Source organism: Candoia aspera, chromosome 3 (genome assembly GCF_035149785.1).
Source record: "Candoia aspera isolate rCanAsp1 chromosome 3, rCanAsp1.hap2, whole genome shotgun sequence".
NCBI classification, from domain to species: Eukaryota; Metazoa; Chordata; class Lepidosauria; order Squamata; family Boidae; genus Candoia; species Candoia aspera.
In genome coordinates, this window is record NC_086155.1 from 14867645 (window position 1) to 14928592 (window position 60948).

The 60948-nt window shown below is 43.3% G+C and overlaps 1 protein-coding gene across 1 annotated transcript; it reads right to left on the reverse strand.

Annotated features, from left to right (window-relative positions):
• Window positions 1-34081: 34081 nt before the first annotated feature.
• Window positions 34082-55147, reverse strand: TFAP2C (transcription factor AP-2 gamma). The gene is made up of 9 exons (XM_063298895.1): window positions 55100-55147; window positions 54948-54999; window positions 54091-54210; window positions 49026-49528; window positions 46772-46823; window positions 44526-44748; window positions 41984-42102; window positions 38060-38201; window positions 34082-34954 (listed from the first exon to the last, which is right to left on the reverse strand). The coding sequence occupies exons 1-9, from the start codon at window positions 55145-55147 to the stop codon at window positions 34669-34671; spliced, it is 1545 nt and encodes a 514-aa protein (XP_063154965.1). The 3' UTR covers window positions 34082-34668.
• Window positions 55148-60948: the final 5801 nt, after the last annotated feature.

Sequence of the window (60948 nt, forward strand, 5' to 3'; positions counted from 1 at the left end):
GAATTTACTATTACTTTGAAAGGTACAGTAGATGGAAGCATAGAGGTGTGGTGCCGGAGTGCATGAACATTGCACAGCCCTAATAGACAATTCCTTGCCTTTGCAACTGGCTTCAGAGATCCAGGTAGACTGAAGCCTTTTTCTGTTCTCTCTTTGTTATAGGCAAGAGTTTCATCATCAGTTTGAGGTTAGATGAGTTCTCAGCTCTTTTTTTGGCTGCTTTCTTTTTTAAAGACATACACCATTCCTTCACGCATTCTAGAGATCTTAATCTCTTCACCAGGCCATTCCTCGCTTATTTCTCTTCTCCTTATTGCATAGTCAGAACTTGTACAAGGAAAGTTAGTGAGCAGAGGTGGAACAGAGCCAGCCACATACTCTGACCTATTGCTGGTTTTTTGTTTTTTTTTAAACTTCTTGCTAATGCTTAGAAACCAAGTTGGAACCTGCCGAAGTTGGACAGGCTCACCCCATTCTAAGTCTATCCCTTTGGCCCACTTTAAGTGGCAAAAACAAAATGATAAAATATTTCCCTAGCAACTGCAAGAAGAAGAGCTTGTATTCTAGGCATCATATTTATCTTTGCACAATACAGCTTGATGCCAGTTTGCTCACTTAACCCAATTTTCTTGGTTTGCACAATACACTGAACCACAAAAAAACCCACCTAGGCTAAATACACATCATGCCTTACTAAACTGAAATGTTCTTGGCTTATCTGTAGCTCATTATGTTCTTTGTATGTAATCTCTGCCTATGTGGGCCCCATGGAGCTAAACTGATTGCAAACCTTCTTCAGTTAGAACAATAGAGACATCCACAGGGAGGGTCAAGAGATGAAAGCAGCACTCTGTCAATATGATACCAGCTCTGCCCCTTTGTATATGGATTGTGGTGCCACACATGCATATAAGGAGTCATTGTTAAACCATTTGTGGAAATAGGAAGTAGAAATGATGGTAGCATGGAAGTTTCCAGAGTTATAAGTGGTCTAACTGAACCCAAGGAATGCAAATTAAATATTCATTTTCTAAGAAGATGTAGGTGTAGTGGTTAAGCCATCAGGCTAGAATCCAGGGGGCTGTGAGTTCTCGTTCCGCCTTAGGCCTGAAAGCTGGCTAGGTGACCTTGGGCCAGTCCCTCTCTCTCAGCCCAAGAGCCAATCAGGTGTGGTATGAGAGTTCTAGCCCCGCCTTAGGCCTGAATGCCGGCTGGGTGACCTTGGGCCAGTCCCTCTCTCTCAGCCCAAGAGCCAATCAGGTGTGGTATGAGAGTTCTAGTCCTGCCTTAGGCCTGAATGCCGGCTGGGTGACCTTGGGCCAGTCCCTCTCTCTCAGCCCAAGAGCCAATCAGGTGTGGTATGAGAGTTCTAGTCCTGCCTTAGGCCTGAATGCCGGCTGGGTGACCTTGGGCCAGTCCCTCTCTCTCAGCCCAAGAGCCAATCAGGTGTGGTATGAGAGTTCTAGTCCTGCCTTAGGCCTGAATGCCGGCTGGGTGACCTTGGGCCAGTCCCTCTCTCTCAGCCCAAGAGCCAATCAGGCGTGGTATGAGAGTTCTAGTCCTGCCTTAGGCCTGAATGCCGGCTGGGTGACCTTGGGCCAGTCCCTCTCTCTCAGCCCAAGAGCCAATCAGGTGTGGTATGAGAGTTCTAGTCCTGCCTTAGGCCTGAATGCCGGCTGGGTGACCTTGGGCCAGTCCCTCTCTCTCAGCCCAAGAGCCAATCAGGTGTGGTATGAGAGTTCTAGTCCTGCCTTAGGCCTGAATGCCGGCTGGGTGACCTTGGGCCAGTCCCTCTCTCTCAGCCCAAGAGCCAATCAGGTGTGGTATGAGAGTTCTAGTCCTGCCTTAGGCCTGAATGCCGGCTGGGTGACCTTGGGCCAGTCCCTCTCTCTCAGCCCAAGAGCCAATCAGGTGTGGTATGAGAGTTCTAGTCCTGCCTTAGGCCTGAATGCCGGCTGGGTGACCTTGGGCCAGTCCCTCTCTCTCAGCCCAAGAGCCAATCAGGTGTGGTATGAGAGTTCTAGTCCTGCCTTAGGCCTGAATGCTGGCTGGGTGACCTTGGGCCAGTCCCTCTCTCTCAGCCCAAGAGCCAATCAGGTGTGGTATGAGAGTTCTAGTCCTGCCTTAGGCCTGAATGCCGGCTGGGTGACCTTGGGCCAGTCCCTCTCTCTCAGCCCAAGAGCCAATCAGGTGTGGTATGAGAGTTCTAGTCCCGCCTTAGGCCTGAAAACTGGCTGGGTGACCTTGGGCCAGTTCCTCTCTCTCAGCCCAACTCACCTCACAGGGTTGTTGTGGGGAAAATAGAAGAAGGAAGGAGTATTAGGTATGTTTGCCACCTTGATAAAAATAATAAAGGTGGGATTTTTAAACAATCTTAAAATCTAAAAAAAAAAGATCTTGCTTCAGCATTATTGTCAGCCAGACCAGATACTCCTTTGGTTCCTCAAGATGTAAACAACTCAGTTCCAGGTCAGAGACTGGCAACTGACTAGGACAATAATACCCCAACCCCTTACAACATAGCCATACACATTTATGTGTTACTTTATTCAAGAGCTGACAAATATTACAGATGTCTAATCATCGGCATACCAGCAGAAATACATATTTTTGTTTTTCTTATTTTTATTAAACACAATATTTAAAGAGGAGGAGGAGGAGTTGGTTTATGCCTTGAAATATACCCTTTTTTGCCACCTTCATGGGTGGCATGGGGGTTATACAGGCTCACCCAGTTTGTTTTACAAATTTGAAAAGTATGAATTAGTGAAGTTCACATTAAATGCAGCCGAACAACTTTTACTCTCACACTTAACTACAGTTTCCCATGTCCTAGATGCATAGTGTTGGTCCCACAGGTACATGAGCAGGTTATTTTGATTTTTATATATAACTTTAGCCTACATTTCCAACATTTGGCTGAGTCATATGTATATGTAGAAAAAGTGCTCGCATATTACAAAAATTCTAGCCAGAGTTGGAGAAGAACATGCTATGCAAAAAGATGGATTTCATTCTTCCCATGGGATGCCCAACAAGGTCTAGTCACCCACTACCCAAATTAGGTATTGTTATTTCCTGTACACATTTAACAGTGCAAAAGCTAAAGTTTTCTTCATATTTTTAATGGTCATTGTGTTGTCTCCAAGGCTCTTCCACAAAGATTTGAACTGCTATGCAATCAGCACAAGCCCCAGTTGTTCTCAGGATATTGCTGGGGAACTGGGTTGGTTTATTTCTCACCTTGGTTTCATCTGTTGGAAACTGCAACCAGTTTGATTCCGAATTCACTTTTCCTTTGAACTGCACAATCTCCGGCTTTGGCGTGTAAATCCAACTGACGTTTTACGCTGTTGTGTATCCTCCTATTGGAGGATATTCTTGCTTCACTACATTATGTCTCCCAGCTCCTAGGCTCAGGTCAGCATTACATAGCAACCACTGTGAACCTTCTCTCTCCGCATCCTCACAGACATACAGGGTCCTGTTTTTAGAACCAGTCTCTTTGTTTATAATTTTCTTCCCAATTCTAACTGTTGCATTAAAATGCAACCATGGCCACAGCTTTGGGGAAAGTGCCTGGTTGCAAACAGTGTTGTTTTAATCCAAGAGTGGCTGGCATTATTTTTGTTACTTCATGATCTATGGTATTTAAGGAGTCAAGGCACAGATTAGGTTATGTTCTTAGCATTCTCCTTTTGGTAACCTGGAAGGAGAAGAAGATGAGCCCTGACTTGCAAATGGGGGTAAAATGCTCAAATCATTTTAATGTCAAAGGAGACCTGAAACCAAGCACAGTGTGCTATAATATAACTCCGTTTTTCTTTTCCACCCCTTCCTTCTAATTTGGGAGATACCTGCTGCAGTTTTATATTAAGAGCCCTCCCAGAGAGATGCTTAAAAGTCTGTTACTAAGTTAAGTTACCAATACTTATGTGGATTTCTTTAGAAAATATTGAAATCTGCAGGGGACAAGGAGAGACAGGTAATCTATTGTACACCATGATGTCATCATGCAACTGCGTTGCAACTAATACACATTACATAACTTGTATCATTTTCATGAAGATGTCATGACATGCAACTTCACTGTGGCTTCTTGTAAACATATATGAACAGAAAATCAAAGTTTACATGGGGGAAAGTAAAGCAATTCAAAGTGAAATAATGTGGTGATGCTAAATTCTATCCTCTAGAACAGTGTTTCTCAACCTTGGCAACTTTAAGATATGTGGACTTCAGCCCCCAGAATTCCCAGAATTGGGTGGCTGGGGAATTCTGAGAGCTGAAGTCCACATATCTTAAAGTTGCCAAGGTTGAGAAACACTGCTCTAGGGATTTATGCCACTAAGAATCAAGCAGGCTTCTTTCTGCAGAAACTTTCTGCCTTGGTTTAAAGCCCTTGGTCATAGAAACAATAAAAAGGGTTTTGTTTTGTTTTGTTTTGTTTAATCATCAAGTGATCTTTCCTCGTTTCCAAGCTGGCTCCATCACAGACCCAGGGAAATGGGAGCTGCCTTCCATCTGGTGTCCTTGGAACATAGCAGCGTTCCAAGCAGCCATTCCAATCTCTCACAGTGCCCAGCAAAGCCTCAGGGTCTTGTAGAAAGTTGAAATAGATGCAAGAGGCAGCTCCCTTGGCCAAGAAAAAGAAGGGAGGAACAATAAGGAACAACCATCAGCTAGGCCACCAAGTGACAGCCCAAAGAGGCCGCAGACTGATAAAATCTCTTCATGCGTTTATTTCATGGTTATGTAACCTGTTTTGAGTCATAGGTTTGGGCGGTATAGAAACGTTGCAATAAAGAAAGAATTGGTTTGATTGGTTTGGCTTAGTGTACTGGGTGACTATAGCTATTTACATGAACTCAGTAAACTATTGTTCATCACTAAACATGTTGTTCAAATCCAGTCAACTGTGATTTTCCCCCAGAAAAACCATGCTTAAAGAAACCATGGTTTTCCACATGGTACAAATCCAGCTACTAAATGAAGATCTGAGCTCTTTCCTTGTAGTTTTTGATGCTGTGACATTTTATACTCACACAAGCAGCCATTATTTAAAGGGAAGGAAGACAATTTTTCAATGATTAGGGCTATGCCTAACATTTGGGAAGTATCTGAGGGTTGCAGTAGACAAGGTCACATCACACATGCGAGTAGAACTCTACCTTTTCTTTTCCTCCTATTTTTTTCTTAGGTTTCATGGTCTGGTTTTCATCTGGTTTTGATTCTATCTTCTTTGCATTGTTGTGCTGTTGTGTTTTTATTTATTGGACATGTTTTATATTGTATTTTTTTCCTAAGTGAGCTGCCAAGAGTTTTGAATTTGGAGGCCTAGAAATATGCTTAATAAATAAATAACTTTGCATTAATCCTATTTTAGTATATACACTAGAGCTTGTCCACGTTCCATGCTTCAAAATGGCAGAAAAGCTCACAGCTGTCTTCAATTGTGCTCCCAAATGCAGCAGCACAGCTGGAATGCACTCTCTGGGGCATAAAAAGAGGGTATGGTCCCTGTCCTGCTCTGGAGTTGTCAACTACCTACCCCTATTTTAAACAGATTATCCCTAATCTAAAGAATTGGATATGGTTGTGTTGGATAAGGTTGTGTTCATGTAACAGAGAGCACCTGGAATTTCTTTTTTTCTCTGCTACACAAGTATTTAGTTCAACTTCATTTCACTAGTCCTGTCTCTCCCAGCACAAAAGACATTTTTATAAGTTGTTTTACTATCCAGTGTTCAATGAACAGTGTAAAAGAACAAAATCAGTGTCTGGAAAATATGAGCTTAGAGTGGAAGCTGGATTTTATGCAAGAGTTTTATAAGTGCATATTCTATGACAGCATTGTTAACATTCAAGGCTCTTTGAACTCCACATTGGTAGTGGGATCCAAGCTTCTTTTCAAGGCATGAGGTAGCAAGCCTTCAGCAACAACAAAGAAATGGAATGACCTCTTTTTGACATAGGCAAATGTTTGAGAGTCTGCTTAAAAGTCAGACAAGCTACAATGCAGATTTGAAACCTTTCCTCATTAGCTGATGACCACAGTAAAGATCATTCATTATGCACAGGACTGAAGCTGACATTCTCTAAAAAATTTCCTTGGAAAATGTCAGAAATTCCACAGAGATTTAGGAAAAGCCTATAATTTTTCCCTGATAACTCAAAAAGGTAAGATAGTGGTCACAACCACATGAATGAAGCACATATAAAATGGTTGTTGTTGTTTATTCATTCAGTTGCTTCTGACTCTTCGTGACTTCATGGACCAGCCCACACCAGAGCTTCCTGTCAGTGGTCGCCACCCCCAGCTCCCCCAAGGCTGAGTCCATCACCTCTAGAATGTCATCCATCCATCTTGTCCTTGGTTGGCCCCCAATTGTGAAGTCATGACTGTCATCTTGACTTCTTTTTTTTATAACATGGGCTGACAATGGAATTCTAGGCCATCAGCTTTTTAGGGACTTCTTGGAGAAGATGTCCTTATGAAGATCTCCCACTATTTCTGGTTTTCTGTCTTCTCCTTTGAACCACTCTATACATCTGCTGAGAAAGAAAACATGTCCAAGGCATAGATTTATTTATTTATTTATTCATTCATTCATTCATTCATTCATTCATTCACCACCCATCTCCACCCCATGGGGGACTCTGGGCGGTTTACAATATGATGCACAAATCACAAACCATAGGACACATACAGCCTCCTTACACTCATTTTCTGGCACTCAGATTACCCTCAGAGTCTTTGATGGTGTGGGGCTAGTTTAAGGGACGAAATGGTTATCTTACGTCTGCAGATGAGTGAGATAAGCAATGTAACATCTTTTCTGCCCTGCACTGCAGTTACTTGTCTACCAAACATAAACTGGCTGGAAATAAGGCTGGCTTAAGAAATCCCTTTTTGGATTTCAACTCTTTCTTCCATGGCAATGGTCTGATGTTCTGTATAAACCATGGCTCCTGACTGGTGGTTTCCCCTTCTTACCTATATGCATGCCTGCTACTATGAGATAAGAAGAACCAATATTGTATAATGGATAAATGAAATCTTAAATATTTCTCTCTCTCTCTCTTTCTCTCTGTAGTTCTCTACTACTTCTGTCAAGAGGTTTTTTGGCATGCTGAGCTTGTTTGAAGGGTTTTACTTTGGGGATAAGGCAATTTTACCTACTGCTGTATCATTTTGGCTACCCCACAGACTACTTCCGCATGCTGTCAGGCAGAGCCACTTGCTGCCAGGACTGATACTCTCTTGCAGCACTAGTCAAAGTCATAGCTTGCTTATTTTCAGTCAGTCCCTCCTGCTGTGCCCTGCATTCCTCTTCATGCCTGACAGCCTGAATGACAGGTCACAGCAAGGAGAAGGGGTATGGCATGAAATGAGAGGGAGACCTCCCAATGCATTGAGAAGGAAAGCTGTCTTCCACTTCATTCGTCACTCCTCCTCTGCCTCATGACCTTACAGCTGGGCTCTTTTTTTGGACATGGGTTTAGCACTCTTTCAAAAGAGCATTAGAACCATGGTCAGAAGTAGCCTGAGAAGTCACAGATACAGAATATTTCCATGCCTGCAAACTGTTCATTGGACAACTGGACAGCTAGCTAAACCAATCATTTAACACCCAGCCCCACCCTACCACACAGCAAGGAGAGAGATGGTGATTAGCAGGGGGCACTTGGTGGGAGGGGAAACCCTCTTACCCTTTGGTGGCTTAACATTTGGGCAAAAAATATTTTTTAAAAAATTGAAAACATTTGATGGCCCTAGAATGGGTGGGCCTTAAACTTTCAGCACGTTTCCTCCCCAAGTTTTGGAGGATTACAGCTTGTTTTTAGATAAAAATGAGTGTATTGGGCCTACCAGAGAGTTAACCCATTTATTTTCAGGATTAAATAGTGTTTTAAAAGTGCCTCTGAAAATCACCTATGTGAGCAGAGCTTTTTGTACAGTTGTTTGTTTTCTTAACTGTGCTATGTCCCTTTTCGCTTCTTGGGTGCCTTGTTCAGGAAACCCTTTAGAGCAATCATGGTCTGAGAAGGCTCCAGGGATAACAGAAAGGAGACTCCAAAGCCATGTGTGGCCTATCCTGCTGTCCCCTCTTCCAACTTGTTTCTGTGGACTTGCCCGACCTCTTCCTAGAGCTGCAGCCAGCCTGGTGGAAGAAAGGCATTTCTGCCTTGTGTGACATCAGGGAAGTTCAGCCAATGAATATCAAAAGAAAAACCACAAAGCATAATCCTCCTACTCTTCAGCTTACAGAGGTAAGAGGAGCAGGAACCCTGATAGGAACTGGGCCAGTTTGGCTGGGAAGGGACAAACAGCCTGTTGGCCAGGGCAGATAGAGCAAAGCTCTTCCACGCATTGTAAGTGGTGCAGTGAAGCCCTGCAGTCAGGACGCAACCAAGTAGCAGTGAACTATCTTCCAAGTCTGGCTTTTCTTTCACCAATATTGGTTTGCCTGCTAATTGGCAGGCAGGCCCATAATGGCAGGCTTTCTTTTCATTTTCGTATGCATTAGATTCCGACAGCCACAATTAGTGCAAACATTATCCCGCTCCCCTTGCTGGTAATTCCTTTAATCAGTAGGTACGATGTTTTGCAACTGTCTCAGCGGCAATCACTAAGCAAATAAGAACTTAAGCTCCATCGTTATTATGGAGCTTCCAGGCTGCAGGTTTGCTGGGCTGCATTTAGTGGGAAAAGATCCTTCCCACGGCTGGTTCATCCAGGCTGCCCTGCTTGCAGAAGGAGAAAGGGAGTTGGGCAAGCTGTACATTTACATTTACAATATTTACTCGTAAGGCATAGTGCCAGGCTGAGCATTTAAACACAGCCCCTCTTTGTACACTGATTCCATACAGATGAGTAAAGGGGTAGGGGTGACGTTTAATTGGTGGAATCTCAGAGGTTAAGTGGGATTAGAAAATAAATCCTAGTAAATCTTCATCCTTTTCATGGGACTGGCTTGTTTCGGAAATGGGGATGAGAAAGTAGGAATCTTCCTCAGGGATATGTTTGCTTCTGGTGTGGCTGAAGAAATATTTAGATTTTTTTTTCTGCTCACATCCATAAAAGTCCAGTTTTGGTGGCATTCGAGCAAGGATAGGCAAAGTCTCCTTCAGGTTGAGCAAAATCCCTTACAACTTGGGCATGCATTTTTCTGGGCAGCAGTACAGAATGTTGTCTTGCCTTCTCCTGGGATGTTTTTTGACTTCTTAATCTCCCATCAAATGCTAACCAGGCCTGACCCTGCTTAGCTTCTGAGCCCTAAGTCAACCAGGCAAGGTCCTCAGCTGAGGCCAGGGAAGGAAAGACCTTCTCTAAAACCTGACTATTAGCAGCCCAGACATATTACAGATAACCATTTCAGTCTTTTATAATATTGCATCGAATTCTGCCTTCAAAAATGTTCTCTGCATCTAATAGGCTTCTGCTGTTCTACTTTATTCTCAGTGCTGAAACATTTCTTTTGATTGCTCTTGGTGATATTTGAGTGTACATTGTAAGGCTTTAGGTGCATGGAGAGCTGTGTAGTTTATTGGACCTGATAAGGATAGGCAACTTGATGCCTTCAAGATGTGTCACCTTACAGTTTGGCTCCTTCTTTACCATTGACTATTTTTGCCAGAGTAATTGGGGAATATCTGGAGGAAACCAAGTTACACAGCCTGATCCCTGCCATCAACATTTGTAAACTGAAGTTGCTGTTCTTTGTACATGAAAATTAAAAAAATCTAGGGAGGAAACAAAAAGACTGAAACACATCCCCTCCAGCAGCCAACATTCAGATAAGCAGGGATTCACACAGACAATCAAACAATCCTCTAATCAAGGAACCACCAAGGAGGAAACCTCACCCCCACCAAAACTAGCAGGGCAAGCTATTATCTATAAACAGGGAGCACACCCCACACTCCCTCGCACTGATGATGTTACCTAGTCGGGTAATGAAACATCTGCAAGCAAACAGCCAAGCTCAGAGAGTCCCAAGGACTCCACAGTTCAACCCTGAGCTACAGACATGATCTTCTATTGGAATTCCATAGGAATTTGCAAACCATGAACAGGCTACCTTTAAAGAAAACATCCCCACCCTGATTGCCTTCTCATTGCAAAATTCCAATAAGTTAAAAAATCCTAGAACTCTAGGATTTTTCAAAATACAGTTGAAATATAATGATTCCTATGTCAGGAGTCTTCATCTCCAAGTTTTTCCAGTACTTTAACAATTATATTAGGACATATTACCATCAACCCCCATTTCTCAGCTCTCAGTGCCCTGAACAGCCTAGTGATCTGAGTTGTTCTGAATGTTCTTTTTCTCTGCCTTTGGCCATGTTACTTAGGGCCAATTTTGTGTGTGTTCTTCTACTGGAAGACATTTCAGTTAATATTAATATCAAGATCTTTCGGCATCATCAAATAAACCCCTTAAGAGAGAGCTGAGAGAAGCAGGGGGTGGGATGGAAGGAGTAGGAGAACAGGAGAAGAACAATACCTTTAAATCATAGTTATTTTGATTCAGAAAAAAATATCTTCTCAGAATTTCAACAGAAGTATCACTGGGCACACAACTCTCTCTCTGCCTCCCTCCCTCCCTCCCTCTCTCTCTCTCACACACACACACACAGCCATGCTCAAGTTACCCTTCTTGCCATCTTTCAGTTTCATTGCAGGCATCTCTGCAAACATGGTTCAAACCAACAAAAAGAGAGAAAGTTACAACCCAACCGTCTTGTGTGATTTTGATGTACAGGATGTCAGAACCATTATAAATCCCTTTATTTCAAAGATGTATCTTTTGTGCTGGAAGGCATGCTTGCTATTCATACATCTATGGCTCAGCTGTTCCAGTTTTCAGTTCTGCATAAATGGCCAGTCATTATGTCCAGAGGGTTTTGCCTGTAGCTTTGTATTTGTAGCCTGGAGGCAAATGTCTTGATTGCTTAGAGAACTTAGAGCAAATGGCCAAATAACATGAGATTTTCCACAGCAACGAAGCTATTATGGGACAGAGTTTCTCTATAACACAGCATCCTTCAGAATCTAATCATTATAACTGAGGGTCTAAAGCAGCTTGGGGGGAATAACAAAATCTCTCTGAGGCTGAAAGAAGCCAAATAAATAAAGTAACTATCAAACTGAGATGGTTTTTCAGATGTATGAATCAGACCCCTTGTGCTTTCCAGCATTCCATTGGGAGGAAATCAAATAGAAATACATAAGACATGCTTTCCTGGATGACACCAAAACTGTCTTCTTCAATGAGTAAATAGCTTTCTCCAATAGCATATCCTTCTGAATAAGGAAATTATATATTTTAACTATGGAGGAAATTTTAGGTATTTAGTATGCTGTAATTATTGCAACTTAAGACTGTTAGTTATTGGCAGACTATATATAACAGTTTAAGTCTGCCTGTCTTATCTCTACCAAGTAAAACACAAACCACCAAAAATACCTCTTTTTACATCCAATACACCCACCCATACTCATTCACTTGCAAAATTAATCCACCAGTCAATCAAATGGAAACCCATACTATTTGGCTAACTGGCTGAGTTCATGAAATTCTAATAATTCTAAATTCTTTGACTGAGCAAGTCAAAACAACCAGGGATTTCTAGATTGTGGATGGGAGAGGGCATGGACTTGTGACTTTCAAGAACGTTGTTTGCCCCTCAGACCCAGCCAACCAGACCAATTGTTCAAGAATGATGGAAATGTATCCATCCATATACATGTCACAAGTTCCCTATTCTTTCGCCAAACGATTGCCACTACCATGGGGCGAGCAACTGTTTATTATAGGAAAAAGGGATCCCACCCCATTCTTCTGTTGCTGTTTGCAATGGAAAAAGAGAGAGAGTGCTAAGGGCTGTGTCTTTCTGAGGGGGGAAAAAACCTGAAATACATACAGTGGGTAGAAGGTCTTAAAATAGGATAGCGATATCTTGGGAAAGAAATGAAAAATCTGTGAAAGCTATATGAAGCCCAAGGGCAGCACAATTATATTATCCATGCATAACTTATAAAATAATCAGGGGAAGCCCTTAGAAATAAGAGATTCGAATTTAATATTTAGAGTATTTGTTTGTTTACTTTTACTTTTTTAGTTTTACTTAAATTTATGCCTTCTAGATATCCTGGGAGTACAACTGACAGAATCCCCAGCCAACCTGACCAGCTATAGCAGGAATCTTAAGTCACAAATTAGGAAGGGGGTTACTGGAGTTCTGATCATGCGAACCTACATCTCTACCCCAAAAGATAGTAGAGGTTTGTTTAACTGACTTGTCCTCTCCTCCCCACTACCAAAAATCTGCTATTTTGCTGGGCACTCAAACATATTGCAGAGACATTGCAGGAGAAGGAGAAAGTGAGCAAAAATGGCCTAATGTCCACCTTTCCCTAAAGCTTGGTTGAGATACTCTGATCCATGGGATCTCCAGTGGATCTCAATCACATCCAAGGCAATACCCCTAGGTATAATCCTAACCCTAACTGAAGAAAGACAAGAGAAAAGTTCCAGTGTTTCTCATGTCAACACAATAAGGATCAGAACATTTATTTACTATCCGATGGATTTTTTCATGTACTCGGAGCATCCTAACATCAAGCCAGTGTCATGTTCACCGTTTCAGTGTGCTTGGTACATCATAATGTTTCGCGTGTCATTTCCCTGATACGTGTTTGATCTTGGGAGGGAGGAGGATTCCTCTTCGGAGAGTTCTTATCTGTTGGCTGCTGGGTTGGAATGTATTTGGGTTATCTCATGTATTCAAGGTTGCTTTCCCAGGATGTGTGGAGAACGGTTCCCAGCACCTGGGAGGGTGCTGGTAGGTAGGGGGGAGGGATTACGTTTGGAGCCGAGGGTTTTTAGTTTGTATTTGGCGTGCTTTTAGTCATTCTCAGCTTTCTCTGTAACTGTCATAATTTCCCTAATAAATCAGATTTCATTTAAGTAACCTCTTGTGAGTCTGAGTGTTTGGGATAGGCAACCATTACATAAAGCTGAGAATCCAAAACTTCAAATCCAGCTGGCCCCTATCCAGGAAAAGACAAGTTCGTCCGATCCTGTGAGGGAGAGTGCTGGCGATGACCGATCCAGATGTGCTACTCATGGAGAGTGAGGGGTCAAGTGAGGGAGAGCCCGATTCTACCATGATGCGCCCCGACAGAGCCCCCCTGGGAGAACTCTCAGCGATTCGAGAGGAGGCGAGTTCAGGGTCCGAAGGTGAAGCTACGGGCATGAAGACCACGCCAGAGACCACGGTCATGACCCCGGGCGAACTGGTCACCTGGGACAACGGGGGGACTTTTCGGAGGCGAGGGGCTCATCCTGGAGGCAGAGATATCCGCTGTCGCCAATGGTGGTACAGGTGCCGCCGAGGGGGGACTCCCCCACTCCAGACCGAATCCGGGTGCTAGAGTTGAAGATGGACTCCCTGAAGCTCATTCTACAGAAAATGAGCATGGACCTGAGTTCGCTGAAAGAGGTGCGGGAGGGGTTAAGCCACGGCATTCCACCCCTTCCTCCCAGGCACAGTCCCCAGAATGGAGAAGGGGAGCTCGCCCTAAAGAGGGGGATCGGGCTCCCAGGGTGGAACTAGCATCACCGCCCGTCCCTGAGCGGAGGCGGGCGGGACCTGTCAGAGCAGCTGAACCACCAGTGGGGGGACGCAGCCCATTGGGCAGAGGATTGAGGGACTTCTCTGTCAAGTTTGACGGAGACCCGACAAAACTCTCGTTCTTCCTGACGAATGCCAAGGCGTACATGGAAGAGTGGGGGTCGCTTTTTCGATCGGAAAAAGCGAAAATCATCACCATTGCCACCAAGCTTAAGGGGAGGGCAGCGGACTGGTATGTACAGATGTGCCAGTCAGAAGCCCCTGAACTGGAGAAATTCGACGAATTCCTCTGGGCTCTACAGCATCATTTCGAGGATCCACTAGTGAAGGAGCGGACGAAGCGTGCCTTGAAAGAACTCAAGCAAGGATCGAGAACTGTGGCTGACTACGTGCTGGAATTTAAAGCGCTAGCGGGGAAGGTGGAAGATTGGTCACAGGCAACTGTCATAGAGCTGTTCAAAGATGGTTTAAACACCGAAGTGCTGCACTGGTCGCTGGGGTGAGATGACCCTGACAGTTTGTACGGGTGGATCCAGCTCACTGGAAAGGCTGAGCATGCCCATGAGGTGTTTGCGCAGAGACAAGCAACAAAGTCAGGGCAAGATGGCAAGCCCACCTGCCCCTCGGGCTCCTTTGGATGATCCGGACAACGTTCCTGGGAAGAGGAGAAGGAGCGGCGTTACGTGAAGGGGCAGTGCCTGCGCTGTGGCAAGGAGGGGCACCGCGCGGCGGCGTGCCCGAGGGCGAAGGGTGAGGACCGGCAGGGGAAATCAACTGCGAAGTCCCCTTCTCTACCGAGGAAAATGAAAGCAGCTGTGGCCGACAGCGAGCTGGAAAGCGTGCCGTTCTATGGGGACGAGGGTGAACCAGAATTGCTACAACCAGTGGGAAACGCCAGCCACCTGCTCTAAAGGGTGCCGCAGGGCAGGTGGTAGAAGAGGGGCGCAAGCCGGTGTCAGTGAGTGGCAACTATCGCATTCTCACTGTGAAAGTAAAATTGGGATCCCGTTCGAAGACAATAGAAGTGTGGGCGATGATTGATTCTGGGTGCTCACAGTGCTTAATGCATCCCGACGTGGTAGCTGCCTTGGAGTTACCCATCTTTCCATTGCAACGACCCATTGCTTTCACCCAATTGGACGGGTCCATGGCCGGGGGCAAACCGGTCACGCATTTCACCGGTTTGGTAGCCTTGCAGATGGGTAGCCACCGGGAAGGGTTGTCATTTGTAGTGGCTCCGGTGGGGGGTCCTTTGGTGGTTTTGAGTGTCCCATGGTTGGTCCAACAGAATCCTCAGATAAATTGGGTCTATCAAATTGTAACCTTTAGGGACGGATTTTACCAAGCACCAGAGGGAACTGAAGCCCCAGAGGAGGTGGTGGGGGTAGCGGCAGCTGCGACTCCACAGTACCCAACCCCTCCTCTTGAGGGTCTACCGGAGGAGTACCAGGTCTTTGCTGATGTGTTTGGAGAGAAAGAAGCGGATCAACTGCTTCCGCATCAGAAAACTGATTGTGCCATTGAGCTGGTGCCTAACACCCAATTGCCTAAGCCAAAGATTTACTCAATGACTCAGAAGGAACTAACTTTGTTAAGGGAGTTTGTGGACAAAAACTTGGCAAGAGGGTTCATTGAAACAGCTAGCTCGCCAGTGGGGGCACCGGTCCTCTTCTGCCCGAAGAAAGATGGGACATTAAGACTCTGTACCGATTTCCGCAGGCTCAATGCAGTCTCAATATCAAATAAATATCCCCTGCCTTTGATAAAGGATATGTTATCACATCTGGCAAAGGGGAAAATCTTCTCGAAACTGGATTTAAGGGAAGCCTATTACCGTGTGAGGATCCGGGAGGGGGATGAATGGAAAACGGCATTCAATTGCCCATTGGGAGCTTTTCAATATAAGGTTTTACCCTTTGGTTTGGCTGGGGCCCCTGGGGTGTTTATGCAATTGATCAATGAAGTACTACATGAACATCTGTTTAAAGGGGTATTGGTTTACTTAGATGATGTATTGATTTATACTGAAACTCTGGAAGAACATGTACATTTGGTTAAGCAGGTGCTTCGCAAACTAAGGAAAGCTGAGTTGTATGCCAAACTGTCAAAATGTGCCTTCCATCAAACACAAATTGATTATCTGGGGTATCAGATCTCAGATAACGGCATAGAAATGGATCCTGCTAAAATCCAGGCTATCTTAGAATGGGAAAGACCCCACACCCGTAGGCAACTTCAAAGTTTCCTGGGGTTCAGCAATTACTACAGTTTGTTCATAAAGGGGTTCGCTGAAATAGCCTTACCCCTGACTGATTTGCTTCGGACAAAGGGGGTGGGAGAAACCCGCCGGGTAAAAAACCCAGGCGCGCTGCTTAGATGGCGGCGTTCGACAAGCTGAAGGAGTCTTTTACACAGGAGCCTATTTTACAACATCCTGACCCCTCCAAACCTTTTGTTGTTCAGGTGGATGCCTCTGATTATTCTATTGGAGCCCTGTTGTTGCAAGCCAATGAGGCAGGGTGCTTAAAACCATGTGCCTACCTGTCCTGCAAATTCTCTGAGACAGAGAGACGTTGGCATGTGTGGGAAAAGGAGGCTTTTGCAGTTAAAGCGGCTTTGGACTCTTGGCGCCATTTGCTGGAAGGGGCTAATCACCCATTTGAGGTGTGGACTGACCATAAGAACTTGGAAGCCCTTAGTACCCCTCGTAAGCTGAGCCCTAAACAAGTTCGCTGAGCTCAATTCTTTAACCATCCTTTATGGTCTAAAAGAATTTAAAAAATGGAAAGTCTGAGAATCGTCATACTGAGATAGAAGCTCAGTTCAGTATGACAGTAGTGGGGGTGTTGGGGGCAAAAAAGTTAAGATGGCAGCCATGATTGCACAATCAAAACACTGCCCCTTTTTTACATGCATTGTGTAATCACATGACATGTTTAAATAGGCCAGATGAAGACCTAGCAGATACACTTGCAGCATAGCATATCTTGGTTAGTTTTCTGTGCAAACCTAGCCTGTTTGAGTAGTTTATGATCCATAGTATTCTGCAAACCCAGAAAATTGGTTAATTCAGAAGCCAGGCTGATTGTGTTACATGAGCATAACCTATAAGTTGGCATATTACTTTCTTCTTTTCTCTCTCTCTCTCTATTTTGTAAGGGCAAAATTTTAGGAAAAACCCAAAGACTGTCATGGAAGGAGTGAGTTTCTATCTGAAATAAATCAGCAGACATCTCAGGGCATGTATTCTTGACCAACTATAAACATGTGAAGGCTGTCTATTCAGACTGGCCATTGGTCTTACTAAAGCATTAACTATTCTGCCTGGCAACTCTTCAACAAGTATTTAAGTCAAGGCCATTCTTGACACTATGTTCTACCCTTTAGTTGACTGAGATAAGGATGGAAACTATTTGAGATGAATTGTGGATTTTTCACTGACCCAGGGATGGCCACTGTTTAGTGGCTGAAGCCCTCACTTAGTGCTCCCAGGGAAGAGGATCCTGAAGACTGTAATCGGCAGGACAAGATGCAAAGTGGCACATCCCATAGGCAGGCAGGCTGAATAGTTTCCAACTTGGGGAAGTTGGGGACTTTCTTTTTTAGACTGAATTAAATCTATTTGGCTTTATGTTACAGTTATTTTCCACTTCAAAATGACAGAAAACCAACATTCAACTTTATAGTCAAAGAGGACTTGAAAAAATGGGTTGGGAGACACGGGCAGGCCTGGAGCCATTGGTTGCTCATCTCTCCACTTTGTTCTGACCTTTTCAAACTCTACGGAGACGATTAAATATTGTACCAATCGAAGGATTCCACATTAAATATTGTAATGTAAACCACTTCTAAAATGTACAAACTGGTAATATCAGGGGAGATATTAGTCTAGAAACACTTTGACAACATTCTGCTCAATTGGTATGTCTTGAGAGCAATTTGTGTGCAAGAGCATTTGTGCATTTTCCCACCCAAAGCATCTACCTTGGTCTTTGCATTATTAATTTTCAGAATTATGTTTCAGCTTTTCAAATGATGAAGTGGAAAGAGGCTATGGATGAGGACACAAATGCATATGATAATTTGTTGAAAAGCGTAGGATTTGTGTCCTCATCCATAGCCTCTTCCAATTCATCATTTTACCAATCTTCCTCTTTCATACTTGCCACCAGCAAAACTCCAACACTCCTGTTGTTACATAATTCTTTTCACTCTAAGTGGCTTCCACATTTTCTTTCCTTACATCCACTTTCTACTCATTCTGTTGGGAGATTAATTTACTTTTTCATACAGGATTTGTGCTTTCATTTAGGTATCTTTCACATGACCTTCAGTCAGAAGTATTACAGCCTTCCTCTTTTTCTTAGTTTCACTGATATGTATCTATTTTTCTTTCTTTCATTTCATGTATAAATAGTCTTTACCATTTACTCCTCTTACATTCCAAATTGAAATTTTCATACAACTTAGTCATCACCTGATGGGTCCATAGATATTTACCTCTGCTGCCCAATTTAGTCAATTGAGGCTTTCACAATATGCTTATTAGTAAGATAGAGAAGGTGTGGACTAGATCATCAGCCTTAGTTGCACCAATGGCACCTACAGCATTCCTTGGTGATGGTAAGGACATTGCCTTTCTGCTTTGGCATAATTTCTTGTCATTTCTATATTAGAGTCCATTAATGCATGCAAAAGGGACGTGGTGGCGCTGCGGGTTAAACCGCTGAGCTGCTGAGCTTGCCAATCAGAAGGTCGGCAGTTCAAATCCTTGTGACAGGGTGAGCTTCTGTTGCTAGTCCCAGCTCCTGCCAACCTAGCAGTTCGAAAACATGCAAATGTGAGTAGATTAATAGGTACCGCTTCGGCGGGAAGGTAACAGCGTTCCGTGTAGTCATGCCAGCCACATGACCACGGAAGTGTCTACGGACAAACGCTGGCTCTTCGGCTTTGAAATGGAGATGAGCACCGCCCCCTAGAGTCAGACACGACTGGACTTAATGTCAAGGGAAACCTTTACCTTTACCTAATGCATGTAAAGACTCATGATGGTTTGCAACAATCCAATAAAAACATGCAACCAATTAAAATGTCCATGATAAGCAATAATAATAATAGGAAAAATAAATAATATAATTAAAATACAAGACAAAATTGCAATGCAGCTTTTAATTGAAATTTTAAAATGTGACAATGAACTTGTCACTAAAAGCTCTATGGAATAGTTCCATCTTAAGCAGTTTCCAGAATTTTATTTTTTACAAATGGGAAAAATAAGAACTCTTAGTCCATTCCTTCACAAGAAGAGGTTGTATAAAGTAGCAGATTGACAGAACAGTTTTTGACAAATATCCATAAGCAAGAAGGGGCTCTAAAGAATGAAACATTCTTTAGAGCCCAAAGAATTGGAAAAACCTTTTAAAGTCAACCTATACTCATCACAAAAGCTAGCCATGCCTTCCCACCCTGAGGTTTCAAGAAGTTTGGTCAATCCTGTTCAGTAAGTGAACAGGATGTCCTGATCAACTGAAAAAAAAAATCATTTTTACTCCAGATGTTGAATTTACACCTATTCCTTTGCCGAATGAAAGCTAAAACAAAATGTATACTGATTCAAACTGTACGAACAGGAAATTTCCACCTGGGACAGCGGCCTCACCTCGGATTTAGTTTTCTTGTTGGAGCAGTGGTAGTGTGATCTGCGGGAAGCAGTATGTCTTTCCCCTTTGTCATGGTCAGACCAAGCACTGGTGAGCCTGAGATTCTCCTATGCCGCCCCCCTCCACAGGGAGGCAGGACCCATTCGATTGGTCCGCTCCCAGCGACTGATGGACCCAGCAGGGTTTCAGAGGGAGCTGGGGGTTATTCCTGAGGATCTGCTGCATGGTCCAGCGGAGGCCCTGGCAGCTGCCTGGAATAGGGAGGCAGCCGCGGCCTTGGAAAGTATCGTGCCTATGCGGCCTCTCTTATCCCATCGAACCCGATACTTCCCGTGGTTTATAGAGGAGCTGAGAGTCCTGAAGAGGATTAAGAGATGCCTAGAGCACCACTGGAGGAAGACAAAGACCAAACCTGACCTAACACAAGCTAGAGCTGCTATTAAGGCCTACCTTGTGACGGTAAGAGCAGTGAAAGGTCATATTTCTCTGCTCTTATGCATCCGCGGAATGCCGCCTGGCAGCCATATTTGAGATTACCCAATTCCTTTTGGGGAAAAGGGATTCAGAGATCCACCTACAGGGCCGAGCTGAGGAGTTTTCTGGGCATCTGGAAGATAAAATCGCTCAGATCCGTTCCAAGTTGGACTCTGAGCCTGAGGCAGGGTCTGTGGAGATGCCTGGGGAATGTTCTTACCTGTTATCTGGGAACAGTTTGATCCTGTTGAGCCTGAGGAAGTGGACAGGATCCTCCAGACTGTAAATGCCACCACTTGCCGATCAGATCCATGCCCCTTCTGGCTGGTGAAGGCAGCTCAGGAGGGGACGTGTGGCTAGGTCCAGGCGATGGTGAATGTATCCTTGAGAGAGGGGGTAATCCCGGCAGCCTTTAAGGAGGTGCTGGTGTGCCCCCTCCTCAAGAAACAATCGCTGGACCCTAGTGTACTAGACAACTTTTGTCCAGTCTCCCACCTTCCCTTTTTGGGGAAGGTGGTTGAGAAAGTGGTGACATTGCAGCTCCAGAGGATCCTGGATGAAATGGATTATCAAGAGCCCTTTCAGTCAGGTTTCAGGCCCAGATATGGGATGGAAACGGCATTGGTTGCACTTATGGAAGACTTCTGCTGAGAGCAGGATGGAGTCAGTGCATCCATCCTAGCTCTTCTTGACCTCTCAACAGCTTTCGATACCATTGACCATGGTATCCTTTTGGGTCAGCTCAGGGAGATGGGGGTGGGTGGTGTAGTCTTACGCTGGTTCACCTCCTTCCTCTAGGACCAGTACCAATCGGTATTGATAGAGAGTAAGAGATCCAGACCGTGGCCCCTCTTTTGTGGGGTGCCACAGGGCTCAGTACTCTCTCCACTCCTTTTTAATATCTACATGAAACCTCTGGGTGAGATCATCCATCACCATGAGATGAGGTATCATCAATATCCTGATGATACTCAATTATATATCTCCATCCCGGGTAAAGTAAGTGATGCCGTGACCACTCTCTCCAGGTGACTGGGGGCTGTGGGGGCCTGGATGGGGAGTAACAGGCTTTGACTGAACCATAGTAAGATGGAGTGGCTGTGGATTAATGGCATCTCAGGTTCTGGGAACTTGTCATCTTTAGTGCTGGATGGGGTTGCACTGCCCCAGACAGACTCAGTACATAACTTGGGGGTCCTCTTGGACTCACGACTCCTCCTCGAAGAGCAGATGGCAGTCGTGGCCAGGAGGGCCTTTGTGCAACTTCATGTTATGCGCCAGTTACGCCCCTTCCTGGAATGAGAGGCCCTTCGAACGGTCACTCATGCCCTGGTCATCTCCCATATAGACTACTGTAACGAGCTCTACATGAGGCTACCCTTGATGAATATCGGAAAGCTACAACTGGTCCAAAATGCAGCTGTGCGGATGATTTTAGGTGCTTCAAGATCAGCACATATAACTCGGCTGCTCTGTGAACTGCATTGGGTGCCAGTTTTCTTCCGGGTCCAATTTAAGGTGTTGGTTATCACCTTTAAAGCCCTACATAGCATGGGGCCGGGCTACCTGAAGGACCATCTCATCCCTATCACATCGACCTGCCTCACCCAGTCACACAGGGAAGGCATGTTATGGACCCCATCCACAAAAGAATTCCATCTGGCGGGGTCTCGGAAGTGTGCCTTCTCTGCAGTAGCTCCTGCCCTTTGGAACATCCTTCCCCCAGAGGTGAGTCAGGCCCCTCACTCCCGGACTTTCAAAGAAGACTAAAGATCTGGTTTTGCCAGCAAGCTTGGAACAGGAGGGAGAATAGCCATACCTGGGGATGGCTAGCGCCCTAGAGTGATTTTTGATGGACCTATCACACTTATGCGCTGATAAGAACTCTCCGCCATCTAGACTCCATCACTTTTTATTTTTAGTGTATTTATTGTATTTGTAACTGCTTTGATTTTAATTTTGTTTTTATTGTAAACTGCTCAGAGTCCCTCCTTGGGAGGGAGATGGGCGATGATAAAGTTTGATAGATAAATAGATAAATAAATAAATAAATAAAATTTAGCATTTTAGAAGTTAACATGATGGTATTGTAATATCAGAATTGTTGAACCTCATTTATCATGTAATTGGGTATTTGAAACACAAGAGAAAGGGGTAGCGTGATATTACTTATAACTGAAATTCAGTTAGAATTGAAATATATGCAGAATTATGAACTTTCAAAGGTCAAATTGAAAAACTGATCTTTAAAAAAAGAGACTCTGGAATTGTGTCAAACAAGCCCACTTCACTTTTGAATCTTCGTAGTATTTAATTATGTTTTTGCAATTAGCTTTTCCTGGATCATTTTACAAAGGCTACTATTAAAAGTGTCAATTTTTAAGAAAACAATAGTTTTATTATTGTGAGTGTGCAAGTCTGGTAATACATAAACCTGCTGGTTACTAAGGATGTCCTTTCTGTTTTAAAGATTATAATGTGCTTGGATGAAAATGACAGTCTGAATTTGTCAATTAACTGCAATAAAATAATTTGACCACAATAAAATTAATAAGTAAATAAATAATCAATGCACAATCTGACTTTTAATATTTGCAGTTAGAGAAGCACATGGAAATTGCTACTGGAAGCTGAAAGATAGATCATACACTATTAGATGTTTATCAAGGTCACAAGAAATTCATCAGATCTGGCTTCTTGCACCCACACACCCAGCTAGATTAAAAATTACTGTCTTGCTTGACCTGTTACTGGGCTGCAGTTTATTAAATTCCTGGGAGAGGAAATTCTACAGTATAAAGATTCTGTTGCCTTAATTAATAAATACTAACCACATTTATGACTGGAAGTGTTTGTTGACGCATTCTTGCCAATCCCAACCAGAATTAAGTTTCGGGCAGATGTAGTCAGAAACCACAAGGGCATGTCAAGGGTGATTTTCCAGTACTATCAAGGCACTATGCAAATATCTACAGTTCTTTTAATCCCACAAGATCTTTTCCAAATATGGATATTTGGAAAAGATTTAGCTACAAAGGGACAAGCCTGAAAAACAAGGATAACCAAGAATTAAAGATGTTGAGCAGCAAATTATCAAAATATAACACATATGCCATCAAGTAAGCAAAGATTTTCACTTTCAAAAGGATGTGATTTATTAAGGGTCCTTGGATGCACCATGGCAGCTGAAAGAACATGGAATCTGGCAAGATGGAACACATTCAGCAGTGCCATTGACTGATGGGTGGGGAAAGGGGTCTCAATTCCTTTCCCCTGCAGACATGAAGCTATGTTTGGTAATATCCTAAAACACCTAGTCCAGGTTACTAATACTATGGCTCCTATCTGAAGCAATTGCACTTTCCAGATTGTTTTTCTAGGCAGTAGCTTGCACAGCCAGGATATTACCAGAATAAGGGGGAACTGTAATCAAGTTGGAATGGCAGCCCTGCACAGAGTATGTCATAAGAATAATGTGATAGGAGCAGACAATCTGCAGTTGGATGCTTGTTTATTAAAATCACTTCTTTAATGCCTTTGCACAGACCCAAGGCATAAGAAAAAAAAGTAAATGGAACAACCTACCTCAAAAAAAGATGGAACCAATTAAAAATGTATATACACATGCAAAGGTCAAACAAAAAAATGAATAGCTTGAGAGAAAGCTTCCAGTTAGGAAGCTAGATAAAGAAAATAAAAGTGTTGTAGAACAGAATTGTGTCTTCCTTCCTTCCTTCGTTCCTTCCTCCCTCCCTTCCCTGTTTTTGCTAGTTTCATCTGTGTTGATTTAAACCATTCTGAGGCTGAATCCTTCATTATTTGTCTATGAAGCAACTATCAAACAAATGTTTGGTAATATGCTGATGATACTCAGCTATACATCTCCATCCCGGGGGAAGTAAGTGATGCTGTGGCTGCCCTTTCCAGGTGCCTGGGGGCTGTGGTGGCCTGGATGGGGAACAACAGGCTTCAGCTGAACCCTGGTAAGACGGAGTGACTGTGGGTTAATGGCCCCTCGGCCACCAGGAAGTTGCCATCTTTAGTTGTGGATGGGGTTGCACTGCCCCAGACGGACCCAGTACATAACTTGGCGGTCCTCGTGGACTCACGACTCCTGCTCGAAGAGCAGGTGGCAGCCGTGGCCAGAAGGGCCTTTGCGCAACTTCATGTTGTGCACCAGTTACGCCCCTTCCTGGAGCGAGAGGCCCTTCGAATGGTCACTCATGCCCTGGTCATCTCCTATATAGACTACTGTAATGCGCTGTACATGGGGCTACCCTTGAAGAGTATCCAGAAGCTACAGCTGGTCCAAAATGCAGCTGCATGGATGATTTTAGGTGCTTCAAGATCAGCGCATATAACTCTGCTGCTCCGTGAGCTGCATTGAGTGCCAGTTTTCTTCCGGGTCCAATTCAAGGTGTTGGTTATCACCTTTAAAGCCCTACATGGCATGGGGCCAGGTTACCTGAGGGACCGTCTCCTCCCTGTCACATCAACCCGTCCCACCCGGTCATGCAGAGAGGGCATGCTGAGGACCCCGTCTGTAAGAGAATTCCATCTGGCGGGGTCCAGGAGGTGGGCATTCCCTGCAGTAGCTCCCGCCCTCTGGAACATCCTTCCCCCAGAAGTGCAGTGAGCCCCCTCTCTTCTGGACTTCAGAAAACAGCTGAAAACCTGGTTTTGTCACCATGCTTGGAGTGGGGAGAGGAAGAGCCATTCCTGGGGCTGGTTAGTTCCCTAGCCCTGCATGGACCGGCCTTATCCCTTTATGGGCTGAATTGATCTGCCCTTATTTGGATTTTATTGTATTTTATACTTATTGAGTATTGGCATTATTTATAATTTTATTAAATTGTTTTTACTGTGAACTACCCAGGGTCCCCCGTGTGGAGGAGATGGGCGGTGATAAAAATATGATAAATAAAAAAATAAAAATGTTAACTTTTTAAATCAGCCTGCTCACACATGGTGCCTCCAGCTGTTTTTTGACTGTAATTCCCACAATTCCCAGTCATTGTGGCCATTGATCATGCTGGTTGGATATAAGTGGGGGTTGTAGTTCAGATGGTTAAAAATAGTTGAAGAAATTCAGCCAAAGCAGATCCCCAGGATGTTAAGCAAATTGCTTTGAGAAAATTATTCCATTGATTCCTTGGAGTGCCCCAAGTTTGAAGAATTCTGACAAGCTTAACAAACCATCAGGACAAGAACAACATTTGCTGCAGGAAGAATAGCATCCATTGTTTCACTGTGTTTTTGCTGATCACACACACACATATAAACCATGACAGCATTTAACTTTTCCGAAATTAGGGATTCCCAATGTCAGAAAAAATTTGCCCTTGATTGGGGAAGTGGTCACTGACTTTATCCCAGTGAATTCAAAGTCTTGTGCCCCCTTTGCTCATATTCTACCATCCAGTTAGAACATTTAAAGCAGACTTCCCAGCTGTATCTGCAAGGCACCAAATTGAGGAATGCTGCTGCAGAGACTGAGTATTGAGGTCCCGACTCAATAGGAGGATGGGCTTACAGCCACCCTGCCTCTGGTTGTAATCTTGCGTTCTTTCTAGCAAACCAACCTCCAGCCTGTTGAATTACTTGGATAGGAGTCTTCCAAGGAAACTCCAGATGCTGCTGAGCCATTCATGCAGGGCTGCCCCTAGATCTGCCCAATTCATTGAATATTGAGAGCAAAAAGGAGTTGTGAATGTAACATAATGAGAGCAAAAGGGATTATGAATGGAGTGGACATTTAACCCCCATCAGCAGACACATTAGGCCCACGGTCTCAACAGTATCATAAACACAAAACTGAGTAATGGTGTGAATTTATCTCAGACATGCTGCATAGCCATATATATAGGAAATGATAAATGAGATAGCAAGAACAGTCTTATTTATGGAAACTTGTGTTGACAAAAGAAAGGTGCCCGTGAGTTAACACTAGGCAATACTAAATGAAATCTTAATTTTGAGACCCCTATCAACCATAACTCAGATGACGAGTGTAGCAATGCAGTCAACAACATATCTGAGGGGCACCAGGTAGGAGAACAGAGGTCTACACTGTTTACATTGTCTCTTCATGCTGTCCTTATGGAACAATCAGAGTGATGTGATGATTAAATGTAGGTCTGAGAGAAGATGTGCAACTATATTCCAAACCCCATACAATTTCAAAAAAGTCCCTGTTGTTTGCAAGCCCAAACAGCCATAGAATTTTGGTTCCGTGAAGACTTAGTTCTGCAGTTGCTTGATCTTCTAAATAACAGACCCTTCCAAGAAATTGGCCTCTTCCTGCATGTCTCAGGATTCATAGAGAACTATTGTAGTATAGGGATTAAGGTGCTCAACTCGGACCAGGGAGATCCTGGTTTAAATTTCCTACTCAGCTGGAGAGTTTGCTGAGTGATTTTGAGGCAATCACTCTGTCTCAGCCAACCTACACCACAGGATTGTTATTATGGAGACAAATTAAAGGAGATACTTGAGTAGGCTGCCTTGAGCCCTCAGAGAAAAAGAAGAATAAAGATCAAGTAACAACAGCAACAACAGAGCCCTCAGAAGACTAGTGAAAGCTCCTGACCTTCTGGTTTATACACTGAGGGCACGGTGGCTATGAGCCTTAGAGAAACAGGGCCTAATAAAATCTTTATCAGCTGCAAATTGGGGTTTCAGGAAGGAACAGAGGTAGTTTTTACCTTCTTTTCCCTGCCCAAACACAGTTGTTGTAGCTGCTCTGAAGGACTTAATGGGACTGCTATGCTTCCTTACACTGTTTCTTCCACAGTTGTCCTTATGTGCAATTACATTGGAGTTTTATTTATACAATTTGACATTCTCCTGAAACCCCCTGGAACATTTTTAGGAGAGTTTGAAAGTGTGTGCACATGTGTATCACACAGAACAATAGGCCATCCTCCCCAGCCTCTATCACTGTTCTGCAAGAATCCAAATTACAAAAATATGGCGTTTGAAGCTTACCAGAAAAAAATCCATGCTTGTGGGGGAAGAGGAGTTGTTTTTCATGCCTTTTAGAAGAACATTCTGGTTTATTTGTAAACAAAAATGGACAAGCTGTCTGGCACATTAGTACAGCATGTCTACAGTGTGATGTGGTTTGATTTAAGTTTATAAGCCAGTCTTGTGTTCATCAAAGTCATGTAAGGAATATATGCTGTGGTATGGGAAGGCAGGCAGGCAGGCAGGCAGGCAGGCAGGCAGGCAGGCAACAATACAAATAACCGTCTCCAGAATCCTGTCAAGAAAGAGCAGCCAAGGATTGGGAAAGTGGTAGCTGCCTTGAGCAGCTTTTCAAGGTCTGGAAAGGTCCTTTTAAGCCATCACGTCCAACTCCCTGATCAATGCAGGAATCAAAATGAAAGAAACCCAAACAAATGTCTATTCAGCCTCTGCTTGAATATATCCAGCAATGGTGAACCTACCACCTCTTTCTGCAGCTGGATGCAAACTTTGATCTGCTCCTACTATTTTAATCTTTTTCCTATTCATTCACCCAGAACCTATCCTCCTGAAGATTATAATTCCATGTCCTTCATTCTGGGACCACACAGAACAAGTCATGACATCCTTTTGTTGACACCTCTGAGATTCTTACAGGCTCTGTTCCCACAATTCAAGCAATCCAGTCAGCTGCTGTTCCTGTCTGAACTTATTAGTAGGTCTGGCATCATAATCATATTATCTGGGTCAGAAATTACCATTTTGAGAATCACATTCTGCCCATTTTCTCAAGGAAGTGCCTAGTATCTTATGAGTTCCTGCACCAGAAGATTGCTGGCATGGTTTTGTGACATCATTGCTGGTCAAGCTCATTGACTTGGGAATGCAATCCATCTTGGGAAGTTTTGTACCAGCAGACAGTGAGTTCTGTAATGGAGAAATTTCAGCCACTCTTTCTCACCAGCTTTTTTTCTTGGAAGACTAGGTTTGCAAAATGGGTTAATTGACTGGGATTGGGTATTCCATAATACTACTGACTGGGTGGAGTTAATGTAACCTTGTACATGACTTGACATGTTTAGGGGTAAATTTTAATCCCCTTGAAGTTATTTGACTGAAATACCACTTTTGGTGTTTCCAAATACATTAACCAGCCCTGTTGACCCAGAAACCTATCATACCTCTCATTGTTTCTTCAAAAGTCTGAAAATACCCAGATCCCACAATCTCACTTCATAAAATTTGTTTCCAGCCCCTGAACCTTCTTCACACCAGTTTATCCGAAGCCTTCCTAAAGTGATTGGAACTGGTCACAATTTTCAATGGGGAATTTCGCCAATGGATGAATGCTGAGTGAAGTTGTTTGCACAACAATCCTACACACGAGCAGCTGATTGCATACTTCGCTGCTAGATCTATTGTAACTGCACTACGAAAATCCAGATGACCACTAGCTAGATCGTAAGTTATAGCTCCTTGCTGCCATCTAGTGGGCACCCAGATTTTTGCTGCCCTAGTGGTTGCAGGAATATCCATATTACAGATAGACTCTATGCACAAGAATGTCAGTGGTGGAGCAGAAAGCATAGTCGCTCTCTGAGATGGGCAGGGAATAAATTTTATATATATAAATATAGTCACTCTCTTGTTTTAATGTAGGACACCTCTACAGGCAAGTAATGCATGAATAGAGCTAAAGTCACTGGAATCAATATTCTAGACAATTAAAGGAAAACCTACTTAAAACTAACCTTGTAATTCTGCTCAGAAGTTGAAGTCGAATTCATCTAAATCTTTAGGACAGCTTGTGCCAAGCTGATATCCTTCAGTGTGTTGGATTACATCTTCCATCTTGTACAAATCATTCCATTCTTTATTAAAGTAGCCAAAACAGCATCACCAAGGAATTACAGTATTATTATTGTTGATGATACTTATTGTTATTATTATTATTTTTCCTGAAATTGATAACTGTGTTAAAAGGAAACAGAACACTGCCCACTGTAACATTTTGTGCAGAAGTCCCACTAGTGCAATATCTCAATTAGAAAGATATTTCTTTTTCCTTTATGAAGCCAAAGTCTCTAAAGCTTCTTAAGCACTGAACTAGGCATTGTTGAGATACCCTCTGTATCATATGGACAGCCATATCTATTAGCCAGGCAGTGAAAGCTATTTGTTCAGTGCTGGCATCTGTATGAAGCACTGGTTGAGTCCCACTAGACAATGTTGCTGGCTTCACTTGGATCCATGTGGTAATTAATAAGTGGAAACATGCCTGTTTCTTCTCCCAGAGGGCAATTACTCCAGTGATTCATTAATAAAAAGCAAGCTTACATTTTCTGCTTAGCTAATTTAAAATATTGTATTACAGCATGATCAAAGGTTCTCAGCGTAAAGGAAAAAATAACATTCAGAGGGACATAAACAATATTAAACATTTCCATCATTCTCTTTGTTTTGCAGGAACTTGCCATAATCACTTCTTCTGCCTAAAATAACAGTCCATTAAAAAATCCTATATTCTAGCACAAGCTCAAAAAGTTAACTCCAAAGTAAATCTCAGTAAAGTCAGTGGAACTTTTAGTAAATTTGCTGGCTGAGAATGATGGGCATCGTAGTCAAACGTATCTGGAGGTAACCAAGTTGGAGAAAGCTGGTAGATATTAAATTTTACTCTTCTTTTTTGTAAATAGATGTTTCTCAAAGTTTGGGAAACCCTGATTTAGAAGCATTAACTGGAAATTATTTGTGGCACATTGAAGCTGTTGGAAAGTAGCAGAATAGGCCTTCATCTTCTGGTGGATTGATTTGGGATGATGATAAGATGATGATTCTACTATTGACCAGCTATGAAAATATTAGGGCTCCATCTCGTTAATTGCATTTTAATAAAACATGTGAAATTTAACCAACTGAGTTTGCATTACAATACTTCTGTAGGAAGAAAGGGTTTGTGGTTGATGGTGACACTGCTGTCAGCATTTTACAGTGGTTTGCTACCCTGTGCCAGCGAAGGAAGAATGTCTCTTTTGCAATTATCACCTGCCATCTATAGTTAAATAGCTATTAAAGTTAATCAACATTTTAAGAAAAAGCATTAGTAATTGCAAGAAGACCAAGCAGATACATCGAAATGTTCTTAGAAATGGCTCAAAATCCATCTGAGGAGAAAATCCACATGAACCAACAGATATAAATATTATTATTATTATTATTGATGCATGCAAGTAATGAAATTCTGCAGACTAGAATTACATACTGCACTAAGTCATACAGCAGTGTTTAGCCACAAGCATTGTGCCAACTCTGCTAGCTGTGATTTATGATTCCTGTTCTTATTAATTGAATTTATATACATACAGTGTGTGTGTGTGTGTGTGAATGCTTCTAAACTTCCCCAATCAATTGCTTTGCCCCAAATGGTCTACAACAACCAGGCAAGCAGTACCAGTGCCAGTGCCAGGCAAGCAGAGAAATATCGATAAGAATAGCAACAATAGCCAATCGTTCAGGGCCAAAATCATCTTGGAAGAGGATGGCCTTCAATAGATTTACAAAATGCAATGGAGGACAGTGCCAGGCATACCTCTGGTGGAGGTTTATTCCAGAAGGTAGGTGCTATCTGCAAAATGTTTGCCACGTGGCCCACATCCCATGCACCTCTTGAGGGAGTAGGATCTTCAGGCGGCCTTCCCTCAGTGTTAGGACTGTCAGTTCCGGCAAAGTAGTCCTTGATATATATTCCCATAGCAATAAAGATATAAGTAGAACCTATCATTGGGCCCAGCAACCTGCTAGCAATCAGTGCAGCTACCTTAAAATTGGTGTTCTTGCAAAATAGCAGATTTGGCCCATTAGCAGTCTGGCTGCCCCGTTCTGTCCCAGTTATAACTTCTAAGAAGTCTCCAAAGGCAGCCCACCATAAAGTGCATTACAGTAGTCCATCCAAGTGGTGATCAGGTATTACAGTAATTATCACCACCAAGGCATCCTGGTCTGTACCCTCCTTCTGAGAGCTCAAGGGGGTTTAGAGCCGAAACAAAGGCAAAAAGGTGGTTTGGAGCATGTGGGGATGCAAATATTGCACTGTCTGCAACTCCTTAAAACTGTCTTTTCCAGGGATTGCCCTGCAGCTGCAGAAGGCAGCTATGCAATCTCAGGAAGATCAGCTGTTGTATGGAATTGCCAACAGGTGGAGTGTTCCAGTTTCCTTTATTTTTATTCACACAAAGAAGTTGTGGAGTAGGCTGTAATGGGCAGAAGGAATAACCCTGAGGAACAGTAGGAAGAGCCGCAACCTGGTCTACTGGTGAAGGCAACGGGCTAGAAACCAGGCAACTGTGAGTTCCAGTCCTGCCTTAGGCATGAAAGCCAGCTGGGTGACCTTGGGCCAGTCCCTCTCTCTCAGCCCAACTCACCTCACAGGGTTGTTGTTGTGGGAAAAATAGGAGGAGGAAGGAGTAATAGGTATGTCCCCCTCCTTGAGTTATTTATAAAAATATTAAAGGCAGGATAAAAAAAATCTACCAAAAAATGGTCAGATAAAAGTAGTCCAGGACAGAAATGTAATTTGAGAAAACGTCTCCAACAGGACCTTCCCTAGTTCTCTGAAAGATAAAGGGAGGGCGTGGGGGAAAGCGTATTCAGACATGCAAGATTCTGTTACTGTAACCTTATAATAAAAGTAGCATTAGCATTCATAATCTTGGCTTCCTAGTCTGGTCTACCATGCTGGCTGGGAAATTCTGGGAACTGAAGTCCATACATCTTAAAGCTGCTGAGGATGAGAAACGCTGTCCCAGAGGATGGTTAGAAACAGGAACGGTAAGGATGCAGAAGCTGATTCAGCCTGCTTAGCTATAGATTAGGACCTGGATTTGCTGGGAATTATCCAGGATGACAACAAACAGTTTGTAGTTACGTTGTGCATTGAATTGATCTCTTTGTAGTCCCTGCTCTCATAGTATCTAGTAACTCAGTTGTCAGAATTCAGTGAGGCATAAGCTAGCCATTTGGTTCTGACATGTTGGCCAATCTCTGTAATTAATTATGGTCAGCATGCCCTGCTATCCCAGACAGCTGGGCTGAGTAAATACATAAAGTCTCCTTTAAGCTGACTCTTCATGACTTCACAGCCACAAGATTTGAGTTTGCTATTACCCTTTTTTGATTGGTCTGACTTCCCAGTCTAACCTATAACCCTGAGATTTCCTAGTGGTCTCCCATCCAAAGACTAATCAGGTCTGATGAGACTTGGGTTTTTATTTTTTTTATTTTTTAAGACCCAGGTCCGCTAAATTAACTAGGGTTAACAAGGACATGTGAGCATAATCCATATGTCCTTGCCAGCCGTTTTATATCGTTATATTCATTTTATACCCTTAAGCAGTTAGGCGGGATATTTATTTAAGATAGCTTACAACCTTATTTGCTCAGGTATATATTTTTTTGATGGATGAGGGAGGGAAGGAGACTATAGAGTGAGATCCCATCACTGTTAGATTCCCTGGCACTCTGCTTCACATGTACAACAAACATTAAAATGTCAGTTTGTGCGGTTTGTTGTCCAACCCACATTAGAAAAAAAAAAATCAGTTTTCCCCAGTAAGCAATATTCAACATTTCTGCCCAGAACATTTCTATTACATGGATTGTTGCATACGATGGTATTTTGATTGTAAGAAAACCTTCACAAAAGAAGAGTGGTTGCAGTCTTATGACTTCTATTATTTGTGTACACACACACACACACACACACAAACTCACTTCCCCAGATACCTAATGCATCTTGTACTCATTCCAAATGCTACCACCAAATTCACAGTTATTGCTTGTTCAACACACATTTCAGATCAGATATAACTCTCCAGCAGCAAAAAAACAAAAATGGGAAGAATTTTTATTTTATTTGTAAAAAGTTTTTTAAATATTTAGCATAAAACAGACTGTACATCATCTAGCAGTGTATGGAGTTTAGCCAGTACCTTTTTTATTATTATTATTTTGGGGGTGGGTGGGGAAAACTTTTAAAATCTGAAGCCCATTTATAAAAAAAAAGTATTAAAATGTTCACCATTATTTACAAATCCCTTTAAATTACACATAAATAAATATATACATTCAAGACACTGTTTTCCCTTATACACATAAAACCTCCCTGGAGACATACATATATATATATTTATATTTATATTTATAATTATAATTTTTGGCCTATATAGGCAAAAAAATAATTAAAAGTTACGTGCCTATTCTTTCAAGTTTTTTCCTTTAATTAAAAAAAATGACCTGATGATGCACATAAAGCTGCAGTATCTCTTTTGATGTTTTTAAAGTGGATGAAAAATTAAGGTTTTAATCTCAGCTCAAAGTAACTCCTCCTTGAGTAAAAGAGATCTCCTACAGAACATTTCAATCTTGCAACTCTCTTTTTGTAAGACCTGCATAAACCTCATTGTATTAAAATATGCTTTAGCCGCATTTCTTGAATTACACCTAGAAATCAAGTTTTTTTTAAAGAGGCAAACATGTTCAAAACTATCTACCGCATTATTTCACTTTATTCCTATCCTGATCTTCTCCGAAATTAAATCGGAAATCTTAGTATTTTGTCAAAAACTCAGAAAAGCAGGGGCTAATACTGCATTATTCTACTTGCTGGTTTCCAATGAAATAATAGGAATCCAGTAAAACCTCCATATCGCAACTTAAAATTCGAACTTCTTGAGTAAGCGTTGGCAACTTTTTCAGGAGATACCTCATGCTGCTGCAGGTGCAAAACAACACAATACAAGGCTAAGATGCCACAAGATTGATGGCGCAAGGTTGAGACCACTGAAATCTATGCAATTTGGTGATTGGATGAGGTTTCTGATTTTCTGGGTGGGGCACCATCTAGAGATGTTGTGAATGGCCAGAGCATCCATGCAGGCCGCTCTGCTTAGAGTACGATCAAGGCCTTGCCTGAATCTCACAGCACATTGGAACTTTTTAATTATCCCTCTGAAATTAATTAGTTTGCCAAAGCTTAATTTGCAAACTACTACACAATCATGCTGCTCCTGTTCCACAAGCTGCAGGCATGAACTCTCTTAACAGCCTGATTTACAATGCTTAGCCATAATTTTAAATGAACTTGCTCTAGCTTACACGCTTTCTTCTCCCTCCTGCATCTCTTTCTCTAACACGCTTACAGATCTGGACCTTTGGCAGTGGCAATGAATACAGAAACATCTGCTTCCTGTTTAATTATAGCTTACTGATGCATCTGAGGAGGTAAAAAGGAGGTTTGGCTAATCAAAAGGTAAAAAGGAGGTTTGGCTAATCAGAACGAGAATCAAATTACAGCTTGTGGTATTTCAGTAAACCCCAGCTTGCTATTTTCAGATGTAACAATAAACCATGGCTTTACTTGAACAGAAAGGAGATGCAGTCACTTCCCTTTCTCATGAAGGGAGAGCACATGAGCATGTGACTTCAGTACATTTATTCACATCCTGCTAAAACTGGTTTATTGCTGAATTTCACTGAGATCCCACTACGCAAAGTGTATTGGAGGAAAAACATTGCCTGAAAGTGTCTATATATAGCATGTAACAAATTTCCATACAAGGAAAAAAGGAGATAGCACCACCTTTTACAATTTAAATTTTTTAAAAAAAAAAATTAAAAGGATATATCCACGTTTACCTTCGGGTACCTCGTCCCAAATGAATGGATAACAGCAGCTTTAAAGAAGAGAAAGAGACTCACATGTCTCCAGAAGAGGATGTGGTTGAAAATTAAAAAAAAAAAAGATGCCCCAAAGCAAGTTCTAATAGATATCTACATGCCCCCTAGGCAAGAAGATCTTTTAAGTCTGTGTGCAGTAACAGTTTTTAAATCTGTCTTCTCTGTGTGTGTCTCTGTCATCCTTTCACGCTCACTTCCGGTGCTTATCCATCTTCTCAAGGTTTTTATTGGCATCTGGGGGGCTTTGATCCCCCGCATTCATATATGATTTGTCTGCTAGTTTGAGTGCTTCATTCAGGTAGTTCTGCACAGATGTCATCGCTGCACAGATTGCAGCGCTCCCAAATCCATGAGTGATCAGGCTAAAGTGAGTCAAACATCCCTGGATGCCAGGGTCTAAGATAGGGCTTGGCCTCGCATTACCAAGAGGGGTCCGATCCTGAGTGAGGAGCTCTGTGAATTCTTTACAGATCTGTCTGGAAGAGACAAAGCAAAACCAAGTAATCATTAATGCTGCATTTCTACTGGACAAAGGCAATAAAACTGAGTCGGAAGGGCGTTATCACTTTCCTTCTACTGAGATCCTGTCAGCCTTCCCAGGTAGACCAGACAGGAAACACAACCAGATGAGCTAATTCTACTTTATTGCAAAGCTACATTAATAGAATCTGGCAAGTCCGAAAGTACAAAACTCCTGCTGCCTCTTAAAACTTTTATTAAAAATGTTATTAAAAAATTTGTTTATATTATTAATAATATGTAATTTTATAATGTATTTTATATATTTATTGTTTTATTGAGGATTTTGTTATAAACCGCCCAGAGTCCCTCCAGTGGGAGGAGATGGGCGGTGACAAAAGTGATAAATAAATATAAATAAATAAATAAATAAAACAGAGCCTGCTCGAGTATTCCAACAGTGGGGGAAAGTATTGGAAAAGTTTTAATGTTTTGCCTCTGACCTCAGGAATACAGCAAAACCAACTGGTCAAGGGAAGGAGAATCCATGAAGAGGAATAATCTTCCTGATGGAGGTGGGGAGCCTCAACCTTTTTTGGCTTTAATTGTGTGGCCCTGGGACCCCATTCTAGAGGCCAGATGGCAGAAAGGCTTTTTATGCAGTCATTCTTTAGAACTGACAGAATAAAAGTAAGAGCCAGAGAGAAAACTACTGTGAACACTTTGAGACTGTAATGATTATAATCTACAGAATATAGAGCAAGGCCACAGCAGCAGTTCTCAAACAGGAGAAGACACATTTGTGAGATGGGGTGCTCATAGGTACTTGGTAGAACCCTCAAGATGTTAATAAAAATTGAGAACTAGCATCTTGAATTACCACCAGAAGCAACCAGGCAAGCTATACAGTTTTAACAGCAGCAATCAGAGGAACAGCATTTCTATCATGCACTTGTAATCTTAAAGACTAGCAATTTAGTTGACCAGGATATTTAAGAGAGTCAAATTCTCTCACCAATACACATTTCCTGAGTTTCTCTCTTAACACATGCAGAGAGGAAGATACCACCATTCTTTTAGAATCAGTGATGCTGTCACAGTACAATTTCAGAACTAAAAACAGATTTAAGCCTTTGCCATTTCTTTCAGCTTGATCTTCTGTCTAGATCTGCTGTGCTAGGCAATTTAAAGCTAGCTGCAAGAGGATTTCCCCATCTGTGGTTTGCAAAAGTTATGGAAGAAGCAAAACTGGGACAGGTGGAGACCAATGGTTGAGGTGGAGGCATCTACAGATTTCAAACTATCCTTAGAGTTAGAGCTTAAACCAGCTTGCAAACATGCAAAGATGGGAGATACCTTGTTAGACATTCCTAAAATGCTTTGGCGGTTTCACAGTTTGAACACCCCACAGGTTTCATCTCTGGTACAATGCAAGAGGTGCCCATTTTGATACTGCAAATATTCATTTTTGCAAGGACCTGCAAGCATTATTAAAATTAAGGGTGCTTCCTTCTGCCATTAAGCACTATTTTAAAAAGGGCAGCTTTTCTATCTTGACTCAGATATCCCTTATGGAATACTGTAATTCTCAAACAGTAGCTAATATGCATTTTGGAGCAAGTGAAACTTGTTTCTTCCTTTAAACCATCTCACCATTCAGTTCAAAAAGTCCACCAAATGCAGAAAAAAGCCTAAATTTTACTTTCTAAAATTGCCACACAAATCCCTTGAGAGTAAGATACCCAAACCATATCTCTGTACATATCGTAATGCATCAAGGTATCCCACCCTGGATGACGTGGGCCTATTTGGGGCTATGACACCCCCAGAACGCATTGAACCATTATTTCCCACCAAGCCACCTCCAGGATGGCATGTTCTGGAGGAGGAACAGAATATCCTAGAGTTCTCTGAAATGTTCCCTCCCCAAATTTGTGCATTTTGCCCTTTCCCACCACAGTCCTTTCAATCTAAAAGAAATCGTGTTTGGCAGAACAGTTTAACAGCGATTCCAAATGACATAAATTTTAGGAATGCAAAAAGCAATGAGACATTTGGTAACTTCAGCTCAGCTACTGGTTTTGTTTTGTTCAAACTGTAACTGTGCCTTAGAACTGTGTCTTGGAAATGAAAAACAGAGGGTACAACTCAGCTTCTACTCATTTACACATGTGTGTGTGTGTGCGCACACACACACACACACAATTTAACTTGCATATATTACACCCAACAGTGTTGAGGGGAGGTCAGCCTTCCCAAACTTCTCCAGCTGGTTTGGATGCTCTCACAGTCAGAGTTGCAATTTAAGCCGCCTAGAGGTGGCCAGGTTTGGGACAGCTGACGTAGTCAGAATGTATGCATAGTAATGCAAGGTTGCCCCCAACCACACACATTTTCATTGATCCTAACTGCAATCTCAGTTCTGCCACGCCTCCATTATGCCTTAATGGTGGCCATCGCTATGATTTGGCACCTGCTTGCTCTAGTCTCTAATACAGTGAGAAAGCCCCCAGCACTAAGCTGATGACCCAAGTTCAAACGGAAGAGATGGCAGGTAATGTGAAAGGCTATGGGGCACCTTCCAGAGTAGACTTACTGGCTAAATGACCCAAAATAGGCAGCCCCTTCTGCTCCCATGCTCAGGGCAGAGTTGACAAGAACCGGATTTCAGATGAATTAAAAGCTTGAGGTTTGCAGTCCTTAAAGTTTTTCTTCAAGAAACCTTGCCTGCTGTTTTCAAAACAGCCCTTATTTTAGACCAGGTGATAATAGGGAGTCATTATATACAAACAGGCAGACAAGTAAGGATGCTCTTGTATATTAAGAGATGCAAGACCCTAATTTGAAATGCAAGTATCTAATTTAAATCTTGACTTGATTCTCTTTGCCAAGCTCTCTGAGATGCTTCCTTCTAAGACCAGAGTGAGCAACCTACTGCACATCTTCTCAATCCGCTTTCCTGAGGCTTTGGAGAGGGGGCTTTCCAACCTCACTGCCAACGATCCTGTTTCTGGGGATTACTGAGAAAGTACTGTATGAGCCTTCTAAGCATTTTAATATATTCTATAAATCTTACGTATTGCTTTCCAGGGGCAAGCTTCCACTCAAATAAAAATACTTACTTTGCGGCAAGGAGCATGTTCTTCCTGCTGGCCATCTCGCTCCGGCCCAGATGGGGCCGAGTTAAATATTCAGCCACAGCTTTAGAAGGGAATTCAGTTTCACACACATAGCCAAAATCCCGGGCAAGATGTACAGCTTCACCTACAAGTAGACCATAGAAGGAAGAGGAAGAGAGCAAGGATTTGCTTATTAGATCATGCCTGCATAAATAACTGTCTGGAGACAAACAGACAAACAGACACACAATATTTGCCACTGTCATGACCAACCCATATGTTAACAAGATTATTTTTCTCTCCAACTTATATTTTATAAAAACACCATCTGAGTTCAGTTTTTAAAAATGGGGCTACCTAAGAAAACTCCCTTATTTGATGAATAACATTCTGATTAAAGTTTTTTCTGGATACTCAAACACTGCAAAGAAACTACCTTCCCCAGAATGGTGCCTTTCTGATGTGTGTTGGACTCCATTGCATAGAACACATCCAGTCAGCAAAACTGAGGGCTATGCTATCTGGGCATTAGGAAGATTAAAGTCCCACACTTCAGGAAGGCACCAGATAGGAAAAGGTGGGTTTAAAGCAAAGGGCAATATTATACTTCTGTCATAATTAAGGGTCATGACTGTTGCACAATAATAGCCTGACTTAAAGTAGGTCACATTATCGAGTCCCACCATACAAATATTTCTCATCCTATAATTGTCATCTGCTCCAGTCTGTTTTTGCAAAATGTGAAGCAACTGCAAAAATATTTTGTTGGCAATAATTAGCATGAATTAGCACAAGTTTCAAGCAACCAGGATATTTATAAGCCAAGCAGCAAATGAATCTCCACTGATTGCTCCTGAATGTATGAGCGTCACCACTCACGCTGTCAGCACAGCTTGAGCCAAAGTACACTCATCCCGAACTCGACAACTCTCCCATCAAAGTACCTAGGAAGACAACTATTTAATGTTAATGGATCTGGATCCCATCCAGACAGCCCACTTGATAATGCAGTTCAGGAAAAAGCTGTGGGACGCAACTAGTCTGACTATACACATGCTTTTCCTTGGAAATAACCACTGGTTTGCCCATGTGAGTTTATCATTTGACTGCAGTACCAAAAGATGGCTATTAACATATGAATCACACAGCATATGCAAGTGCCACAGGTACAAGTTGCACATCAAGTTATATACTTATTTTCAATGGAGGTAGGTCTTGCACAAATCTAACCTTTCATTCCATACCAAGTCTCCAAGTATTACACAAGAATTACAGGAAAGGGAGTGCGGTTTGAAACAAGAAACCCATTAAATTTTGCTGCTCAGCTTAACAGACTCAGAAAGTGCATTCTGTTTCTAAGCAAACTTAATTATGATAAAGTATTCTTTTCATTTAAACATCCTCTACATTAGTTTTTGGCTACACTCTCTCCCTAACTTCCATCACCCACCAAAATAAAACAAGAACATTAGAGTGGGTCTTGGAAATCATCTCATCCAACCCACTTACTGCACAAATATCCCTGACAACCAGCCAGCCAGAGTCTTCTGAAGTACCTTAAGCCATGGAAGACCCCAACAGTTCTCAGCACTCTTTTCTGCTGTCAAGCTGATCCTACAGTTTGAGTGTTTCTCCTAAGAATTTAACTGAAATCTGCTGCCTCTCAAGTTTCACCTACTGGTTTTAAGCCCTACCTTCTGCAACAACAAACTTGATTCAAGTTCATCAATGCAGCTTTGAAAATACTGATTTTAGGAGCTACTAGACATCGGTGTGACCCACTGAGTCATCCTTTGAGAGAAAGGTAGTGCAGTTTTATGTGACCAGAATGAACATTAAATTTTAGGCTGACCATATTTTTACCACTCCAATGCTGGATGGTCCCATGATCATCTAAGAAAAGTATATACCATAAATAGAAAAATAATTGTAGTGGCAGATGAACTTCAATAATAAGTCAGTATTTACTTACCTAAACAGATAAAGAGAATGACCACAGGTGGTCAAAAAGGCAATGGGATTGGGAGCAATTTCTGACTTCCTGCCAGCTTCCCCATTGACTTTGCTTGTGGGAAGCCGGCAGGGAGCATCAGAAATCACGATCACGTGACTGCGGGAATGCTGCAATGGCCACAACTTTACAAATAAAACTGGTGTGAACATTGTGGAAATTTCAATTCCACAGAAGTAATGGATCCTGGATTTTTTACGCATTAGCAGATTTTAGGTACCTTGATTCAAAAATTATTGCAGTATAATGCACCATTTGGGCTAACTTGAGGGCACAGACAGACAAACAGATAAAAACAATGAGAGTTTTAGTAGTATATAGATTCTGCTGTCAAGCTCAGCAAGACTGGGCCTAGTTAATATTTGGAGGGGAGGCTTCTGGGAAGACCTGAGTTCTAGGCTAGACCCTTGGTTCCCAAAAAGCAATGGCAAACAACTTAACCACTGCTGCCAAGAAAACTGTGTGGTTGTATCCATGATGCCATCAAGAGTCAAGCTTGACTAAAAGGGGACTTTACGTCACTCTGAAAGTCACTGATGGTGGAAATATGACCTCCTCAACAGAAACTCTTCCTATTAACTTCTTTTTATTATGTTAATTGTTAACTGAACATTGGCTGCATTACTTGTACTCATGTGACTGTTTAGTTAATTGTTTTAGGTCATTTATGGGAGTTCTGAGTACTGTACAGTTAAAAAAACAGAAAGCACCAGATAGCCCAGCAGAGGTTCTTGCTCATATTAAACACAGCAATTTGCCATGCTGCAAAATTTGTATTTGAAAGGGGACATGACATTATCAGTCTCAATCTTTTGCAAAATGAGCTCATTGCACAACAAATATTTCTAATTTAATTTAACTTAATTTAATGTAATGGATTTTGAGGACACCCAACTCCAAAAAGGCTCTGGGTGGCTTACAATATTTATAGATTTCTATATCGTGTATTTATAGTTCATTTAGAATATAGAAATCTCAGCTTTTGTTTTAAAAGGTGGTTTTAGAATTCCACCAATGAACATGCATCATTGCAACTTATCTTTCTGATTTAGCAATCCAAAATCTCTGGTTTGGGCTCTTCTCTGTTCACTATTGCTTTGAACCCTTATCACCCACTGCCAATCTTTCTTCTCAGCTTTTCATAGGTTGGTTTTTGCTCTGCTTCACTCAGTGCAGCTTTATAAGGAATTTTTTTAAAAAAAAATCAGACAGTGTAGCAAGAATTTAAGCTGCTTGTTCACACACATATTAAAGTACCCCAAGAAACAAAGTAATCGAAGAGTGAAAAAGTCCTTGGATTCATGCAATGGAGGTGGAAGACAACCTGGATCTCCCGAATCAGTCATTTCTGCAGAATATATCTGTCCACATCTCCAGTTTACAGTACCTGTAAAAACTCCCAGTCCAAAACTCTCTTACACAAATGTATCATCCATGACAATGACGTTTATCCTCCAAGATTATGCCCCAGCACATCCTCCATTCCTCCCTCCCCACTTCTGGTTTGAGAGTTACTATCCTCACCTACAACTCTACAGTGGAAAGAATGAATTGGCTACCAAAAGCATTTTGGAGTAAACAAGGGGCCACAGGGGCACAGAACTGGAATCTGCCATTTAGATCTTCAAGTCCAACCTCCTATTCCAGCAGAAATTTAACCTAAAGCATCTCCAATAAACGTCTGCCCAGGCTCTATTTTAACACATCCCAGAATGGGAAGTCCAACACCTCTCATGGCAATTGGATCTAGAGCTGAAGGACATCTTCTTCTCATTCAGTTGGAATCAAGACCATTATCCTGTGTCCTGCCCATATTTCTGAAGATTGCCCTTTCGGAAGACAGCTTCATTGGGGAACACAAATTGCTCGCTTTGGCCTTTAACCCAGAAAAGGCTTTAAAGAAAAGGCCAACTGACCTTCCACCAATGACGTAAGTAATGTCACATTTGCAGCTTTCCTTCTGCCCGCAGGAAGGTTCAAGCCAATTTTGTCCAGCTTCTCCCTTAGTGAGCGGCCCCCGTTTTTAGATTTGGCTCTGCGGATGAGAGAAAGGGATGGGTGGTGTTTAGATGCATTGCTGAAGAGGTCACATTTTGAAGCAATTGGGAAAGGCAAGTTGCTGGCATTCAATACACTTCTGTTGGTGGGGGAGGGAAGAGGGGGCTGTGACAAAAGAAGGGCTGACCTACTTCTGAATGCTCCATCACACGAACATCAGAAAGCAAGATCAAAAAGGGAGGGAGGGGGGGGAGGAAGGGAAGGATATGGTTTGCCTCTGCGTTTACACTATCAAGCATCATTACAATGATGACGGCTGACATAATGAAAATTAAAACCTTTTACAAACACAGAGCATCAAACAAACTTTTGTTGTGGCAGTACCCACACACAGCTATTAAATGAGACTGCAGCCTTAATTTTTGGCCTAGGAAGTAGAGTCCACTGTACGGTACTTCCACCGCTATGGATGCCATTTGAGTATGGAGAGAATTCAGCATGTTCCCCAATTCCTGAAATTTAGGCTTTTTTGTTTTAATCCATTCAGTCGTGTCTGATTCTCAGAGACTGCCTGGACGTGTCCCTGCAGTTTTCTTGGCAAGGTTTTTCAGAAGTGGTTTGCCATTGCCTGCTTCCTAGGGCTGAGAGAAAGTGACTGGCCCAAGGTTACCCAGCTGGCTTTGTGCCTAGGGTGGGACTAGAACTCATAGTCTCCTGGCCTGATGCCTTAACCGCTACACAAAACTGGCTTAATTTAGCAATTCTCTAAAGCAGTATTTCTCAGCCTCAGCAACTTAAGATGGGTGGACTTGAACTCCCAGAATTCCCCAGCCAGCAAGTCCACCCATCTTAAAGTTGCTGAAGTTGAGAAACATTGCTCTAAAGCATGGTAAACAGTTCTGGTGAACTGCTAAACAGAACTGCTTATTATGAACATTATTTAAAAGGTAGGGTGGTTATGAATCAGAACAATCCTTTAGTTGAAGGACTGGTGGATCATAGTTCATAATCTTGGTGACGCACCACACAGTCTGAGTCCAGTTTCAACATAGAATGAAGAAAAAAAAAAAACAAGAGTTGAAATTGCCTATCAAAGGTGAGCACCCAGACAACAGATTGACTAAAATGTGCAGGAGTTATCCAGGACAGTCTTCCTCGCTAGGGTGAGATGGATTGATACATCTTAGGGTAATTTCCACATCTGTTTCCCTACATGTTTATTAGGAGATTCAAACGTTAGGTCAATCTGAGTTCTTTTTTGTGGTGATGCATTTCCTCATTTGGATGATAGGGCCTATTAAAAAGCATCCATAAATTCATATAAAGCACATGGCCTTCAATCCAGACTGTACCCTGGGTTCTGAGTGACATGCTGGGGAACTGCACCCCAAAACAAATATTTTAAATGTAATTAATCTGCAATTAAATATCATTAAGAGAGATGCTTGCTTAAGACTTTCCCCATCCTCCTACATCAAGAACTTTGGGCACCACCTGAAAGCATGAAAGCCCTGGGCACCCCCACTTTAAGGAAGGTGTGCTTGGAATCTCATCTTTTCCTGGTGTGACTTCCCCCAGATGTATTGGAGTATAGTTGCCCTCACAGTAGGTGGCTACATGTACTCAGCTTCTGCTGATCCAATCCCCAAAAGGCTAAAGAGGATCAGCTCTGGTCAGTGTTTGGATGGAAGACCACAAGCATATCTCAGTGTCGTAAATAAGATAAGTTAAAGCCAAAAAGAAGAGGGGTCAATTGCTTCCATACTGTTGCAGAGAAAACAACATGGGCATGGCCAAGTAGTCCCCAGAATTTGAACTTGACTGAAGGACAACTTTCCTTTGCCCTACAGAAATTACAGCCGGCAGCTTTGAAATCTGCCCCAGGAACTCTCCTTTTGGCAGCCCCTCAATGTACAGACGGGCAATAAACATTAATCATCTTGGTTAGAAGAGCTTCACCTGTCCATTTCTGAACCTCAAATGCACAGGAATAAACCTGGGCAGGCTGTTTTTCTCCCACTCAATTAAAGCCTTAATAAAATTTGGAAATGGTGTTGATTTAAAATAATCGCGTATTCCTCTTCCCACCCTTTTAATGTTAGACTGTATACGGTAAACTGGTAAAGGCCTGAGTCCCTATTCCATTATTTCTTTTCTGCCAAGCGGGGGTGGGGGGTGGGGGGAGAGTCGCTTTAACGGGAAAAGAGAACACACATCGAGTTTGGTACTTTTCAATTCTGGAAAGGCAAAAGGGTGCCGAAGAGAAAAGAGAGAGTGTGAAGGCAAGGCTTCAAAATAAACTCCATTAGGATGCAGCGTTTTAGTTCCCAATGGCAGATTCACAACCACCCAGAGAGAAGAAGCTATTCTGTTCACAGGCTGATTGGCTCCGCAGGACACAAGGAAGCCCCCGTGACGGGGCACGGGAGGGGAGAGCCAGCAGAGGAACGATGTGGCTACCTTCGGAGGACCCCTCCCAACAGAGAGGCATTGAGACATTCGGGAGGAGAGAGTCTTCGCTGAACCTCTGCAACAGTCACTTTGTATTTCGATGTTGAGCTGAGGAGAGAAAGCCGCCCAGGAACAGAGCAGAACACTTCATTGGGGTTGATCACGACACCCAGGAGTCCATCCTTCTGGCAAGGGAGACCTAATGCATTGTTTTTCGTTAGTGAAATGGGACCTAGAGAACCAAAATATACAAAAAACAAACTAGGATAGAGTGCTTTTTCCATCTTTTTCTTTTCTGGGAAGTCTAAACCTTTAAACATAAGAATCCATAGGATTATGCCTTCCACAGCCAGATGTCCTGGTGAACTGGATTTTATTTACCATAATCCCGTCATTCTATGTCTGATAGCTGGGGATTATGGTATCTGAAAGTTTATAGGCACCAGGTTGAAGGAGGTTGCCTTCCATAATGAATCCATCAGATTTTACTAAGAGCGTTCCTGGTCTAACATGAAAAGGGCAGGCAAGGCTCTACTTGCTGTTTGAGACACCTGAAGCAGTTACATAAAAAAGATTGTTCTATTATTATTAAATGAAGTATTAGGAATGCATTGCTTAAGTGCCTTCCCAGCTATGCTGATACAATCTGTTGTTCTAACAATTAAGAACAATAGACTACAATCCAGCCAAGGAGAATTATAAATATATTCCTCTTTTGCCCTGAAATCCACAGGCCATGGATAGAAGCCAGACAAGACTACATCCCTTTTTCTAAGCCAACAATTCTTATGTCTTGATAACAAAATTGCTGTGTCATTTTACTGCATAAAATGTTCCGAGTCTATTCATTTTAAGAAATGAATGCCCTTTTCTTGACTTCCAGTTCCTGCAGTGGCATCTTGAGACTTTATGAAAATTAAAACGTAGAAAACAAAGTCAGCAGATATGTACTTCTGTTGAAATATGCTCCACTGGCAGCTACATTCTGACAAATTGAAACCTGATCCCTTCCTATGAACAGATTTGAGTTGGAACAGGCAGGAGAAGAAAGAGTTAAATTGCTAAGCCAGACACTTTATTTATCAAAGGAGGAAGATTTTGAAAAGCAGGTGAAACAGACAGCAGAAAAATAGTTCTGCCATGAGCTAATTCTCAGATCAGCCATGAGTTGACAAGAAAACATTTCTGGATCTTCTCAAACCCATTTTTCCCCCTTGTCACCCTGAAGTTACAGACAAAATCATCCTTTGATTTATACATTTATTCTAAAAACTTTGGCAAGAGGGGGGAGGGAACGCTGAATTGGGCAACAAAAAGAAGGAAAGATCTGTGCAGTTTCTCCACCACGGATCTGCAGCTCAACCTTATAAATGCCACCAGTGGAAGTTTGTGATGTGGATCCCTATCAGCCTTCTGCAACCTGGTACTCACCCCTAAACTCATATTAGATTAGAGCTCATCACGGATAAGCATGGATGATGGCCGTTGTATTACAGAGGCCCCCTATAGGGAAAGCTAACACACATCTAATCAACTAAGAGCCACTCTTTTTAAAAGAAAAAGAAAAGGAGGATGAATAAAGAACATTGGTTGCAGCAGAAACATGTCTTTGTTGATTTGCCCTTATTAAACACAAGCAACAACAATGCAAAGGAAGAGAGATCATTATCCTCAAAGAAATGTTTCTTCATTCTATTATCCTTGAGAGCTTACATTCCCCCTCCCCATTAGATGAATGATTTTTTTTTCTTCCAAGGCAGCTACAACCACCAATGAATGGATAAGAAAACAAATGTTACCAAACAGAACTCATTCACCAAAATTGCACGTTATATATTCTAACACAGAACATATCCTTCAAGGGAATTGCTGCAAAGTTTCCACAAAGAACTTAAATAACCCATTTTAAATCCATTGTATTAACCCAAGATACATACTCTGGATGCTTCTTTAAAATGGAGATGTGTAAATATTTGTTTATAAATGAATATTCATGTTGATCATATCCATAGCCTATTTTTCAGAAGAAAAAAATATATCCATGGGTATATATGACAGCTCATATAAAGAACTTGATGGTCTGGGGGATATCTTATTTTTTTATACTTTAGTAGTTTGTTGCTTTAAACAAAGTCTCTTTTCAAAAAGGCACATAAAAGCAAACCCTGGCCTATAACTCCTAAAACATTTATGAGTGAAAATACCATCCTTTAAAGACAAAAGAAAACAAACCAGCAGAATGTAAACTTACTGACCTTTTCTAATGACTGTCTGGTCATGCATTAATAAGTGCTGATCTTCCACATTCTGGAGAGAGAATGTGAATTTTTTTTTTAAGAATACAGTTGTGGAATACAGTTTATGCCCCCTTCCCCACCCACCCAATATACAAACATTTTTCATTAACTTATTCCTGTAAATGGGTTTTAGCAAAAGCCATAAACTTTATGGCAAGGAAGGGACTTTAATTCCAGTGGGACATCCAGACAGGCCCAACCCAGCAAAAATTAACTTTTTGAAATTTTATTGAGATCAGTGGGATGCATAATCTTACAAAGCTTACTAGAGGAACCAAATCAGCAGCATTACTTTTTAGTAAACATGCTGCATTCATTCCTATGCATATTTAGAATTACGATCCACTGACTTCAAAAGGGCACGGCTGTGACCGCATTCATGGATCTGCTTAAATCTGCAGTCAAACAAGTGAGGAAGTTAGGTGACTGTCACCAGAGGCATTTAGGATTGTGGTGTGCACAAACACAGAATCTGTGGTTCTTCATTTCTGAAGCACAATGATCATAGCTCAGAACATTTTCAAGTTCACTTTACAAACGTTCAGGAAAAGTGGTTCATACCATCATGTTAAGCTATCAAATGGTTGGCCTGCTTGAGACTTGCTATGATATATGAATACACCCCCAAACACAAACCGTGATTTACTAACTACAGAGGATGGGATCACACCTAATGGTAAAATTATATCATGGGGCTGAGTTTTATAGGTGAGCTAGACCAACATCTGGGTGGTTGGGCTTTATCCCTGGTATATTTATTTTCAGAGGGTTATTCTTGAGCCAGTTTGGTGTAGTAGTTAAGGCGTCAGGCTAGAAACCGGGAGACTGTGAGTTCTAGTCCCACCTTAGGCACAAAGCCAGCTGGGTGACCTTGGGCCAGTCACTTTCTCTCAGCCCTAGGAAGGAGGCAATGGTAAACCACTTCCAAAAAACTTTGCCCAGAAAACTGCAGGGACTTGTCCAGGCAGTCACCAAGAGTCAATAACTGCCACAAAGGCACAAAACAAAAAACAAAAAAATAACCATGACAATGAAAGGCCAATTATTTTGGGAGCAAGCAGTTTGTGCTACAAGACTACTACAAGGTTGCAGAATGCCATTTTTGGCCACAGAGCTGTGAAGTGTCAGTTTAGGTGCCTAAGGAACACTTTGTTAATGATGCAAGACTTCTATCCCAGTGGCTAAAATCTGCAATCCTATATTTAAGTCCCACTAGAATCAGTGAGGCTTACTTTGGAGCCAAATCCGAATAAATGAACTCACTTAGCAAACTTCCCTTCTAGTATGAGCAATGATACGAACCACTTTGACTATTTGGTTGATCGAGAAGGCAGGATGCAAATGGAACAAAATAAAACGTTCATTGCAATCGCCTTTCCCAACCTGGTGCTTTGCAACTATGGAATGCAATTGGCCGTTGCTGGCTGGGAACTGGCTGGGAACAGTTGGAGAGCTTCAGGTTGGAGAAAGCCATGTTAGCAAATCAAGCTGTTCCTTGGAATGACAAAGCATAGGCAGCAAAATAGCAGCATCATTGCTGTAGGATTGTTCAATAGTAGGATTGCATAGCTTATGAAGCAATGGAGGAAAGACATGATTCTCACACCTCTGGGTTTGTGCAATACCTCCTTCATGCCTGATTGATACACACTTCACTTTGAAGTAGTGATCAGGGTTTCAAACTGGAGACATTCATACCTGGCTCCTCATACAGATTTTCACATACAAAGAAAATAAGCATCTAATCACTCTATGAGCCTTCGGGCATGAAATGCCGTGAGTGGACCTTGTGTGCATACCTGCCCACCCCCCACCCCTTATTTTAGATTTAATGGTGCTGCAGTGACTGTATACATCTTCACCTATTAACCTACTCACTCTACATGGTCACTGCATGTTTTATCCTGTGAGGATAAAATTGGTGGACAAACTTGACCACTTGTTGAAGATAAATTATTTAATCAATTGCTAAACAACTAAGTAAAAACACAAGCACCTATTTTCCCAAAGTTGAGGGTATAATGCTCAACTCACAGGGACCTGCTTTTGTTGGAACTTTATAGTGCAGCTTGTCCAGAACTAAGAATTTCAACCTCTCCAAATAAAGGTTGCTTTAGTAAGATAGCCAAGTTTTCCCCTCAGTGATTGGTTAACAAAAGCTGCTGAAGCATCACCCATTCATTGTATCCTATTCTGACCCCAGAACTTTTACCTGCACCTCTTCCATCTGGTGGGCCATGTCATGCAGTCCTAAGTTTTCTGCTAGGCTGGAAGCATCGAGCCCATGGCCATGGGGCAAGAGCAGCTCAGATCGCCTGTAGGTTTCCCTTCTGGCCCCAACAGAGCCACTTTCCAGAGCTGGGAGATGAGGCACCAAGCCAGATCGGGCATGGTGGGATAAACCAGAAGGATCTTGGTTGGTCTGACGGTTGGGCCAGCTGGTCTGCTGCTGGCTGGGAGGAGGTGGTGGTGGCTGGTGAAGTGGATTGATGGAAAAAGGATCCCCAAGGTGCGAGTAAGGGTCACTGGCCTGGGAGTAAGGCAACGGCTGATAGGGAGGAGGGAAATAAGGTGGCTGGAAATCAGAGGCCCCTGAGTGGGAAAGAGGGGGAGCTGGGCTGTAGAGATGCTGGCTGACGGCAGAGAGGTGGGGCAATCTGGGATTCCCATTGCTGCTTCCATCATGCCGGTCCTGAGAAAAGAACAGATGCAACCCCAGTCAGTGAAATTCTGCAGCTGGAGGAAGACCTGCCAACTACCATGCACTGGCACTCTGCTTGAAGGGCATCGCTGAGAAGCAAGTCCCATTGACATATTCTGTTTTTTAGATTCAGGGAAATTACCACCCAAGCATTTTTCAGATACAACCCTCAAGGGATCCAACTGGAAGTAGCTTCTAATATGGCAAAAACAAGCTCTCTGGAGTCCATGAGATCAGATTGCAGAACATGGATCTCGCACTTTCAAGTAATTCCTGTATTTTCCCTGTGAAATAAATGCAATCGCTTTGGAGTAAGCAGGCTGAAGACAGTTACTGAATTCTTGCTTGGGATGGAGATCAGTATTCAAACATGGCAGAGTTCAATTAAATGTTGCATTAGGATCATGAACCTGCTCTTTAATCTTAAGTGCAACAATCTTCAAGCAAACTAGCATGGGGTTCTTATTTTCAGCCAATACATTTTGGGGCCAGTCATTTCTTTTTTTTAAATCTAATACCTCATGCACAAACAACAATATCATACCCACATTCTGTAATAAATGTACTAAATAAATAAATTTGAAGCAAATTCAGTTTCAGTAATAATAATTTCATTCATTCATTTATTTTTATTTATTTATAATACAGGACTCATATGGCCACCTCTCATATGATGACTCTAGGTGGTTCACAAATTCATTAAATTTATATGCTTCCTGACTCCCAGAGGTTGACAATTGTTAAAACATTTAAAAAACAGAGAACAATACCAAAAACATGAAAATAGTGCAAGACAAAGGCACAGCAATGGCAAAGAAAATAAACCCACAGGGGGACAGAAAGGAAGAAAGGTGCATCGGTCATCCTTGCCAAAGGCCTGGGCAAAGAGTCAGGTCTTTAAGGCCCTTCAGAATCCCAATAGGGTGGGAGCTGTTCAAATGTTGGGGAGAACCTCATTTCAGAGGGCAGGCACTGCTACAGAGAAGGCACGCTTCTGGGGTCCCTAATAGGTGGCATTCAATCACTGACAGCTATACAGAAATGTACATATATTATCCTGAAATCTTTGGCATGTAATCTAACCATATACTTGATTAATCAAAATTAAGTTGAAGGAGTCCAATACATAACCTGGCCATTTATCCTGCAGATACTGGGATCAAATCTCATTTATTTCAATGGGTTTTCTCTCCCCCCAAAATATATTCACGACTTCAAGTTTGAGAACTTTTTTTTTAAAGGATATAGCAGTTCTTTACATACTGCAGAATTTACAAAATTGCGCATCTAAATAACCACCATCCTTTGCCCACTCACTGCTGTATAAAACATCAAACACCCCTTTAACAACTGAAAAGTTAATTAACTCATTGGCCAGGTACCTGATATGGAGCTGTATAGGATTCCACTGTGTAAATGTGTGTGTGTATAATTAATAATAGTTATAGTCTGCCACCATTCAGAGGGTTCCTTTTTAATAATAATAAAAAAAAAGTCATGCACTACAGAGCTCAACCAGGGCTACTACAGGTCACCAATAACTGATTTCTGAACTAAGTGTTAAAACTGCAACCAGCGTAAATGCTGGGCGGCTGGGAATTGTGCAGCTTCTTCCCTGTTAAAAGAACAGAGGAAATCAATCAAAGGAGAACCAGAACAGATGCAAGGGGGAAAATGCTAGGGCTTCCAACAGATTAACTATAGAATATGTGTGGGGGGGGGCAGGTTTAAGGCAGCTGTTGAGTGGGGTTGGAAGGCAGATCCTGGATCCCTTTCCTGGGAAGTCCCAGATTGTACCCAATAGCATCTCATACTGGAGAAAATCCTGAAGGAAGTTGCACACCCGTTCTATTTTCTTCTGGATAAGAAAGGCTTCTCACTTCTCTCCCCACCCCACCCCACAAAAACTTGGTTTATCTTCATGCCCTCAGAGGCACCCTTGCTATCCCAGCACTGGGCAGCCAACTCCGGAGCCAAATGGCACGTTGGCACAGAAGTCTTTTACTTTTAGCAAACTGGGACTCACTTCCCTAGGGGTAGAGCCCAGCCAACCAGCCAGAGATGTGTATATAGACTTATTCTGCAATTAAGGTCCTCCAACTTGTTAGTTTAATTCCACTAAAGATGTTAAAACAAAGAAGAAAGCGATTTGCAGCTCAGAAAAGGAGGGCTAATCCGCCTGTCAGATCACTTTCTAAGCCCTGGTTACGGTAACGATTCTTCCTTAAGATTCTTCCTTCGCTTGGTCAGTTACCAGACAGCGCCCCCCCCCCCCGTCTACCCCGTGGGACCGACTTCTGAGGCAAAGTGTTATCTGATGAATCCACCTGACTTTATTAATTAAATATAAAGTCCCCCTCAATCTATACTGATTCTGTTCTTGTTTCCAACTGAGTGTTGAATCTGGTTCCAGATTTTCTGATTTGTTTTGCGTCATGCAGATCTCCCCCGCGCCAGGGCATTTTTTTTCCTTTAAAGCCCTAAGAAAAATGAATTTAAGGGTGAAGAGAGGTCCCCTAACTTACTTGAGGTTGCAATCTTGTACCCAATTTACTTAGCAAGGAGCCCTAATGAACCTATTGGCTTTACTCCCAAAGAAACGCTGTAGAAATGTCCCTGCGTGGTCTCTGAAATCCCGCACACTTAACTCAGTTACCGATGTAACCCTCCTTGTGAGTTTGCGCTGAACCACAAATTAACCAAACATGTGTTAAGTTCACATTCACACAACATGCTAAACCATAAAGAAACTAACCAACTAACCAGGTTCTACAAATGAATCTGGCATATCTTTATCGAGCTTGGGTAAAAGTGTTGTGCCAATACAATAACTGTGTTCTTAAAATGTATTCCTAACCAAGCAAAAGGCCTCATCATTTTGATGGAAAATATACACTGAAGGAGAATTACTCTGAACCATAGTGTGCTATGGCTACACATTTGGCTGAGTTCACACAGCACACTCACCCATTGCCCAGCTAACCATTTCAACCAGATTTTCTGATTTGTGTGATCTCAGGCACTTTAGAGTCACCACTCTGCAATCTGCTGAAAATGTTGGGTTCTTCAAATAGGGAGGGGTCAGAATGACTAGGAAGAGGGAAGCCAGCCTGAATCATTATTTCTGCTTAAGCCAAAAACGTCCCTTTGTGGCTGATATCTGATCCTAAAAGACAAGTTGCAGCAAATCAACCCCGTTTAATCAAAACCCACCTTGGGGGCAGGCTATTGCAAAAATGCCTGGCTGAATGCAGGCCTACTCATAAGTAAGTCACAGGGGGAAAACATTCTAAACAAAAGGGAGGGCAAAGCCAGGCTTAAGCTGCAATCAGAAAGGGGCGCGCGGGGGTGGGGGTGGGGGGGAGTTTGCTCTATATTGCAGAGTGGCAATAAATGCAGAGCCCAGCATTAAATACCCATTCAGTGAAAGGAGGAAGATGCTTTGGTTCCAAGCCAAGAGAAAACTCAAGGAGAGAAGGGACAGATCTGGAAAGTCCTGTCCATTCTAAGCCCCCCACCCAAAAAAACCCGGACTCCATCCAGGGCTGTCAGACAACCTAAACTAGTCCTGGGCAATTTCTTGCGGATCCTTGAAGGGAGACCAGCCTCGCCAGGATTTCCAAACCCACAGGCGCCCCCCCTCCCCCGGGGGTGCTTGGCTGCTTGGTGGTAAAGGCGCAGAGGGGAGGGCTCCGGTGCCCTTCCGATGCCAAGATCGTCCACTTCCTGCCCTTCCCAAGGCCTCTTTTTCTCCTGCCCTTCCCCGCTGCCGGAACCAGTCCAACAGGCTGGAGCGCCGGCTTCGGAGACTCCAATCGCCCAGGCCCGCGCTTCCACCCCCTCCCCTCCCCTCCCCTCCCCGCCGCGTGGGAGGACTGGCAGCCGGGCGCGCACCTCGGCCTGAAAGCGTGCAAAAGTTTGCCTGGATTTCCCGCGGGCCGGGATGGGGCGGGGGGAGAGCGAGCGCCGGCATGGATTAACCATTTCCGTTCCTCACCAAAAGCCAGGCAACCGCTTTTCTTTCTTTCTCCCTTTCCCTCCTCGCGAGGAAAGGCGCTGGACAGAGGGAGAGCCCGGCAGCAGATTTCCTTTTCCTGGGAGGGGCGGGGGAGAGAAAGTGTTTCACGGTCCTATACAGGTAAGCCCCGTCGAGTTCAAGGGCACTTCCTTCTGAGAGCGCGTACGGCTGCGTTCGCACAACACATTTAACCTGGTTGCTGAAATAACCCATTTTCGGGTATGCTAATTCAGTCGACCCCCGCAACACTCCAGGCCATAACGAAAATAAAGGTGAACGCTAACTAAGCTTGGCATCTTGTGGGACGCGCGCACCCACTGGGTCTTTCGAGGATCTGATTAAGCGTGTTGTACCAATCCAGCCTATCCGGTTACTACAGCTTTAAACCGATCACCATTAAAAACTGGTATAACTGGGGCTAGGGAGAAGGGTTGGTTTAAGATTCTTGCGCACACTTCGCGCTCGTTCCAGAGCTTCACGGTCTTCCTCCAGGATCTAATGCGCCATACTAACAGGCCGGCCAGCCGGTCCCCGGAGAGCAGCGAGAAATAAACGCACGTCCCCTCTCTCGCGGGAGCCCTCGGGCGTTCGGGGCGCTGTAGAAAAGTTGCAGAGGGCGCTTCCGACGCGAGGTGGATCCGGAGGATGCTACGTGGGGGAGGAAGTCGTTATCCGCCTCTAGGGATACAACGCAGAACCCAAAGGGAGACTTTTCTTGGAGGAAGTCAAGCGGTTGTTTTAGTGTAACCCAGCTGCTTTCAAGGACGACCCCGAAGCCGCCTTCCGCAGAAGACGGAGGGCATGCAGTGAAATCCTACACCTCCCTCTAAAGTTAAGTCCCGCTGAAACTTTTTTTATGCATATTCTGACATCAGAAGCCCTCGAGAAACGGGAGAGGAGCAAGAGGCAGAGGGCCAACATTCAAGGCTGAGGATCTCGAGACAGCAGCCCTGAAAAACGAACCCCTTTTTCAGCACATGGGAAATAAGGAGCGCGCCCGACTAAGGACACTGCCCCTAGATTTGGGCGCACCATCTCCATTCCGGCAGGGTCAAAGCGGAAGCGTGGGCATCAGTTTAATACATTTCCCTAAGTAAAGCAGAAGAGTCACCTCTAAGCGGTCGGATCCTGAGATCCGGCGCACTCGTAAAAAGTACCTGCCCGGGGGTACGGCTTATCGGATTCCCCGGGAGCTATTTTTACTAGTACGCGACTGAACTGCCAGGTATCCCTTAAACTGTACCGTGTCGTTAGGACTTGCACCGTAATTTATAACGAACTCAAGCCCTGCGAATGCCAAGGAAAAAAAAACCCTCAACCCATTCCAGGCAGACATGCCTGGGACGCAGCGCTGATAGAAGCAAACTACGACATTCCACAGTACAATCTGGAGGAACATTTTACCTTCCAAATACCTCGGATTAACTCAGGCAACCGTCCACTAGCTGGTGGGTTCTGTCCCAACCTCTGCATGGACGTGAACGGAAAGCCGGTTAACAAGGTTAGCAGCAATCGGACCCCGTCTAATCAATGAGGACCAGCCACATTGACCGTCTTAAGCTCTCACCTCGCAGTCTTCTTCGTACTTGACATTGTCTGCTAGTTTCCACAACATGGCGTCCAGTATTCCCCAAAATTAAAAAAAAAAAATCAATTCTATAAGGGTATATGAACCAGAAGGCGGGCAGGTAGAGCGCCCCAGCCCAAAGTATGGTAAATCCAAGGAGGGCGCTGGAGAAAGTACAACTCTCTCTCCCCAACCTTCAAAGAGCTGCTTTAAGGACAGGCATATAAACAAAGTAGCGGAGAAAGATATTCCGCCCGAGAATTAATGACTGAGATTCTTTTCCCATCCTCGCCACCCTTAATGGCCACCTCATTAGAATAACTCCTCCCCGGGGAGGGCCCAGGGCAAGGAGGCTTCCCCTGACAGGCGGCGCAAAGTCAGCCAATGGGGAAGCAGCGTGAGCTGGGGAAGCCCCGCCCGCTTGCGCGCTGGGCTTGGAGCCCTTCCAAGGCGCACACATGCGCGCCTGGGGAAGCGCCAGCCTGCCCAAGGCGGCTCACACGCACGGCTAGCAACGGGTGGCGGTGGCGGTGGGGAGGAGAGAAGCGCTCGATGCGCGCACGCAACCCGGCTGGGAGAACTTCATGCTGCGGCGCACGCTTCCAGCTGGACCCCGCGCGGCAAGGAAAGTTAACCCTTTCGACGCACCACCTTCGCTGTATTTCCCACCGAAGCTCCCCCCAGGGAGCCAGGAAGAACGGAGATGCCGGGAGTATTTCCAAAAGCTTAACCTGTCAGTGGGCAAAGCTGGTGCGGTTGCTAAAGGCTCGGGCCCATTCTCCGGATGCGTTCACACGACCCGTTTAACCAGGTCAGCGGCCCCTACATTCCCGTTTGTTAAACCTTCCTTTTCACCTCGGTTAGGGCTTTGGTGGTTTAGCCTGTGATGCGAGCCCTGTCCGTTTGCAGGGCGAACTCCCCAATGGATGAACCGGCTACCAGCTTAAGGGCGTTGTGTGAATGCCACCCCTATCCGTATAACCGACCTCAAAAAGAAGTGGTGAAAAGGAAAGACTGCCCGTGGCGCACCGCCTAACTCCTAAATAAAAGACGGAGTAGAATTAGTTATAAACTAGGTACAAATGAATGTTTGTAGAGAAATTGCAAAGGGAATTGTTCTAAAGCCTGCCATTTCCCCCGTTTCTCCCGAATTCAGCTACTCCTTAAACAGTACTGACACGGCTCATACAGAGCCGGCGTGAAAACCTAACCTGCGACTCGATCATCGGATGCTTTAAGCAACCCGCTCTTGGGCAGCCTCAGATCGCCTGAACCGGGATTTGGGCACCTTGGAAACCGCTGGGGGCTACCCGCCTCCCTGCTATCCTCCGTTTACTCGGGGGTAAATCCGCTTGTAACGAGCAGGGCTTCCACGTAAGCTAATGCTAATTGGTGCAGCGAACGGGGCCTTGAAGCCCCATGGGATCCGTTCCGCGGCCGAGCTCGATCCACCTTCGGGATCCCTTCGCTCTGGGCCCCGGGAGACCGGGGCGCCCTACTCTTCTTGCCGCGTCCCCGCAACGGTGAGGCAGCCCAGCCCTTCGGATGCCAACTCTCGAGCGAAATCCGAGCGGAACGCCGCTCTTCCAGGCTCCTGCGCTCGTTCCCACTGGAAGGAGCCGGGTTCGCTCCCTTGCCCGCCGCCTGGACAGGCAACAATCCGCCCTGGGGGTACAAGTCTGGGGGACGCCCGATTCCCAGCCCGCGGGTGGCGGGCAGGAGGGGGAAACGGCGCCGCTCCCCGGGAGAAATTCCAGAGGACCTACTTCTGCGTCGACGAAGCTTGCACGTGGGAGGGGGAGCCTGCCAGTCTTCTGGATCTCCCCCCTCCCCGTTGACCCCGAAGCCCTTTGCCTTTTATTTCATCCTTCTCCCCAGAATGAATTTTACTCCAGCGGGAGCTCTGCCGTACCGAAAGGAAGCCGTAAACTTTTCGGGAGCTGCTCGGCGATTCCCCGGCGTGGGACGCTCCTCGCCTGATGAATTCGATTTAGCATAATAATAATAAAGCCCTCAAGTTAGTTCGCAAGGGAAGAACAGCTTCCTTCACGCCCACACTGCCATCCGAGGAAAGGGACAGTGAGCGGCAAAGAGAAACGGGACTCATCAGGAAAGGGCGTCATATTATTGTATTATTTAATATTATCATTGCCATCATCGCAGGATCATCATCATTACCTGAGAATAAACGCGCAACTGAAAATGCAGTTATCTCTACACTTGTCTCTTCTTCCTCGCCAATCTAGCTAAAACGTGGCGCCCCATTGCAATTTATTTATTTTTATTTATTAATCAAATTTATCACCGCCCATCTCCCAAAAGGGGCTCTAGGCAATCAGTACGTAACGAAAGAGCCTAGCTAAGCTGTCCATTCTCGGGATCCTCGTTACTGAGCCCAGATCCTCCCCCGGGCCCCAAAGGGAAGAAACAACTGCCCCCCACCCGGCTCTTATTTCTGGTCCACAGCCGGGAATGTTCCCGTCCATAGGGAAGCGCGCTCGCAGCTTAAAAGCCAAATCTGCCCCCTCAGCTTGGTGCAGGGGGCAAGCAAGCGCTTCCTAGCCTAGGAAGGAGCGCGACTGCTTCCATCCATCCATCCATCCTAGTGGGGGCGTGGCACTTTCCTGACTCAGTTTTGGCATCTGTAAACTAGGACGAGGGTCCATCCTTTTGACCTCTGAAAGCTTTCTATGAAATGCTGAAACTCGGTGGAATTCCTTCCCATACAGTGTAGTGAGGACTCGCGGGTTAGTTGTTCAAGCTCTGCCTGGCATTTATTTGCCTTTAAAAAAAATCAGTAGCTAGCAAATACACACACACCCAGGTGCGTGCAAAGTAGACTTACTTGGAAAGGAGTCCCACTGAAATCAGTGGAAACGGATTAAGGAGAGAAATTAATCAAGAAAGTTCCTCTCTCCCCGGATTTATTCAAATCTTTGAAAAGTTTATATGCACACACACATGCACAGATACTGCAGCTATAAGTTTAGATTCCGGTTTATCTCATTTTTCATTGGGTGGAGAGCAGGGAAGGAGAGCACTTTGGATTGGATTTGCCCTTCTGGATGTTGGCAGTTTTGGGGGCTGAGATCCAGGTAAAGTTATTTGCTTCTCAGCACTTCAGCAAGTGCTTGGAAGACATATTGAGGGTAGAGGAAGGATGTTCACTGAAGCAACTTTATGGGGATATAAAAGATCAGGATTGCTTCCACTGAAATTACATACAAAAAGTGCTTAATTTTGCCTGAATCAAATTTTAGCTTTCTTTTTTAAGATTACCAAGCAACTTGTACAAGGGATCCCTTGCATTTTCAGCACAATCCTATGTAAGTCCCATGGGTTTACAGATTTGATGCTAAAATCAGGAGGAGCCTAGTAGTGTCTTTTTAAAAAAAAAATATTTATGAAAATGTGTGCTTTTTATTAAAATTGGTTGGAAAAGGTGCTATCTTCTGATTTGATGCCAGAATCATTTTTGGATGGTGGCTTTAAAAAATGTCAGAATTTAGGATGCCCATTCTGCACTTTATTTCCTTTGAGTAAACTCCATGAAACTTAGATTTAGCTTAGAATAGAAATGCATAGGATTGAGGCATTCAGCAGTTTACATTTCTCCATCATCTTCAAGAGATGAAGATGAAGCTTTTTTTTAAGCTTCAAGAGAAGAAGCAGGAGGGAGATACAGTCCGAAGAGCTATTCTTCAGTCATGACTTATGCTCTGTGGATGCTAATTCAGTTAACTTAGCCATGGTTTATTAAAGTAACCACCCAAGTCAACCAACAGATTGGTGGGGCTCTTCAGAGACTCTAGGCTAAAATGGGGGTTGGTAATCCATAGTTTAGCATGTTGCAAGCACCACATAACACACAGGCCATCACTTTAAGCTATCACTTGCTTTATTCCTTCAGGCATAGCATCTTGTGGCAATGCTGAGAATGGTGTTTTGTTAAACCAGAATTAGGGGCTGAGCATGATGTGTGAACCTACCCACTGTGTCCCACACTAGCAGACCCCATCTCAAACCTACATGGTTGCTTAATGGCTTGACTATAATTTTTCTCAGATCACTTTCTGGAAATCCCTTTGCTGGAACTGGAAAAAAAGGGTGAAAGGTCCCTTTAACAAGCACCGAGTCATGTCTGACCATTTGGGGGAATGCTGCTTCCACAATGTTTTCTTGGCTGACTATAGGGGGTGGTCTGCCACTGCCTTCCCCGTAAGCTTGGTACTCATTTTACTGACCTCGGAAGGATGGAAGGCTGAGTCGACCAGAGCCAGCTACCCAGAATCCAGCTTCCGCTCATTAGCATTGATCATCTCACTCCCCTTCCCCTTTAGTTTATTAAACATGTCACCAGTCAAGTAATGGTGGTCCAGAAGCAATGGAAGACTGGATAGAGCCAGAAAGTTGAATGTACCCTCCCCCCTTCCCACTTTCAAAATGACCCAGGTAAAAAATCCAGAGAAGATGCAACTGGCCAGGTTAAAAAAAAGAAGGGGGAGAGACTGAACTAATCAGCCAGCAATTAAACCGAGCCCTGTTATCTCTCAATCTGGCATGCAGGTGCTGATTCATAGCACTGGCTGAGGCCCAGGTGGGGCAAAAGAATCTGCATTTACCACAAAAAAGGGGGAGATTCACCCTCCCCCTCTAGCATTTGGCGTCATTAAGACGAGGCATCTCAATAAGAAAAAGACAAGCTCACCTTAACATTCCTCTATGGGAGGCAAAGCATTATTTTCCCAACTGCTACTTTTAAAAAAAAAGCCACTTGCTGTAGATCTGATTTAATTATTCTGGCAGAACAGCTGACCTCTAAGAAAACCCTGCACTGCCATTTTTTAAAGGACTTTCCCAAGGATCAGAAAGCCCTCTGCCTTACTGAAATAGGAAACAGACATAGCCAGCACTCAGCCTTACCAAAAAGTTTTCTTGCAAAGCCATATTAACTTTTTAAAAAATCATTAGATGCCTTTCCTGAAATTGGTGGAATGAGATTAACTCCAACTTTTTGTGTCACTTAAAATAAATCCCATTTATTTCATAAGAAATTTCAGGTCATAAATATGCTTACTAAGAAGCAAACCCCTCCCCCCCTTGAAAGTCAAATATACTGTGCCATAAAAATGTTTGTGGGTCCATCCCTTCTTTTACAAACTGCCTTGAAGAAAACCATCAATATTGTTTAGTTTTGAGAAGGAAGGATTTAAAAGATAGATATGCAGAAAATAAATGACATTACTTAGTGCTGTTGGGCCAGTGGGAAATACTTCCATATAAAAAGGGCTAAGATCAGAGTTTAAAACCCTGGTCTTCTTTGGCTTACCAACATGAAATTAGTTAAAATCAATGGCAAGAAGTCTACCAAAAAGCAATTTTCAGAATTGGAAGCACTGTGATCAGAATTCCACTGCTACACATGTTTACCATGAGGAAAATCCCACCTCTCATGGGCTTACTCCCAGGTAAGCATTGTAGTTGTTCAGCACTACTTCAGCCATAACCCTGAGCACAGATATTTGATAGTAACATTCAAAGGACTGGTTTTCAAGAATCAACCGATATTTGTAGGACAAATTATCCATTATTAAAGGAGCCATGATTTATACATTTTCTGGATTTGTAGCACCCACCAAAGTATAAGCTAATCACAGCTTTGGGCTTGCACAATATGACAGGATAAAATTTGGCCATGCTTCACCAGCTCAGTTAAAGATCTAGTGATGTATGAGACAGACTTTTATGAACACCAGCCTATTTGGTTAGCTTACGTTCAATGTTTTGTACAAACACCCACAAAATGGATTGATTCAGATACCAATTGTGTGGATACATGGGGAGGGAAT

Excerpts from the sequence above, each read along its gene's own strand:
- TFAP2C (XM_063298895.1), bottom strand. The coding sequence starts at position 55,147 with ATGTTGTGGAAACTAGCAGACAATGTCAAGTACGAAGAAGACTGCGAG. Across the intron at positions 54,211-54,947 it reads GTTGCCTGAGTTAATCCGAG|AGGCGGATAACGACTTCCTC; the intron begins GTATTTGGAAGG and ends TTGTATCCCTAG. Across the intron at positions 44,749-46,771 it reads CCAGACAGTCATTAGAAAAG|GTCCCATTTCACTAACGAAA; the intron begins GTCAGTAAGTTT and ends TTGGTTCTCTAG.